Genomic DNA, 69474 nt, shown 5'->3' on the forward strand with positions numbered 1-69474 from the left:
ATATATAAGTATAATTCAATATTAGACACATTGAAAGGGCCAAACGTGTTTCATTTCACGTACACTCGGAGCACGGACCACGTGGAAAGAAGATACAGGGAAAAAAAGTGGAAAATACTGGTGTCCACAAGTTAGTTACCGAGATTAAAAATAACACGCCACTAATACACGACACTCACTACGCTACCTCAGATTGCAGATTAAAAAGAAATATAAAGACTACGATTCAGCTACAGCATTTCGGGGGGGGTGGGGGACAGGTGGGGGACAGGTGGCAGCTGCAGGGGACAGGGTGGGAAGCACTCCCAGTGCAGCCAGTGCCGGAGGGGGCTGGATGTGGCTGAAGCCCGGCGGATGTTCCTGCTGCCCTGGGTTTGGGGAGGGGGCAGCGGAGGGGGGGTGACTGGAGCGAGATGGATCTGCTAGGGTGAGTTAGGTGTTAGTAATTAAAAAGGAGGGGGGGGGGGGAACAACACAAACCCCATGGGAAACCCCTTCCCGGCCACCCCGCAGCCCCTCTCCTCCCGCTGACTACACAACTCCCCCCCCCCCTTTCCCACTGGGGGTGCTCAGGGCTGCTTTGATACGGGGAGCCAGCCCGGTGCAAGGGTGATGGGCTCATGGAGAAACTCTGTTCCTCATCCTTCGATTCCCTCCACGGGGTGGAAAGCTCAAAGCCAGCGGGAGCATCACTTCCTCCGTGGCCCCATGCATCACTCCGGCTCACCGGCTTTGCACCATCGCCCCACGCTCACCCCCCCCTCCAGCTCTCGGGTTCCTCCTCCAGATCTGGTCCCCCAGCACCACCAAACCAACCATCACTTACTCGGTCACCAACTGTGCACCAAAGCCACGCGCCGGCAGCTCTGCAGACCCCAAATAAAGGTGTGGACCCCAAATAAGGGTCCAGACCCCAAAGAAGAAGCAATGGGTCTCCCCACCCCACTGGACCTATCCCACCCCCCCCTCCCCAAGGCAGCCCCAGCACGGGGGCTCGGCACGTTCCCACCAGCGCTGCGCGGGCATGCGAGGACGTCGCGGGGTGCGTGGAGTTCAGGGAGGCGAAGGTGGGAGGTGAAGGGACATGCACGCGGACGCGGTGTGCAGAAACGTGAAGCATCGTGGCCCCCCTCCCCTTGTCCCCCTCGCGGGGACGCGGGCAGGCGGCTGCCTGGCCGCAGGGGAGCGAGGCTCTCTCAGCTGGAATTCCAGAAGAACATGGACTGTACATATAAATATTTACTGCAAAGAAGGGGTGAGATGTGTCTGCTCTTCGGAGACCCCCCCTAGAACTGCTGGGGCAGCTGCCGCGCACCTCGGCACGCTCCTCATGGAATTCCCTACTTCTCAGGCATCAGGAGGGTTGGGTTTTAATTTTTGTCTCATATTTCAGGCCATCAGTGGTTGCACTTTTAAAAAAAAAAAAAAATAAAATGTTTAGGATGCAGCTTTGCCATATTCCCTTTGACTCATGCAATATAAACACTTGATTTTTTAGATTTTTCCCTCTGGGTAAGCAGGAACTGAAGCACTCCCTACCAACTTCTCAGCAACAAATCCATCACTGTCATTAACCGGGGGGGAAGAATTTTACTCATGGGAAGTTTAAGAGCAAAGATCCGGCACAGGGGCTCTAAGCTAGGAACTTGCCTTTTCCTTTCCAAAAAAATGACGGAAGGTCTATAAATTAAAAGATTCGCGTTAAAATTATTTACACCGGGCAAAGCCGAGCACAAGCCTCGTGATTTTCTCGGACTATCAGGGAGCAAATGGGATCCAAAAGCTGCAGCAGAAGAACCTTCTGCCCTTGCGTGTTCTAACACCCGCGGGATCGTATAAAACATCAGCAAATATTCACAGGGCACTTGTTTGCGTTGGGTTTAGCTTCTGGATTGGTTTTCATCACCAGATCTAACAGCAGCGAGACCCTGCTCCTAGCTCTGATGATGATGATGAGGAAGAGGAGGAGATACATTCGCAGCGTTGCCTACTTTTTGCATCACAAAATTAAAAAAAAAAAAAAAAAAAAAATCACATTCGTCCTCCGGCCTGGGCTGTGGTTTGGGGGAGTGCTGGAGCCGGCTGCCCTGTAGCTCTAAGGTCTCCTTCTTCTTCTTCTCTACTTCTTCTCCTTCTTCCCGGATTTCTTCTTGTTGCCTCCCGAGGCGCCGGCGCTCTTGGCGTCGCGTTTGCCGGCGGCGTTGGTGAGGGTGGCGGTGCTGCCCGGGATGTAGACGTTCTGCCGGTAGTCAGGGACGTGCTGCAGGGTGAACTGGGGGCCATAGCGGGCGCTCAGCCCCATGGTGCCCGTCCCGCCGCCCAGGGTGGAGTTGCCGTCGGCAGCTTCTGTGGGTGACGCCGGAGGATGCGGGGGGAAGAGAAGGGCAGGTCGTTAATGCCAGCCAGAGAATCATAGAATCATAGAATGGTTAGGGCTGGAAGGGACCTTCAAAGGCCATCTAGTCCAACCCCCCCTGCAAGGAACAGGGATATCTCCAACTAGATCAGGTTGCTCAGGGCCTCATCCAACCTGGCCTTGAACGTCTCCAGGGATGGAGCATCCACCACCGCTCTGGGCAACCTGTTCCAGTGTTCTACAACTCTCATGGTAAAAAATTTTTTCCTAATATCCAACCTGAATCTACCTCCCTCTATTTTAAAACCATTACCCCTTGTCCTATCAGAGAACACCCCAAGCCCCAGCAGCCCCAAAAGTTCCTCACTGGGTGTCAAACCCAAACCTCAGTGCCACCAACCTTTGCCCCCCCCACCCCTCATTACCCTTCAGCGCCATCACTCAGCACCGAAATCCCTTTTTTCCACCTTGCATCATTCACTAAAGGTTTGGGATTCGGGGCTGGAGGCTGGTCGGGGTTGGGTGACCTCTCCTCTGCCCCATGGGGCTGCCTGTCCCTCCCTGCAGAAAAACATCCCACCCCCCCCTCCGCTCCGAAAGTGGCCCGTCACAAACCTATCATCCAGCCACAACCATTAGCAATGCATTAAGGGAAATCCAATATTTTTTATTTTTTTTTCCGCTGCATTTAAAGCCCTGCCCCCGGCATTGCTCCAGCCAGGTTTATTCAGGGAGCAGAGCCCAGGACATGCAAAGGAAAAAAAAAAATCCCTCCCCTGCAGTACGGCAATCGATGCCGAAGAGCATCCGATGGTCCAGATTTAGGAGTAGGGGGAGGGGAAGGCAGATTCATTCCCACCGCGCTGCAAAGCCCCAGCATGGAGAGAGCGAGCGCAGAGGGTGGGATGCTGGGATAGTGCTGGAAGATGGAGACCAGATGGAGCCGGGGCAGGGAGGAGAAATGAGTTGGGGGGGGACGAAAGGGCATGGAGCAACACGGTTGCCATGAGCTGCTGCACGACCTGCTCCGGTGCAACCGCCGGTGCACGGCTCAGGGTGGGATCTGTGCACAACCCCGCTTGGAAACCATTTGCTGAATCCCTGCCTCTGCATCCGATACAGGGATCCCATCTCAGCCTTTTAACTCCTTCGTGGATGTGCTCTCCTGGGAGAAAGACCCAGCAAGGGCACCTGAAGAGCCCAAGGCAGAATCCAGGGCTGCTACTCCCTCCTTTCGCAGGCAGGAATAAAGAAAAACAAGGAGCAGAGCCCGTGGGCTGGTCCCCTCATGTTTTTCCTCTCTCCAGACCAGATCTGCGCCCGCCTCCGCGTTGCTTTTCCTCTCCCCTGAGCAGATGGAGGTGGCTAAGCCAGCCAGAAAGCTCAACGAAGAGCCGAGCCAAGATGGCACCAGCCCCCCTGAAATCACCGCTGTGTGCACGTTCCCCTGGCCGAGGTCGGAAACTCGAAGCGACTGCGGTTTGAGAAGCCACAGCTGCTCTGCTGGAGCAGCTGGAGGAAAACACACAGCGAGGGCGAAAACAGGCGGGATATTGTGCACCGAGGACAGGGGATGAACACAGAGAAACCTTGAGGGAAATGCCGTTTTGCTTTCCGCTGTGGAAGCATTCACCAGCAGGAAAACTGTTCTACAGTCCCCTTTAAATGACAGAATCGTAGAATGGTTTGAGTTGGAAAGGACCTTCAAGATCATCCGGTTCCAGCTCCCCTGCCATGGGCAGGGACATCTTCCCCTGGGTCAGGTTGCTCAAAGCCTCATCCAACCTGGCCTTGAACACTGCCAGGGATGGGGCAGCCACAGCTTCTCTGGGCAACCTGTTCCACTGCCTCATCACCCTCAGAGGGAAGAACTTCTTCCTTAGATCTAAGCTAAATCTCCCCTCTTTCAGTTTAAAGCCATTGCCCCTTGTCCTGTCACCATATATCCTTGTCCAAAGCCCCTCTCCAGCTTTCTTATAGCCCCTCTCCAGCTTTAGGTCCTGGAAGGCTGCTGGAAGGTGTCCCCAGAGCCTTCTCTTCTCCAGGCTGAACAGCCCCAACTCTCTCAGCCTGTCTCCATAGCAGAGGTGCTCCAGCCCTCGGATCATCTCTGTGGCCTCCTCTGGCTCTGCTCCAACAGCTCCATGTCCTTCATCTCCATCTTGTGTTGGGGGTCTCAGAGCTGAACACAGCAAATGGGTCCCAGACCTACTGGGGCTTTGAGCACCCTGGTCTGGAGGAGATGTGCATATACAGCCAGTGCTATTGATCGCTAATCCTCGCTCACCTCATCAACAACTTGTTTCATTAACAATCAACTCAACTCCACACCCGTCAGGGTGTTATGAACGGGGATGGGATGGCTGGAGATGTGCCATCAGGCCGGGCTGCAGACAGAGACTGGCTCACAGCTGGACTATGGCCTCTGGCAGTGCAGGGAGATGTTTTTCCCTGGGCTTCCCCAGCTGGATACAGCCCAGTTGAGTGTTTGGTGGGCTTGGACATCTTCTCATCTGCCCTGGATACTGCTGCCCCACTTCTCCCCTGGACCATCCCAAATGCATCAGGGCTCTGGGCAGCGAGAGGGCTGGGGGCTGCCAGCGCCATCCAGGACAACCGGTCCCCATGAACCAGTTTGCAGTCACAGCACGGCTTTCACGGGGGAGAAAAAAGACCCAACCATGAAGTTCCCAGTCTGCCAGTTGGTTGAGGGTAAGAGCAAAGGGCTGTTTCTAGGTAACATGGACATTAAGGCTGAAAAGAAGAGAGAACAGGGACAATAGAGGTTTATAAACGGGCACCGAGCCGCTCTTGCCAAGCAGGACACTTCAGCGCTTGTTGCTGGAAAGGTCACGCTCAGCCTTTCCCTGGCTTCCAGCCGTTATCCAAACGGTCCTCAGGAGACAAAGAGAATTTTGGAATTCGGCAAAAATAACCAGCTAGTGGCTCCGTCGCCTTCGGAAGCCGAGGGGAGGAGAGGCCGGAGGCTGCCCCGGAGCACGTGCTGCTGCAGCTGCTGGTGGGGCTTTCAGGAGAACCCAATATAGCACGTCTGGCCCTGCCTGTGGGCAGCCGAGCTGGGGAGAAGGACCTCCTGAGGCTGCCTTCCTGTCTGCTCTCCCACCATCTCCCAGCACCCCTATCAATTCTCACTGGAGAATTTTAAGGACAGAGTGGCTCCTCCGCCTGCCTTTAGCGTCTGATGCCCCGGAGCATCTGTGCTCTTTGCTCTGCCCTAGCAGCTGCCTCTGCCCCTTCAGATGCCTCAAAACAGCCACTTTTCCTGTTGTTCCTGGCTCCAAGGGAGGCAGATCCAGAGGAAGGGAGCCAAAAGCCGTAGAGCAGGGTCACAGCCCTGGGGGGGAACCAGCTCCCCAGGCACCATGGCTTGGGAGGGTGATTTAGCCATTGGGCAACTAATTTAATTCCCAGAGTGACTGGATCGGTGGAGGCTTGGCGTGGCAAGGCCAGCTCTACCTCTTGTAAGCCTTGGCACAGGGTCGGGATGCAGGCAGGGCATCACCGTCCCCTTCCCGGGGGGCATCCTGAGAATGAATGGCAGAGTGGCATCACAGGAATTTCTGCTTCCCAGGTAGTCTCTGCTTGGCACTGACTCAAACATGGGCTTGACACGGTGCTGTGCAAGTCAGCATCGACCACCCTGTGCAGGAGCAGCTTATGCTCGGGGAGCGGGTGAGCCAAGGGCACACGGTGCCATCACTTGTGTCACTGTGTCCCACCTGCCACCTCGGAGCTCAAACAGAGCCCAGCAGGTGACAGTAAGAGATAAGGATCATTTAAGCAGCCAGGAAACAAGGATGGGCAGCACAAAGCTTAATGGGTAATTAGCGCTGTCCCTAACCAAAGCCTGCGCCAATCAACACTATTAGTTTAATAAGCGAGAGTAGGAAAGGGGGGGACAGAGAGCAAGGGAGCCATGAAAACACAGGGCTGGTGCAAAAAGCTTGGGCTGTGTCTCCATCCATCCATCCATCCATCCATCCATCCATCCATCCATCCATCCATCCCAGCAAGGACTGGCACAGGCAAGAAAAGGCTGGAGCGGAGGGCGCCATCCCCTCCCTGGGGCTGCAGCAGGGAAAGCCTTTATCCAGCGAACGGATCTGATTTAAATTAAACCCCCGGCGTGCTCTGAAGCCGTGGGAGAGGTTGGGACTGTTTGGGACTTGTGGATTGGGGGAGATTTGCTGCAATAGGGCCTGGGGCTACATGGAAAGGGACCCCTGCTCGGCGCTCAGGTCCTGGGGACTGCTGGGGTGGCGGTCAGAAAAACAGCTTTATTTATGAGCAAGGAATGCGGATCCGGAGGCCCCGGCTGATGATAACCACATGCAAGCCCAGAGTCTATTTTTCCATGGTCGTTTTTCAGAGCAGAGCCACATTTTGGCATTCTTTCTTGCCCTCGAGTGTAAACAACTCCCTTGCCCAAGACCTTTGTCCCCTTCCCCGGCCGCGGCAGCTGGGTCTTCAGGCTGCCCGGTGTCTGCGGAGCAGCAAAGTTCAGCTGCAGCAGCTTTCCAAGAAAGCAACACCAAAGCCGGCCCTCCTCCTCCCCCACATTCCTTCTCTCCCACCAGCTCATAAGAAACATCCTAAGCATTTCACACGGGGTTTTATGGCCGCGCTGTCACTGCTATTTTTAAATCAAGGGAGGGGGAAAAAACTTGGAGGTATTTATAAATAAAAGCTGTATGAAAACCAGCCTCTTCATCCCGAGCGCGGCGCAGAGCGATAATTGCCCTTCTTTTAGTCGTGGAGACGGCGAGTGCGTGGGAACAGTCCTCCCTGCCCACCGCTTCCACGCGGCACAGCCAAGAACCAGAACCAACCCCAACCGACCCCCAAACCAAACCCTCAGCCATTACAACCACAAAGAGCCAGCAATGGCCGGCACGGCAAACTGTGGTGAGCCCACGGCTCACGGAGGGACTTGGTGTGAGCGGGGGACACATGCTGGCATCTCTGGACATGAGACTCGTTAGGGATACTGAGTCAGGTCTTTATTGTGTGTTCCTGGCCCAACTACAAGCAAATCATAGAATCATGGAATGGTTTGGGTTGGAAGGGACCTTCAAGATCATCCAGTTCCAACCCCCCTGCCATGGGCAGGGACACCCTCCACTACACCAGGTTGCTCAAAGCCTCATCCAACCTGGCCTTGAACACTTCCAGGGATGGGGCAGCCCCAACTTCTCTGGGCTCCCACCTCCTCGCTTAAATCAAATTGTAACACAGTAGATGTTTCATTTACTGTCACCTTCTGGAACCAAGTAGCTTATAACACACCTCAAGACCAGCTCTTTCATGTAACACAACCCCATCACGAGTCAGGCAACATTCTGTCCAGTACGTAGATAATATAGTTTGGATGGAAGAGTCACCCCTGCCCACAGCACGTCTGATGCTGATGGTTATCTGGTATCTCCTCTGCCTGAATCCTTCCCAGCCCCTCTCCTCTGCAGGGTAACACTGACAGTGGTGCTTTTCCACTGACAACTGCTGAAGAAGGACTTCTGAAGCCATCCCAGCCAACCCAGATACTAAGTCCCACCAGCATCTCATCTAACAGCATGCATCCGAGATGTCCGCGCCACAGTTTTCCCACACGCGATGGAGACCAACCGTTTGCTGAAGCCAGGATCATGGCTTGGAGCATCTCTGTGTCAAACTGGTTGTTCGGCCAGGCTCCACCTTCCTCTCCATTCTGGGAGCTACGGGAGAAGAAAAAAAACCAGCAAGTTACTGCAGCTCGGTACGGAGGAGTGGGCATGTCAGAGAGCATGAGAAGCCAAGGCTGCAGGCTTGTCCACTTTAAATCCTTCTATTAAATAACTCTCCAGAGTCAAAACACTTTCAGAGGTCTCCATCCCTCCCCAGGCTTTTGAAGAATAAAGCACCAATACCAAAGGCACTTGAGGACTCAGCGGTGCTTCCAGCACCACCCACCTAAATCCTGCTGCCTTCAGAGACAACCAGCACCTCAAAATCCCCCTAAGTGCCTTCCCACCAATGTAATATCACAAAAAAAATGCTGGTCCTGAAGTCCCAGAGCTGCATGCCCCCTCGTACACCCATGTGCCCTGTTCCTTTTGCAGGCCATGTGAGTGGATGCCCCTGTCAGGGGCAATAGTTCAGGCTACAACTCCGGTCTGCAGCTCCGTTCCTGAGACCAGGGGTGAGAAAACTCCGCGCTGCGATGGGATTTGGGATTAGCATGGAGGCAGCTGCTCCATTGATGAGTCCAGGAGCAGCCGCTGGCTCTGCAGAGCTGGTAGCAAACAGTCCTGGAGAAGCTGGAGCAATGGGGAGAGCAGAGAAGGGAGGTGGGTGCCCACCTTGGTTCCCCAGGGCTGGTTGATGCAGGGGATAGCTGAGCACCACAGATCCGCCTGGGAAACCTCTGGGAATGCTACCAGGCTTTGATCAAGGAGGGTTTGTGACCGCGGTTACAATCAGCAGTCTGTGTGCAGTCTAACAAGCCCCGCATTCACGTTTGCCAGGTGCCAGCTGTGCTCGGCCACTGCTCACTTCCCCTCCGGAAGGGTCAGGGCTGTGCTCCCAGAACCCTCCCAAAACATCACTGCTTCCAGCAGAGACACCTGAACATCCCACCAGCTCCCTGGGTCCTCCTCTGCTCTCACCCTGAATGACCAGATCATTCAGCCTCTGCCCCTCAGCTCTGCACTGGTTTGCCTGGGACAAGGGCTGCTTTTGTGACTGGGAGATCTCCAGAAGTGAGATGGAGGAGTTCGAAAGCCCTTTCCCTTGGACAGAGCTGAGCCCGTTTCCCAGGAAAGTGCTCTAAACCCCAGGCTGCAAGGCACAGAGGTGGCTTCTTCCACCTTGCACCCAGGGGCTGCCAGACCCCCAAGCCCTGCTCAGCCTCCAAAGCCCCGCTCAGACACGCTCAAGCAGCCAACATCTCCCCCAGCTCTGGGGTCTCCCGCCAGCAGCTCCGTGCTTGACCACTCAGCACCCTGCACGCTACAAATGCCAGCGCAGGCACCGTCAGTGCCAACTCAGTGCCACGTGCTGGGTGGCGGATGGGCTCTTCATGACTATGCTGAGCATCCCACCACCCGAGTGTCCCCGATGGCTGCACCCACTGCAGCCCTCACATGCAGGACGGGCTCAATACGGCCACGTCAGAACTGGGACAGACTCATAGGCACGTCCTTGAAGGTTTTATCTGCCAGGGTGGCCTTGTAGCACGGGCAGTTCTCATTCTAGGTCCCTGCCCCAGCTGCATCAAAGCTCTGCAAGGAGGGAAGCCCTGAGTGTACAAGAACTTAAAACTGCCGATACATGGGATGGAGCAGAGCATCCGTGAGCTCCAATATGGCCCCACACAGCCCTGCTCGGTCACACGGCTGGTATGGCCTCGGTGAGGGGTGTATATGGGCAAACTCCCTTAGAAACACAAGATCTGGGTGCAACGACGCACGCATGGGTGCTCCCAGATAATCTACTGAAAAACTGGTCTTAAGCAACTTGCCCAATGACAGGCAGGATCTGTGCCAGGACCACACAACCATCCATGCCCGATCCATCCCCCGGCAGGTGCCGGGCACCGCTCTCACACCAGTGTATCTATGCAGGATACCAACAACCACTAATGCAGCAGAACCTGCCCCAGTAGCCACCGCTTCTGAAATACCGGCCGCCTGCTGCAACCCAGGGCACCCCAAAAACTATTTACACCCATCCTCTGCGACGTGCGTGGTGGCACGGTCTCAAGGTGACCAGGGGCGAAGCTCGCCCACCTCACACATTGATCTCAGCGCTCGCGTGATGGTTGCCCGGTGTCGTGCCAGTGAGCAGGGCACAGGCAGCCCAGGCAGCGGGGACAAGGTGGGGACAGCCCTGGGGCTGCAGTGACCTGTTAACGTCACGAGCAGGGCTGGGAATAGAGCCCCAAGCTAGATCCAATAAAGGACTTAACGAACCTAAACCCCATGGCAAACCACAACCCATTTAGCCACCAGCTAACTCCAGCAGCTCCTGCCCCACCAGTGTTGTGTCCCCCCCGCTGGCAGCTGAGGTCCCCAGGTTTTTTAGGGCTGCAGGAAAACTGCCTAGAAACACCCTCGGTGCCACCCGGCCGCTGCTCCTGGCTCCAAGGGCTGCCCCAGCACAATGCTGGGATCCAGGGATGGGGAAAGGGAATGCACAAGGAAGTGCCAAATCCATTATTATCATTTTTTTTTAAATTCTAATATTCCAGTGGTTCAACCTCTGTTTTGAAATGGGAGGCCCAGGTTCAACGCCCTCTTCAACACAGCAGTGCCGGCATCACATTTTCCACCTTCTGAAAGACTCTTTCCTCCTCTCCCACCTCTCCTTGAGCAACAGGCTGCACTGGGCAGAAGCTCCTCCTGCCTCCTGTCAAAGCCATGACTCCGTGCCCCGGGACAGCGGGAATGCACGGAAGGACGTTGTGTGAGGGAATTCACCCAGGAGGTAGCCCTAGGACCCCCACCCTCTCCAAGATCTCTAACCAGATGGTCTTCACTCTCCTCCCTAGTGACCCTTGGCCCCATGGCTGCATGTAGGCACAGAAGGGAGAGCTGGGCACCACCAAGGACGAGACTTGCCCAGGGCTGGGTTGGAAAGTGGGGGAAGAAGGGCCATGGTTAGTCCTTGGGAGGAGGCTCAAGGACACAGCTCAACCCCTACAGTGCACAGCACAAGAAGAGCAGCCGTATCAAGAACCACGTGGATCTTGTTCAGGTTGTCCTGACCTCATGTTTCAGAGGTGTGGGCTCCCCAGGGAAGGGTGACCCTGCATCACCAGTGAGCAGAGAGAGGTTCATCCCTGGAGGACGGGAGATGGGCAGTGGTTGAGACCCTTTTCCTTTCTTCTGGTCTTTGAAAGGGAGTCAACACATCTGAACTCAACATGTTGGACCTCACTGGCCCCTGCATTATGGTTAGACCCCAGTGTCCAAGGGACAGCTAAAGTCCTGCGCCCCGTGGGATCACAAAATCACAGAGTGATTCAGCTAGAGAGTCACATGAAGCACCCAGCCTAACGAAGGTGGGAAGGTCTCTGGCCCAACACCCCACTCAAAACAGGGCCAAGCTTTCAGCTGGATCCAACCTTCTAGTAGATGCTCAGGGCTCTGAACGGCCGCGTTTTGAGTATGAGGTTTCTCCACCTCTCCGGCCTCCTGTTCTAGTGTTTGACTACCCTTGGGTGAAAAATGGTATCCTAACATCTACTCCAAATTTGTCTTCTTGCAACAAGTGCCCATTGATCCTTGTTCTTTCACTGTGCATCTCCAAAGACAGCGATGAGACCCTTCTCCCAGCTCTCAGCCTCCCCTCCCCTGCCACAGAGTCCAGACCGCGATTATTTCGGTGGCTCCTATATATATGGCCACATCTTTGCTGCAGTGGAGAGTCCAAAACTGGGCATGGTCCTCCAGGTGTGGCCCCATGAGCACCAAATTGAGGGCAACCATCTCTTCTCTTGACCTGCTGGCTACAATCTTACCAGTAAAAACCAGTATAGAGTGGGTCTATACCCACCACAGCAAGGGTGAGCTGGTGACTCACGTTCAACCTAATGGCCCCCTCGTCCTTTCCTGCAAACTCGTACCCAGTGTTCCTAAATTTTGCATAAACAGCCCCAAAGCTGTGTGCCTGCCCCTCCATGACGCCAGGCAGCAAAGCTATTTTAGAAACGCCTTAGGGTTGCAAAAAAAGGGTATCGAGCTCACTTTTCCGAGCAGGAAATTCAAGTGCCTCAATTACTCGCAGTGCAATCATCCAGAATTCAGAGGCACAAAAAAAAAAACCCAAACCACCACCAAAAAACAAGTGCTGTAATCTAAAAACACCCAAAAATAACTTCTCGGGTTGGGAAAAGGCACACAGCTGACGGCCACATCTGGCCGTCTGCCACGGCCATAGGATGGAGTTGTGAATCAGAGCTGTGAATCACTGACCCAACAGCGAGCAGCCCGGGGTGGGCACACCTCGGACACCCCCCCTGGCAGCACTGCTCCCCGCTTGGCCTCAGCCTCCGGCGCTGGAGGAGGGCTGGTTCCTATGGAAATGACTCCAAGGACTCGTTGTTTTTTAATCCAAATGCCGTTGACTCAATAGGTTGTTTTTTTTCTAAAAACCCATCCCCCATAGGATAGATTTATTTTTTCTTTCCCTGTTCAATTCTACTCCACACTTCAAAGCTCAGCAAAGAGCTGGCTTGCATTTTCCGGAACGCTTCCAGCGTAGCTAAGACTGGAATGAAAGAAACAAACTCCTGTTCGAGACAAGCCCAGGGATGCAGTGGCTTAGGGTTCTCTGGGAACAGTGGACACGGAGCCCAGGATGGGGACTGTGCCAGGCAGGTACAGCCAGTGCACGACCCGTAGATGCCTTCATTAAACCTGGCTACATGGAAATCAGGGAATGCCAAAAAAAAAAAAAAAAAAAAAAAAAAAGGCTTGTCCTCCAACCCCACTTGCCCACCGCCCCATTACTGACAGCTTCCACCAGCACCCACTCCAGCAGCGTAGGGTGGACCCTGGTGCTTCTCTGACCAGCTATTTTGTGGCACACCCCCAGCCACCACGTCCCTTTTTAATTTCCACTCCCGAGCACAGAATTATTCATTTCCTTGCAGGGTTGCTATGGAGCTCGTCACTATGGCAGCCGGAGGCCTTGCAAACATTTATTTGCACGACTGCCTGGTGGATTCCTGAAAAATTGGTTTGCCTCGCTCTGCAGCTGGAAACACGAACCGCAGCAGCACCACAACAAACTGAAGATGTTGATTTGTGCCAGAGTGGTGCCATCAGAGCCACAGGGATGAGACCCCAGCACCCTGGGGGTGCCTGGCAGGGCTGAGGGCACCGCTCAGCCTGAGGATTTTCCTTTTCCCGGGAAACCCTCAGCATCCTCCCTCCTCTCTCATTTAGGGCTTTCTGGCTCCTACAGCAGTAGCTCCAGACCCAGCCAGCACCACTCCCACCCCGCGGCCCTGGCTGCTCCCAGGCGTCCCCGCTCCAGGGAGGAGGAGATGGTTGGGGTTCATTTCCCCTTCCAACCTTTTCCCCACTTCGATCCTATTTTCTCCCTCTCCTGCATGTTTCCAGGCTGGCAAAATGACAAGCAAAAAGGAACAAATCAGTCCCTGTGGGTGCTGAGCCTCTGCCACGCTCAAGGCACGCTGGAGACGCATCCCCCACGGCTGGGGATGCAGCCCCAGGGCCAGCAGCCCTCTGTCCCACCACCACCCCCCCCTCCCCCAAAAAAATAATGGAACCAGCTCCAAAAATGCCACAATTTCCTGCCTTCTCCATTCCATAGCAGAGGATGCTGCCGGCCCTTCCCCCCGCTCCACACATTCCCTGCCGCTTCCGTAATGCAATTACAAGGGCTGGAGAGGGTCTGGATGAGGTCCAGCTTTCAGATCATGACTTTGCAAAGATGGGATGGAAAAATAGGAGCAGGCAAGCGGAGTTTGGCGAGGGGGAAGATTTGCAGCCTCCCAAAGCACCGGTGAGTCGTGCAGAAGTACAGCCTGGGCGGAGAATGGATGGAGAGCAGCCCTGAGGAGAAGGACTTGGGAGTGTTGGTTGAGAAACTCAACAGGAGCTGGCAACGTGTGCTGGCAGCCCAGAAAGCCAACCGTGTCCTGGGCTGCATCCAGAGCAGCGTGGGCAGCAGGTCAAGGGAGGGGATTCTGCCCCTCTGCTCTGCTCTCCTGAGACCCCACCTGCAGTGCTGCGTACAGCTCTGGGGTCCCCAATACAAGAAGGACATGGAGCTGTTGGAGCGGGTCCAGAAGAGGCCACGAAGATGATCCAAGGGCTGGAGCACCTCTGCTATGGAGACAGGCTGAGAGAGTTGGGGTTGTTCAGCCAGGAGAAGAGAAGGCTCCGGGGAGACCTTCCAGCAGCCTTCTAGTACCTAAAGGGGCTACAAGAAAGCTGGAGAGGGGCTTTGGACAAGGGTGTGTAGTGACAGGACACGGGGCAATGGCTTTAAACTGAAAGAGGGGAGATTTCAATGAGATCTAAGGAAGAAATTCTTCCCTCTGAGAGTCGTGAGGCACTGGACCAGGTTGCTCAGAGAAGTCGTGAATGCCCCATCCCTGGCAGTGTTCAAGGCCAGGTTGGATGGGGCTTTGAGCAACCTGGTGTAGTGGAGGGTGTCCCTGCCCACGGCAGGGGGGCTGGAACTAGATGATCTTAAAGGTCCCTTCCAACCCAAATCATTCTGTGATTCTGTGACTTCCAGCCAGTGGAGCGGCTGGGATGCAACAAAAGGCCACCATGGCTCTAAAATGGGGTCCAGGGACAGTGTGTGTGTGTCCCACCTCCCAGGGACTCCTCCAGCCCACCTAGACGAGACGGAGTTGAGACCAGTATTATTTCACCCGCCCCATCCTGCTGCCACCCCAAAACATGCCGGGAAGGATATTTTGAGAAATTCTTTGGAAAGGTTATTGTGCCTGTTTGTCGGAGCCGTGCGCCTCTGCAGCCAGCCGTGGCACGCGCTCAGCTGCGCAGGAAGCAGATGGAGAGAGAAAAATTAAACTACTACACGTAGCACCTGCTAAAGTACCTAAAATAGCCTTTCTATACATAACATCATGATGACGAAACGCGTGATATTCTGGGGGATATCTGGGGGATATTCTCATTTCCAGAATGAGAAACACGTCCCATCCGTAGGATATTTCCCTTTCTCCATAAAAGGCTCTCCCTTTTGTCCCACCTGGCAGGAGTCGGATGGCTTAGACTTGAAAGGCCGTGACAAATGCAGATAATGGGATTATTGGCCCAGGACGGTCAATAAGAGAAGGAAACGTTCAGCTGGACAGGGCTATGTGAGCTAGAAAGAAGTCCAAATACTGAATTTGATGAAATTTGGGCTCTTAATAGCCAAAATCATAGAATTATAGAATGGTTTGGGTTGGAAGGGACCTCAAAGATCATCTAGTTCCAAGCCCCCTGCCATGGGCAGGGAAATCCTCCACTACACCAGGTTGCCCAAAGCCCCATCCAGCCTGGCCTTGGACACTTCCAGGGATGCGGCAGCCACAGCTTCTCTGGGCAACCTGTGCCAGTGCCTCACCACCCTCAGTGTAAAGAATTTCTTTCTTATATCTAACCTAAATCTCCCCTCTTTCAGTTTAAAGCCATTGCCCCTTGTCCTATCACTACACACCCTTGTAAAAAGTCCCTCTCCAGCTTTCCTGTAGGCCCCCTTTAGGTACTGGAAGGCTGCTATAAGATCACCCCGGAGCCTTCTCTTCTCCAGGCTGAACAGCCCCAACTCTCTCAGCCTGTCTCCATAGCAGAGGTGCTCCAGCCCTCGGATCATCTTCGTGGCCTCCTCTGGACCCATTCCAGTAGCTCCATGTCCTTCTTGTGTTGGGGACTCGAGGAGTCACCCCAAAATGGTGAACCCTGCAAGCCGGAGTGCTCACAGGTGTCATGCACGGCATGGGGGACCAGCTCTATGGTCTCCTGGCTGTAGAAAGGGAGGTGGGATGGGACCAGGACACATCACTACAATATCTTCAGCTTCCATTGCCAGGATCAGCTCAGCCCCAGAGGGAAGGGGGAAGGAGAGCAGTTATCCAGGGACAACACCTGCTCCCAAGCATCAAAACAGCTCCTGCCTGTCCCAGTGCCCCAAATCTGCTCCAAAATCCCACCATGGGGCTGCAGCCCACGCTCAGAGCAAAGCCAGGCTCTCAGCAGCTCCGTAACGCTTTAAAGCAGCATTTTCTCTGCTGTGGTTGATAGGAAACCACAGTCTCACCTAAAGATCTGAGCCTCTGAGTGGTCTTCCACCTTCCCTGTTTCAAGACCCACCAGAGCAACACCAAACCCGGCAGATGCAACTGTCTGTCCCTTGCTGGGCTGCCGTGGTTCCCTCCAAGGTGTTGGCTGGGCAAAAGACCCGCAAACGGGCTGGAGGCTGGCATGGGCTGCATCATTGGGCATGAAAAAACACCTCAAATATGCCTCAAAAAGGCAACTTCTCCCCCAGGCTCCCCAGGACCTGGCACAAGCCGGTGATTTGAGCTCTGAAGCCCCAAAGACTTTGCTGGGGAGGAAACCGGTTCCCTTCAGAGCAGAACCCCTTTACTGGCACAACTCCTCCTGCACTTCGGGGTCCACAGCCCACATTAAAGTGCAGCAGCTCTCCATCTTCGGCGATGGCTGTGTCCCTTAGGTTATGGCTGTTGCTGCAAAGCGATGGCCCCAGAGACATTTCCAGAGGGTGCTGTGATTTTTCAGGCTGCCGGGCTCCGCTCACACAGGAGGAATCGGTCAATACTCCAACATCTGCACAGGCAGAAGAACCCAAACCAGCCAAAGGCAGCAGTAATTTTGGCCCAAAGACTGCTACTCTGCTTTTGATTCACCTGCAAAACACGTGGAACCTCGCCTGGCAAAGCGAAATACCCCTGTTGGCTTCAACCCTTGAGTGCATTTGGGGTGGAAACCTGAGGATTGCAATGATTACCTAAAGTTCCCAGCATGGCAGTTCTTTCTGCTGCTCCCCTTGCCTCTGTCATGAAGAGTTGAGGGTGGGAAGCCTGCACCAGCCCGGAGGTGCCAGCAGTGCTCCCAGGGCTCCTGGCCTTCCCTGAGCCACAGTGACACCAGCTGCGGTGCACGTCCCACCAGCCACATGTTCTCCAAGTGACACTGTCCTGACGACTGTCTCCTTTTCCCTTTTTCAGCCTGTTTGCCCCACACTGCCCATCCTCCCATTCAATTCCCCCTGCTTCCAGAAGCTGTTGAGTGGTTTCAACCAGCCCCAATGGCCAGGTGGAAGTTTCTGATCATGGAATCACGGAACGGTTTGGGTTAGAATGGACTTCAAAGATCATCTAGTTCCAATTCCCCTGCCATGGGCAGGGACACCTTCCACTAGACCAGGTTGCTCAAAGCCTGTTATCAACATATACAATATATTTATGTATAAATATAGATATATTTATACACAAACTTGCAACATACATTCCTAGGGGGTTACAACACCCACAGACAACCCTGTGGCTGCTGGGTTAGCAAGTATTTTGTTTTAGGAAGGACGGGCTAAAGCCTGCATCTGTGGCCAGTTGTCTTTTTGCTGCATATCTGTCCCTGTCCTGCGTAAGCCCACGAACATCCACGTCTCCCTCTGCCTGTGTCCTCCGGCCCAGCTGCTGCGTGCTCTGGGATGGCCCACCCAGATACGTACATACGGTGTCCGCTTGGTGGGAGCATGTCATAGAATCATAGAATGGTTTGGGTTGAAAGGGACCTTCAAGATCATCTAGTTCCAATCCCCCTGCCATGGGCAGGGACATCTTCCCCTGGGTCAGGTTGCCCAAAGCCTCATCCATTGTGGCCTTGAACACTTCCAGGGATGGGGCAGCCCCAACTTCTCTGGGCAACCTGTGCCAGTGCCTCACCACCCTCAGAGTGAAGAATTTCTTCCTTATCTCTGATCAAAATCTCCCCTCTTCCAGTTTAAAGTCATTTGTCCCTTGTCCTGTCACTACACACCCTTGTCCAAAGTCCCTCTCCAGCTTTCTTGTAGCCCCTTTAGGTACTGGAAGGCTGCTAGAAGATCTCCCCAGAGCCTTCTCTTCTCCAGGCTCAACAACTTCAATTCTCTCAGCCTGTCTTCATAGCAGAGGTGCCCCAGCCCTCGGATCATCTTTGTGGCCTCCTCTAGGACCCGCTCCAACAGCTCCATGTCCTTCTGATGCTGAGGATCCCAGAGCTGAAGGCAGCACTGCAGGGGGGTCTCACGAGAGCAGAGCAAGGGGGCAGAATCCCCTCCCTCGATCTCCTGGCCACACTTCTTCTGATGCAGCCCAGGACATGGTTGGCTTTCTGGGCTGCCAGCGCATATTGCTGGCTCATGTTGAGCTTCTCATCAACCAACACCCCCAGGTCCCTCTCCTCAGGGCTGCCCTCAATCCATTCTCCACCCAGCCTGTATGTGCTGGTACACTGGGGTGCTGCTGTCACGTCGGACCTCCTGACCACCCCAAACACACATCAGAAACCTCCCGAGCTGCAGCCACCCTGTAACAGTACCTGCACACTCTGAAACCCAAAAACACACCTGAGAGCACTTAAGGACTACTCTTGGGACACCTTTTTTCCCCTCCCCATCCCACCACGCACAGGCACACTGCCGTTAGCCCTGCACACCCAGCTCTTGGAGCTCAGGTGTTAAAATGAAACAAATTGAAATAAAATCCCTTCTTTTCCTCCATGGCTCTCCTACGGGCACTGCTGCTCATCTCCACTGTCAGCTGCAAACCCTTTCTGCTGCACCCTCCATCCTCCCTCTGCACAACCTGGGTGACAACGGCTTCAAACGGGGCAGCTGTGATGCTGCTGAACAGGCAAGTGAAGCAAATGTCACTATCAGCCCCAGGAGAAGGAGCCTGGCTGGGAACAGTGGTGGGAAGCATTAACACAGGGAGATTTAGGATTGGAGAAAATAAATGGAGGAGTGGGTGTGAAATAACACTCTCTATCGTCTTGGCTCGCTTCTCCTCCTCCCTTCCCTGGAGTGACCGGGGATTCCCATACCGCTCCCCACGTCCCTGTGAGTCCCTCACCATGGTCTCTGGGGTTCCTCCTGCCTGGGATCTCCTCCCAGCCTGCCCACACAGCCTGAGATTGTCCCCTCTCCTCCCATGAGCTGCCCAGGACGTACCGGCTCATCCCATCCCGGGATGTCTCACCCTCCCATGCCCACCTGGGAGCAACACAGAGCCCTCCTCACTCCTCCAGGAAGGAAATTCTGGCTTGAACCCACTGTTTTCCTCAATAAACCATCACACAGAGATCAGAACAAAGAGCTGCCAGGGTCAGGCAATACCATGAAGGTGTGGGGCACAAGCCTGGTCTCTGTTCCCTTGGCAACTAGTGAAAAAGCAGCGAGACAGGTCCCTGGTACCAGCGCCAATCCCTGCGTTCTCCCCCACCAACACACCACCAACCCCCCCGCCCAGGGAAACCCCCCACTGATGATCCGCCAGGGATGTCCTGCTCCACTGCCGGACCGTACGTCTGCTCCGCTTTGGACAATTCATGGCTGTAATCTCCACTACAGCCACTGATCTGATTTGTCTGGAAACGGCATCTGCTGCTCCGTATCATTCTGTGTTCATTTATATTTGCCCAGAGACAGCACGGGTGCTTTTTTAAAAAAAAAAAAAATAAATAAATACAATAATCATGAAAAGGATTAATCCATCCTCCTGTTTCTCCCAAACAAGACTAATTGAGAATCGCTCTGCTCAGGTCTGACTCCCTGCCACATTTTCAGAGGGTATTATCTGAGCTTTTATTCCCTGAGCATGTGCACCAGAGCTCTCCCGTGTTTCAGAACAAAGAACAAATTCTCTTTGTTATCCCGTAACGGCATTCCGAAGGCAGCGACGTACAAGACTGAGAGATGTACGTTCACTGAGCACCCTCTGAGTCTGCCTGGTTCCAGGTGCTCGGAGACATGCGGGATTTGTTTCGGTGGGCAGGATTGTTCCCTTCTCCAGCTCCCATGAAGGCAGCAAAGGAGAAATCACGACATGGGTTTAAGCCTGCTTTCATCACCGCATCCGTGCTGGACTCCCTCTGGGATCCATCCAAATCACTAGCCGAAGCTGCCTTGTCTTTACTGCTATTTAACTTGGGTCAGGCGAACGCAGCTAAGAGCACATCCCGTCTTTTTCGTTCCAGCTAAGAGGTGGCCTGTGTTCCCCAAGCAGAGCCCTGCAACTGGGAGAGCTCACGGTACTAAAGAGGTTCACCCAGCAGCAGGAGACACAGTCGTCCGTGAGTTGCCATAGGAGAGGGTAACAGCGGGCAGGGCTCAGGCAGTTGCCCTTGCACCCTCTTTAATACCTGTACTACTAACCGGTCCCTGGGGAATTCACACATCAACCATGGAAACACTGGGAAGAGCATGGGAAGAGCGTAACAGGGAGCAGACTGCTCTCCAGGATTTGCCTGTTTGATCACCAGAGAGATGTCAGGGCTGGGCGCTGAACATACACTGGGACTTCCATTTCCATCCTTTAGTAGTGCTAACACAGGTTGAGAATAAAAACACCTTCCTTGATTTAACTTAAAACAGGATAAAAGAAACAAGGGGGAAAAAAATAAATAAATCAGCAAGAGCTGTTTCATTGCCAACGTGGAATCTGCACACAGGCACGTTGGGAAAATCAGCTGGAATTAAAACCCATGGAGTCATTTCAGGACCAGCCGGTGCTCAAGCGAAGCCCCTCTCCCAAACCTGGGGGCCAGCCTGTGCTATGGGAGCCCCTGCCACAGCTGTCACTGTCACGAGCCACTGGTGGCTGTTTCAGGGGCTACCATGGGCACCCAGGGCACAGATCATCAGAGGTGACATCACGGCTCGTGCACTGGACCCCAGCATGTGGGGCTACATCAGCTCTCCCATCCCTGGAATGAGTCTGGGGCTGCCTTTCCTCCTGCCCCCTCTCTTCCCACACCACGTGCTGCTGCTCCCACTTCGGCCCCGGGAAGGGGCTGGAGGTTGTAAGGAGCTTCAGGCAGAGGCTGGGGTGAGGGTCACTGTCCCAATACCTGACAAAAAGGGTCCCTGTCACTGAGTTAGGTCTGCAGTGCATCGGCTCGGTGTCCAGAAGAGTTCAAGGTGTGATGCTGGCAGAGGGAGCAACAGAGCTTGCTCTGACGGGGCTCATTGACTCGCTTCTCGTAACGACACTATTATCGCAGCTCTGGGGCACTTCTGTATTAACAGGGCTTCGTTAATTGGCATTTGAACTAGAGCGTAAATGGTTAGAGAGAGTTTTCGTGATTAAAATGTTGTCAGTGACGGGGAATTCAACAGAGCTCTGAGAAAACCGTTCCAGCGACAGCCTTGTCATTAAAGTCCACGGCTGGTTTCTACTGGGAATGGTTTATACACTTTACATCAAAGCCTCACTCCATTTTGCCTTCGTCAGCAAGAAGGGCCTAGTAACAAAGTTTAACTGCTGCAAGGAGTCAGCTAGAGCAGTCTCTTAACTTTCTGCTAAGCTAAATTACGGAGCCAGACCCAGGGAAAGACTCGGACACAACCAGCTGCTGCAGATGTTTAACTGCAAGCTCCAACACGAAATGCGGGACCCGACTCTCCCTATGGCACCATTTAAACCTCCACGGGAGCTGCCCAAGTGGCCATCAGGAGTGACAAACACAGAAGCAGACATGAGCTCCTCTGTTTCCCGCAGTGATGCAGTGCCTGACCCAGCCAGCCAAGGGAGCACAGCATCTGAGTCTACTCCCAATTGCTCCAAGGGTATAATTCTTGGGAATGCCCCAAAAGATATAACCTTTTTACATATAAATGCTCCTGGAGTCAGTCTTCTCCTACACAATAATCTCAAGTTGGGGTATCTACAGAGGGAGGTGGACTCCCAGTTTAAGTCCTTTCTTACCCTGATGGTACTCAAGGAAACACCCTCTGAAGAGGATCCCTGTCCCTGTCTGTGAACCAAGAATGAAGATGGGAGAGGTGAAGGGCGCCTGCTCAACATCTCCTTGTCAATGTTTCCTCACTGTCTACCAAGACAAGCAAACTTTGCTGGGCCAGAGGCAAGAGGGTGCACAGCCGAGAGAGGGGTCCTCACTCCGGATTCCGGTCTCTGCTCTGCTGTCAGGGCTTCTTCTCTTTTTGGCACCACGCATAAATTGGCAAAAAATCAGCCATGGTTTTGAGAGCAAGACCAGACCTTAGGACACCTCCTTCCTCTGAGTCCCTGACTCATTTCTTCTTCCTTGGCCTCCCTCTGTCCCATTGCCCAGCTCCAGTGGGAAGCATGCAGAGGGGTCCTCACATGGCTGAACCACCAAACCCCCCCGTGTTGAAGATGGCACTTCCCAAGGAACACAAGAAAGGCTCCAAACTACTCAACAAATGGAGTTAGATCCTGGGCCCCAAACCCTGATTTAACCCAGAAGGGAAAGACATTTCACGTGGGACCTGATTCTGCTGAGTTAAATGTGGCCGTGACATGTTTCTCTAGAGGGGCCGGTGGGGACCTGAGGCTCATCACCTCAACCTCCGGCTGCCACAGGGGCTCACATAGCAGTTTGACACTAGGTACTCAAGTCAGAGTAGGCAACACACCTCAGCAGCACAGAGCTCGAGGCTCCACAGCTGCTAAAGGGACCCACACAGTGATTTCCAGTGGCCTCCGTGCAGGGAAGGAATCACAATTTGGCCTCAGAATCTAATCTAAATGCTCAAAATCTGCTTTAGAGAAGAAGCCTTTCTCTGTGAAGCATGTTTACCAGTCCTTCAACCATCTCACAACTCCACCTGGAGCTCCCAACTGTCCTCCTGGAGCTGTAGACACCAAAACCAGACAAACCATTGCAACCAACAGCTGGCACACCATCATCAAACAGAGGTGACACAGAAACAGCCCCATTTCCAACTCTTTGGCTGGACAATTCTACCAATGACAGGGAACACTCATCCTCAGAGCTGTCAGTTGAGGACTTTCCAGCACTGAAAAGTGGCACACAAAGGAAAGAAACCTTCACAGGACACAGACATGGAGAAAGATCTACTTACCCACTCGTTCCAGGTCTCTGGGTCTGAGAGAAGCGCCAGTCTGTGTTAGGCTGAGCTTGCTGCGGAGAAAATAGAAGAGTTTTAATACCTCCATTCTTGCCTTTGAAAATGAAAGTGAACTGATCCTGGATTATTTCAGCCTGGAATATCAGCGTGTTCTTTCCAAGTAAAGAAAATCAGTTAGAACAAAGAGAAAGCTCCCCCCTCCCCTCCTTCCTGAGTATTTCTGAACCAGCATGAATACTAAAAAGCATGACAAAAAAAAACATTCAGTGAAGAATCTTCCAAGGCAGCTCAGGAAACCAGGCTGTGAAAGAAATGAAGCATGAAATAAACTGATAAGAGCATCAATTCAGCAGCAGCAGTGGTACCAAAGCAACGAGCTTGGAGGAGAGAGGGGGTGGGGGTGGCAGAGTTAATTGATACTGAGAAAGATGCTTTTAGTGCCAGAAGGTAAAACGATAACAGACCTTCCTAATCTGTCCTTCTTCTGTCCTGAAAAAAGCCTGCCTGAGGTCTTGATGTCACACATTGTACTTGAATGACTTTTCCTAGATGCTGTGGCCTCGGAGCACTACTATATTTTTCTGTCCACAGGGAAAAGAATAAACTTCCGACAGCAAAAGACACAAAAAAAAAAAAGTCTGATTTGTTTAGGAGACACAATCAACTTCAGAGACAGCAGCACACTTTGTAACTTCATTAGGAAGCCCCCGTATCGCTTTCTGCCAGTGTTATTTTACCACGGGACAATGGACGTTTTGTAAATAAGGAAGGACACGAAGCAGCCTTGCACATTCCTGTTCCAATCCCGCCTTTGTGAAGAGCACTAAATAGCAGAACTGTTTTCTGTCTGGAAGACACATACTTCCGAAAATCATCATCTTCTTAATTAACTCCAGAACGAGAACACGCTACCTGGAAAGGACACCGGTTCTCTCAGCTACCTTAGGAATGAGCCATTCATAATCCACCCAGCGGAACACCAATTTTATAGGATTATTCTGCTTGTACATGCAATTACTAAGGAAAAGTGAAGACGGGTACAGCTGACCTAGATTTTTATTTAGTAGATGCGATTTCACTAATTTCTCCACAGCTTTGATGATCCTCATGAAAGAATATATTAGAATAAATTACTCTCCTAAAATAGAGGCCCCCCCGGTACCCATGCTGCACGCAGATTTAGCTGGTTAAATACTCGCCCTCCAGATTTCCGATACACATTTTGCACACGCTGACACACAATCCTGCACTAGATAAGCCCTTCCCAATCTATATTTTGCATTCCCGTCGTAATTGCCACTTTCAAATTTAGGGCAGGCGTTTATGACACAAAATTACTTTACTTTTTATAGCTCAAAGTTATAAAAGCTACGGCTAAGCACAGTCACCTCCATCCACATTTAGACAGCTGAATATAAGTGGCTAAAGTTTCCAAAGCTCGCTGCTGCCTGGGTTTCTGCAAGCCCAAGGGCACGTCAGGTCACCAGGATCTTTGAGAAAAATGTCACTACGTTCAGCACCAAATACCGAATACAGCCCCTCGCTCAAAACGACCAAGCTGGAAAATGATCCCTTGCCAGGGCACAATCAGTAATTAATAACACTTGGGAGTTAAGAAATAAGAAATTTCTACCATGCCCCTCTAAAACAGAGCAAAAGAAACACCGACAAACTTTGCTTTTGGATAACCTCCTCCCGCATCGTGATTCGGATGCCACACGGAATAAGGGGGTTAAACAGAATCAAGAAATTAAACACCCAAAACACATTTCTGATCATGCAAAGAATCACTTTAAAAAGAAAAACAGTACGAATGGGGCCAAAGAACAACTCTCCACTTCTACGAACACAAAGTCTTTGATGTCACAGCGCTGCCCAGCCCCTTCCCCCATCTCCATCGAGCCGAGCCAAGGCTTTCACCTGCCACCTCCCAGGAGGTGACGGTGACACACGTTCCCTGAAGCCAACTTAGATGGAAGGACAGACAGAGAACAGCCAACTGGCCTGGATATTACGGACCGTTGCGCTCAGCAGACAGGACAATAAGAAACACCCGACTCTTACCCCATCGCAGGGACTCGCTAAGGTGCTGGCCACCTGCTCATAGGCAGCCACGGTCTCCGCGGTGCTAGAATGGCTGAAGGGTTTTACAAAGAGGAAATCGCTCTGGTCAGACATGGGCGAGAAACAAGAGGTGTAATTCTGTGCCTGGGAGGTCAAGCCCGCTCCTCCCACGTCCAGGTACTTGATGAAGCCATCTGGCTTCATCTGCCCACGGAAATGGGAGGCAGGCTTGCGGCCAGTGCCTCGGCAGCAAGCCGCCAAAGTCCAGCCAGCAGCGCCAGCTTTGAGACACCGGGCAGCCACCACAGCAAACATCACGCAGGACACAAGGGAAATGGACACCAAGGAGATGATAAGGTAAAGTGTTAGGTTGGGATCCTTGGGAGAAGATTTGGGGAGGTCCAAGGACTTGGCAAAGTCCTGCACACCGTTTTCCTCTGGAGAAATTACTATTACCACGGAGGCCGAGAGGGATGGTGTCCCATTGTCCCTCACTTCGACCACCAGCCTGTGGGGATCTTCTGACTCCCGGAGAGCCTGTGCAACCCTTATCTCTCCAGAGCGGTGTTCCACCTGGAAAGGTAAAGCCTCAGCGGTCTCCTGCAGCTGGTAGGACAGCCAGGCGTTATGGCCACTGTCAGCATCGACAGCTACAATTTTGGTGACCAGGTAGCCAGGTTCTGCCAAGACCGGGATGGTCTGGTGGAAGGCAGAGCCCTTGGGGACAGATGGGTAGACAATGGTGGGGGCATTGTCGTTCTCATCCAAGACAAACACATGGACCACAGCAGTGCTACTCAGTGCAGGAGACCCAGCATCCTTCACCTCCACAGGCACTTGGAACACCTTGTCCTGCTCGTAGTCCAGAGCCCGCACAGTGTAGACGGTGCCATTGTTCTGGTCAATCCGGAAGTAGGCTGAGATGGGTACATCCTGCATCCCGCTGTCCAGGATGGAGTAAGACAGCTTGGCGTTGCTACCCTCATCAGGATCAGATGCTGACACTGAAAAGACAGAAGTTCCAGGAAGGGAGTTTTCCTGAACGTGAGCTGTATCGAAAGGGCTGGAGAAATTCGGTGCATTATCATTCACGTCAGCAATTCGGAGGTAAAAGGTTTTTTGCGTGGCCCTCTGTGGGAACCCTGAATCCACAGCCCTCACTGTGATGTTGTATCCACTGGCTTTCTCCCGATCGAGGGGACCGTTTGTGACCAGCGAAAAATGCTCTTTAAAAGATGACACCAGTTTAAATGGGAGCTCTTTTCCTATCTGTAGATGGACCTGCCCATTTTCACCAGAATCGCTGTCCTTCACACCAATGAGGGCAATCACAGTTCCCGGGGTTGCGTCCTCCTGCACCGGGCTGGAGAAAGAGGTCAGCACGATCTCTGGGCTGTTATCATTGATATCAATTAATTCCACTCGCAAGTGACAGTGTCCTTCCATGGCTGGGGAACCCTTGTCCCTGGCCCGAACCGCAATCTCGTAAGCGCTGGATTCCTCATAATCCAGCGGGGCTTTGGTTCTGATCTCCCCTGTCCGGGGATCTAAGGAGAACAACTTGGTGAATTTCCCAGGTGCGTTATTACTGATTTTGAAAGAATATTCCACGTCCCCGTTGGGACCTTCATCCAGGTCAGTGACGTTCAGCTTAGTGACTAGAGTGCCCACTGGCACGTTCTCCTCCAGGCGTGCCTTGGATATGGGTGGGTCGCAGACAGGAGGGTTGTCATTTGCATCCAGGACATGGATGGTAACCCTGGCAGTGCCAGATTTCACCAGATTCCCTCCGTCCAGGGCTGTCAGTGTTAGATGATGAACAGCCACTTTCTCTCTATCCAGCGCTTTTTCAAGTACGATCTCGGGCATTTTAACACCATCTCCTCTCACGTTGATACTCAGGGCAAAATGCTCGCTGGGGCTGAGCTCATACGTGGAGATGGAGTTGGAGCCCATATCTGGGTCTTCTGCTACCTCCAAGGTAGCCGAGTCCCAGGGTTGGCTACCTCAGTGATCTCCAAGACCACCTCTGGCTTGGGGAACTGAGGCGCGTTGTCATTGACGTCGAGGACGTCCACCTCGACGCGATGGAGCTGGAGGGGATTCTCCATGACGAGCTGGAGGTGCAGAGAGCACGTGGGGCTCTGGCCACACAGAGCCTCCCGGTCCAACCTGCTGTCGAGGAGCAGGACACCCGCCGCCAAGTCCACCTGGAAGTGCCGCTGCCCACCTTCGCTCACCAAGCGCAGGTTGCGGGCGGCCAGGCTCCGCGGTTCCACCCCTAGGTCCTTGGCCAGGTCGCCCACCGAAGAGCCCGGCTCGCGGTCCTCGGGCACGGAATAGTGGAGCTGGGTGCTGCTGGGTGCCGGCAGGCAGGAGAGGGCTGCGAGCAGCAGCGGGAGCTGCCATGGCCAACTCCGTCCTCCGAGCATCCCGTGCCGGCTCGTGCGAGCGGAGCAGCGCGGAAGCGGCGCGGAAGCGGCGGTGGCTCCGCGTAGCCTCCCCCGCCTCCCCGGCCCCGGGAGCCGCCGCCGCCGCCGCGCCGGAACCCCCGCGCCCCGGGCTGGGGGGGTCCGAGAGAGTTCCGCAGGGAGGAAGCCGCCGCCGGAGCCGCCGGAGCCGGGCAGGGAGGGATGGAGGGGGCTAAGGGGGGGTCGGGGGAGGGGGGGTGCGGGGGACGATCACAAACCGGCCGGCTGAGCCGCTCCTCGGCACGCAAAGGCACACAAAGTCGGCGAGCGGAGGGGACGGACCGAGTGACAGTTTTACGTCTCTCCACAGCCCCCTCCTCCTCCTCCTCCTCCTTTTTCTCTCCCTCCTCCTCCTCTCCCTCCTCTGCCGCCTTCCCCAAAATACGCACAGCGTAACCCACCCCCCACCCCTCCCCGCCGCTCCACCCCCGCAGCGCCGGGAGGGCGCCGGGGACTCCCGGCAGAGGGAAACCCCCCCCCCCGCCCCCGCCCCCTCCCCCCGCCTTTCCGCCCCGCCCGGCTGCTGCACCGGTGGGCACCCCCTCCCCAAACCGCATCCCGAGCGCGTTCGGTACCGAGCCGGGGCTGCGGTCAGGTGGGGGCACAGGCTCCCGAGCTCACCTCGCTGCACAGGGTGGGATCCGGGGGGGCGGTACCGGCTGGACCCGCGGACGGTTTCACAAACATGAACTCGCTGATGTCCGAAACCGGCGAGAAGCAGGAGCGGTAACGCGGGGCAGGGGGTGCTGTGGCTGTCACCTGGACGCCCATCACCGTGTCCCCTTGCTTGGGCTCATAGTGCGAACGCCCAAAAATGTGGCTGGGAGGGGGCTGAAGTGTGTTCACGCTCTCCACGCAGCAGCCCTGGTCGGCTGGCACCGAGCCCCGCCGCAGACACCGCACGCCCAGTGCTGCCAGTCCCACCAGCGAGACGGTGGAGATGAGCACTAGGGACACGATGAGATAAAGCGTAATCGTGGGTAAGCCCCCACCATCGGTGGCCCGAGCCTCATAGCCCTGCAAGGCTTCTGGGCCCTTCTCCTCCACCAGCACCACCAGTGTGACAGCTGTGGAGAGCGGGGGCTCCCCGGCATCCCGGACCACTACCAGCAGCTCGTGAGCAGAGGCATCCGTTTCCTGCAGGGCCCGCGTGATCCGGATCTCCCCGGAGCGCAGGGCCACACTGAAAAGCCCCGGGTCGGTGGCTTCCACGAGGTGGTAGGACAGCCAGGCATTGCGCCCCGAGTCCGCATCTATGGCCATCACCTTGGTGATGAGAGCAGGAGGGATGGTGGAGGGGGAGATTCGGAACTGGGTAGCAGAGTCTTCCCCGGCCTTGGGGAAATGCACCTGTGGGGCATTGTCGTTCTGGTCCACTATGAAAACGTGAACCAGCGTCCTGTTCCTCAGGGCCGGGGAGCCACCATCAGAGACCTCCACGTGGAACTGGAGATAGGTGGTTTGCTCATAGTCAAAGGGGAGTTTGGCAGAGACCTGGCCACTTGTAGGATGTATGGAGAGGTAGCGAGTGGGATCCAGGCCCGGATCTGTCCCACCAGCTCGCAGGATGGAGTAAGAGAGGCGGGAATTCTGCTCCGAGTCAGGGTCGGCAGCAGAGACCGTGACCAGCACGCTGCCCACCGGGTTGTTTTCTGCCACCAGCACTTCATAGGACGCTTGCTCAAACTGGGGCGCGTTGTCATTGACATCTGCCAGGGCGATTGGCAAGATGGTGTGGCGGGAGAGCGGGGGACTGCCCAGGTCCGAGGCAGAGACAGTGACATTGTAGAAGGCAACACGCTCCCGGTCCAAACGGGTGCTGGTTAGCAGCGAGTACTGGTGCTCATAGTCCTTACGCAGCTGGAAGGGAAGATCTGGAGACACATGACACTGGACCTTGCCCTGCTCGCCAGAGTCCCTGTCTCTGACGTGTATCACGGCCACCACTGTGCCCGGGGGCGCGTCCTCGCTCAGGGAGCTGGAGAAGGAGGTAAGGATGACCTCGGGGGCGTTGTCATTCACATCAGTTATTTCCACCACCACGCTGCAGTGCTCCTCCATCGTGGGCGACCCCATGTCCTTGGCTTCCACTTCAATCTCATACACCGTCGCCTCCTCGAAGTCCAAGTTGCCCTGGACGCGAATCTCCCCAGTTTGCTCATCAATGGCAAAGATCTGGCGTAAGGCAGCGGAGTTGTGGCTGCTGAGGGAGTAGCGGATATCTCCGTTGGGCCCTTCGTCCACATCGGTGGCATTTAACTTCACCACGAGGGTGCCCAGCGGTGAGTTCTCCACCAAGCGGGCGCCGTACGATGGTCTGTCAAAGACCGGGTGGTTGTCGTTGGCATCCAGGACCTGAATAGTGATGTGTATCTTGCTGGACTTGGGGGGAGAACCTCCATCTTCAGCAGTCAGGACCAGGTGGTGGAAAGCTCTGAGTTCCCGGTCCAGGGCCCTCTCCAGCACCAGCTCAGGGAACTTCCCACCATCTGTGCGCGCCTTCACGTTGAGGTTGAAGTTCTCATTGGCACTCAGGTGATAGGTCTGCAAGGTGTTGGTGCCCACGTCAGGGTCCTGGGCAGGCTGGATGGGGAAGCGGGCACCCAAAGACGCCAGCTCGTAGATACGCAGGGAAACCTCATCGCTGGGGAACTCCGGGGGGTTGTCATTGATATCCAAGATCTCCACCTCGATGCGGTAAAACTCCACTGGGTTCTCGATGGCAAGCTTCAGGTGGAGGAAGCAGCGGGGGTTCTGCCCGCAGAGCTGCTCCCGGTCTATCCGCTCGCTGACCATTATAACCCCGGTATTCACATTGACCGAGAAGTACTGGGAATCCGAATCGGACAGTACCTGCAGATTAGCTGCCGCCAGTTTCGCCACATCGGTGCCCAGGTCCTTCGCGATATCGCCCACGAAGGCGCCCCGGGTGAGCTCCTCCGGGATGCTGTACCGGATCTGAGCGGAGGAGCTGTGCAAGAACAAACAGAAAGAGAAGACAGGCGGCAGCGCCAGGGACCGGCCCGCCTTCCCTGCCCTCGGCATCCTTGCCGGGTGGGCGGCCGGGGGAGCGATGCCCTCCGCGCTCCGGGGCCGCGCTCAGCGCTCGCCGCTCCCATTCATTGTTCGGGGCGGACGCGGTTCGACGGGGGCGGGGGACGCCGGGGCTCCGCGCAGCCGCTTCGCCATTGGCTCGCAGCTCCCAGCCGCTCCTCCAATCGCCGCGCTCCTTTCCCAGGACAGCAACACCGGCGCCAATCGCGACCCGCGGGCTGTTGCCGCGCGGCGCGAACCTGCGCGGCGCTTCCCCGAGCGGCGGCGGCGGCGGCTCCGCGCCCCCCGCGCCCGAGCGGCCCCGGGGCGCGGGGGAAGGCGCGGTCCGGTCGCCCGGCGAACCCCGCACCGGCACCGCCTTCCCCGCCCTTAGGCTCTCACCTGGCCGGGGTCCCGCAGCGTACCGGTAGCGGAGAGAAAAGCCCCGGTATCCCTCGGTAGGGTCGCGGGGGGTGGGCAGGGCCGCAGGAAGGTGAAGTCGCTCCGGTCGGAGCCGGGGGAGAAGCAGGTGCTGTAGCACTGGGATTGGGAGTCGGTGGGTCGCAGGGTGACCTCCATGTACTTAAGGGTGCCGTCGGAGCTGAGCTGGAGCTTGGGGCTGGAGTGCTTGAAGAAGTCCCGGGAGGGCGACTCGCTGAGCCAGCAGCAGCAGCAGGACGAGGCGGCAGCACGGCCCCTGCGCCGGAGGCACCGGGCAGCCAGGAGGGTGACGGTGGCGAGAGCCACGGTGCTCACGGCTGCCAGCGCGATGATCAGGTAGAAGGTCAGGTCCGGCTTCTCCTTGGCACCAGCCAAGAAATCCCGAGGCTTGTAGCTCTCCTCCAGGGCCACCTCCTCCAGGGCCACGGCGATGGTGACAGTGGTGGAGAGTGGCGGGTCGCCGTTGTCCATCACCTGGATGATGAGCTGCTGCGCTGCCACGTCAGTGTCCTGGAGGGCACGTGCCGTCCGCACCTCTCCGGTGTACAGCGACACGTGGAACAAGGAGGGGTCGGTGGACTGCGGAAGCAGTTGGTATGAGAGCCAGGCATTGTGCCCGGAATCTGCGTCCACTGCTGTCACCTTGGTGACCAGGTAGCCCGGTGGGGCTGACAGTGGGACCCTCTGGGGTGCCAGGACATCGCTGTCACTGGCAGGGTGAAGGATGGTGGGGGGGTGGTCATTCTGGTCCAGCACAAAGATGTAGACGGTAACGTTGGCATGGAGCGGGGGGGACCCCGAGTCCCGCACGGCCACAGAGACCGGCAGAACCTGCATCAGCTCGAAGTCAAAGCTGCGCTGAGCATAGAGGTTGCCATTGTCAGGGTTGATGTGGACGAAGGAAGAGGTGGGGGCACCCTGTACTTGGCCGCTCTCTATGGAATAAACGAGACGGGAATTATCCCCGTCGTCGGGGTCCGAGGCAGAGACAGTGCAGAGCAGGGAGCCAGGTGGGTTGTTCTCTGGGAGGAAGGCATCGTAGGAGGGCTGCAAGAAGCGTGGGGGGTTGTCATTCACGTCAGATATGTTGAGGAGCAGCGTGAGCGTCGTGGTGAGAGCAGGCAACCCACCATCCTGGGCAATCAGCTCCACTACATACTGTGAAGTGGACTCTCGGTCCAGGCTCTCCCGGGAGACCAGGGAGAAGTGGTTCTGAAGGGATCTGACGGCAAAAGGCACGTCAGGGGAGATCTTCAAGCTCACATCCCCATTGGCCCCTGAGTCTCGGTCCCGTACGTTGAAGAGCCCAACAACAGTCTCCGGTGGGGTGTCTTCCGGCACCGGGTTCAGCAGGGAGGTGACCAGCACCTCCGGGGGGTTGTCATTGACATCCTCCACTTCCACCTGCAGTACACAATGGCCCTCCATCTCTGGGACCCCTCCATCATGGGCTCGCACATAGATCTCATAGAAAGGTGATTCCTCAAAGTCCAGGGCCCCACTCACCTGGACCTCGCCACTGCGGGGATCCAGGGCAAAGAGCCTACGAACAGAGTCCGAGGTGTGAACCCCGAAGGCATATTGCGTCTCCCCATTGCTGCCCTCATCAGGGTCAGACGCATTGAGCCGGAGAAGCAGGGTCCCCACGGGCGTGTTTTCTGGGATTTGTACCTTGTACGTGGCACGGTCAAAGGTGGGCGCGTTGTCATTGACATCCAGGACCACGACCGTTACCTGTGCCGTGCCTGAGCGGGCTGGGCTTCCCCCATCCACTGCCGTCAGCACCAGCTGGAGTTCTGGCTGCTCCTCCCGGTCCAGGGCCCGCTCCAGCACCAGTTCCGGGAAGAGTTTGCCATCCTGCAGCTGCTTGACGTCCAGGGAGAAGTGGGAGTTGGGACTCAGGCGGTAGGAGCCCACGGCATTGGTGCCCACATCGGGGTCCTGCGCGCTCTCCAGGGGAAAGCGCGCAGCCACCGTGGCAGACTCCGCGACGCGCAGGGTGCGGTGAGCGGTGGGGAAGCTCGGGGAGTTATCGTTCAGGTCCAGGATCTCTACTTCCAGGCGGAAGAGCTGCAGAGGGTTCTCTGCCACCACCTGCACCGACAGCACGCAGCTGGCAGCTGCTCCGCACAGACGCTCTCGGTCCAGCTGCTGGCTCACCACCAAGGCGCCGCTGTCCAGGCGCACGGCGAAGTGGCGCAGGCTCTCGTCCGAGCCCAGGCGCAGCCTGCGACCCGGCAGCTCCTCCACCTTCAAGCCCAGGTCCCGGGCCACGTTCCCTACCACGGTTCCCACCTCCGACTCCTCAACCACCGAGTAGCGGATCTGCCCGGAGACCCAGCCCCAGCCACAGAGCGAAAACAAACTCAGTACTTGCCATTTCCAGGCGGGTCGCTGGAGGCTGACGCTCTCCATGTCTGTGCGCGTCCGGCCCGGGACGCGGCAGGCGCTGGGGAACTGCGAAAAAATCCCTGGGTCTCTCTTCCAAGGCTTGGAAAACAGCTCCCGGGCTCCGGCAGGCTGCGGCTCCGGCTGTCAGCCTCCGAGCAGAGGGGGTGGGCTGGGGGAGGGGAACTGAATCACAGCCCCAGCGCGGAGGTGGAAGGGGGGGGAAGCAGATTTTCCCCCCCCTCCCCGCTTCAGATCAGCACCCAATTGGCCGAGAGCTCCGTCCCCTCTCGGCCAGCGATGGTTCCCCGGAGGTGCGGGAAGCGGGGGCCCAAGCCGGCATCAGCGGGGCTGCCACCCCCAGGCCTCCCCTCCGCCAGCCTGAGTCACTTGCTCCGACAGCTCGCTTCCCGTTCGCTGGGAAACTGCACGTCCTGGCAGCCTGGAAGCTAGGTACAAACCCTCCCTGTGCGCTCCCCCCTTCCACAATGGTGGCTTCACATCGTGCCCACACACAAAGGGCAGCTGTCATGAACGCAGGCCAAAGGACTTTTCATGCCTGATGAAAAGGTGCTTGTTAGAGCCCTGAGGTGCCAGGGGCTCTTCTCCCACCCCTTTTCTCCCCCCCACCTAATGCTTTGGCCACTGCCCGGACCCCAGGATTGCCTCCACAAGTGAGGCATCACTGCCACCAGTAACACCATCAGCCAGGAGAGCTCGCACTGACACGGGGATGCCCACCCCTGCCAGCCCCCCACCATGGGTGTCAGAGGCAGAAGGTGGGAAGGCAGGGATGGTGAGCCATCCAAAGCTGGGACGCAATTGCTCCCCATGCATACCCAGCTGGATGCCCCTTCCCCACCCTGAGACAAGGAAAGGATCAACATTCACAGTAGCCAAGTGGCTGTGAACACACGGAGGCAACCAACAAGCCCACCACACCACCACTGGATTGCAACATCAGGCCAGGACATCAGACTGGGAAGGAGGCCCGAGCCTCCCACCTGGCAAACACACGTACCGAAATTCTGCGGCAGACCCAGCTTTGCAGCCGAGCGATCTCCCGGAAGGCAAAAGCTGGGGGTCTCAGCCTCCCCAGGGGGAAGCAGAGCAGTCATGTCCCCCCCTCCTTGTCCCAGAGGACAATGGGAAGCTACAGGGTGTTAGCTCGGTTCACATCCCTGCACAAGCCTCGCACAGTCCTGTCCTCAGCACACTCAAGGCCACCCCGATCTCCCCTGGGTGCACACAGACCCTGCGGGGCTGGGGTCTGCAGCAGTGTGACAGGCAGGGAAGGCAGCTCCTGCTGGGGACCCTGCCTGTCCCCACCACTCAGGACCCAGGAGAATAGGTGAGGGAGGCTGAAGGCCTCCATGCCCAGCAGAGTGGACAGTGGCAGGGACACCGACCTTCTGCGCGGGGACAGAGGCGGTGGAAGTGCTGTCACTGAGGAGCCTCCATCCCCTTTGCAGCCCCTCCCTGCCTGTTTCAAGAGCCACAGGGTGGGACCACCCTGCTGCCAGTCAGAGAGAGACAGAGCAAGGAACCTCATGATTGGTGCAGAACACTGCCCAGGTCCCACCTACTGCTCCTCCGGGGCAGGGGAGAAGGTATCCTTAAAGGGCCAACAGAGGAAAACGCTGGACAAGTGGGTAGGTTTAGACTAGATCTAAGGAAGAAATTCTTCATTCTAAGGGTGCTGAGACACTGGAACAGTTTGCCCAGAGAAGCTGTGGATGCCCCACCCCTGGAAGTGTTCAAGGCCAGGCTGGACAAGGCTTTGAGCAACTTGATCTAGGGAAAAGTGTCCCTGCCCATGGCAGGGGGGCTGGAACTACACGATCTTGAAGGTCCATTCCAACCCAAACCATTCTATGACTCCCCAGCATCCAGAGACCCATACCTGCTTGGATATACCCATTCCCCAAGAGCTTCCAATGGTTCCATCAGCAGGAAGCTGTTGCAGTAACCTTGACTCTGGGATGTGCCCTGTCCCCACCTCAGGCAGGGCCCCGGATAGCGCAGCTGGGCGGCAAGACATTGCTGCTGGCAATATGAAGCGCTGCACCTCTGGGAGCAGGTTTGGTGCTGCTGCGGTGCCTCAGCAGAAGCCCCCTGTGAAGCCCACATAGTCTGGGAGAATCCGCTTGGTGTCTCGAGATGGCTCGGTCACCAAGAAGCTGAAGCAAGGGACGGGCTTCACATGGGGGATCCTGCTGTTGCTTGGGTCTGCCAAAGCCCAAGACAGGGATGGTGGCAAAGCAGGAAGGGTATTGGGTGTCTAGGACGGAGAAGGAGACGTCCCCATTCCAGAAGGCTAGAGCTCACCCTGTGGAAAGGCTCCAACCCAGACAACCGACAGAGCTGAGGGATCACTGCAGATAAGACCCCTCATGGCAGGACACCCACCTGCCACAGATGGGGCCAGCACCACTCCCACTGTATCGGTTTTGGGGTCTGGCTGCTGCCCTCCAGAGCAAAGAGGAGTGCAGCCATCGCAGCCTTGACACGATTTGTGGCATTGGGCTGGATCTCCTTAGACCACAAAGACTGAAAATCCAAGCCCTAGAGCCAGCCCAGCTGGTTTTTCACTGCCAGTGCCTTTCCAGTGTAGTACTGGGGAGCAGGAGGGCTCAGGCTTACCACCCACCCGTTACCACCTCCTTCCATCCCCATCCTCAAACCATTTACTACCTCCACCCTCAGAGGCATCTTGCCAAGACTCTTTGGTGGGGGGGGGACATCCTTGTCCCCAGCTGTAGCACGACTCGCACAACGCAGAGGAACACTTGCTCCTGCAGCTGCTGCAGCCACTCCCACCTGCCGCAGATCAGAAGTGCTGACTCTGAGCAGCAATGCAAGAAGGGAAAAAAAAAAAAAAAAAAAGACACGAAATAATTCTGGGAGGTTTCTGCCTCCGTCTGTGATTTGGCCACAGCGAGCAGGCGGCACACGCAGCCCCACACCCATGCATGGCTTCCACTGCACCTCACTTCCTTCTGCTCCGAGGAACCGGTCGCTCCTACTCACAGCCTCCTGGGAAGGGATACATTACCATCACCGATCACCTTGGAAACCCATCAGATTCTGCCCCCCCCTCCACTGGATCCACTACCCAGCCTCACCTCTGAGGATCTAAGCATTCCTGTAATTGAAAGCTCTTAAACTAAGCTGCACAATTCCCACCAGGAAAGAAGCACAGAAGCTGCCTGCCATGCGCAAACGCCTTCCTGGCTGCAGTTTGTTCAGTCAGGACATCAGACATCACCCGGAGACAGCGTATTACGAACCGTGCAGGGCTTGTAATAGGGTTGTTAAAACAACACCTGGGTGGAGGACTCACCATCCTGCTCAGAGCCATGGTCCAGCTCAGAGGACGCCGTAAGCAGCTGGGGTAATCTGCAATCACACCCCCCACACACCCTCCTAAAGTGAACATCATTGCAGAAATTCCACGGAAATGAAAGCGGAACCATCAGGAGTCAAACACGAAGCGAGATACAGACAGGAGGGACTGCGCTGTGTCAAACGGAGGAACCAGCATCATCCTTCAGCTTTGCATACTACACTGTGGGAAGCGACGGCCCTGGCCCCCACTGGCAGCTGGTGGCTCCCAGCCCCATTTGCACGTCAGCCCACACCAAGGCACGACGTAGAGGGGCTGTGTTCCCCTCCCAGTGCCTGACCTCCTCAGCTCTCATTTTGCAAAGGGAAGGAAATACCGTTAGCAGCAAACTTTCTGCTGAGGATCTGCAAGTGGCTGCACGCTGACCTCAGCCTCCGGCACTTACTCACGCAAGGCGTACCCAAAACTGCTTCCGAAAGACCTATGTTGGCTAACCTGAGCAAGCTGACTCACTTGCTCTTGCTCATCACAGTGCAAACGTCATCGACACTCAGGACAGCATATTTGACTCTGAAGAAGACCTGTTCAGCTATAGCCAACCACTCTTCAGAGGCACGACGCGACTGGATGCTCCCCCCAAGCCCAATCCACTACCATACGCGTACGGGACAAATGAACCATGGCTCTTCCCAGCGCTGGGACACGCCAAGGAAGGAGCTACATTACCTCGGCAGGTGTGGGGAGCCGGCTGGCGGTGCCCACAATCTGGTGGTACAGCCCTGGCTCACCGTTCCTCATGGTGCTCTGGCGGCTGCCGAGCGGGCTGGAAGTGACGGGCTTTTTACACAGGAGATCACTCTGGCGAGAGTCCGTGGTGAGATAGACCTGGTGGTAGAAGTTGGGTGGCGTGAAGCCGCCCCGCACGGCGTCAATGTGGTGGAAGGGCCCTGGTGTCCTGTACAGGGTACTTCTGGAGCTGTTGAACAGCTCCTTTGACTGCCTCCACTTGTAGCACTTGAAGATGCCCACTGACAACATGGTAATGAAGAAAGCTGCTGACACCAAAATCACAGCCAGGATGAGATAGAAAGTCACGTGCCTTCTGGGATCATTGGCAGGTGCCACGTCAGCGAGGTCAGTGAGCACTTCCTTGGCCATCTCAGCCACAGAGATGGAGACAGTGGCACTGGTGGACAGCACGGGCTCCCCATGGTCCTTCAGCAGGATGACTAGCGTGTGCTGGGGAGCATCATCCTCCCGGAGCTGGCGGGCCGTGAAGATCTCCCCATTGTGCAGCCCAACTGAGAAGAGGCTGGGGTCAGTGGCCTGCAACAGGGTATAGGAGATCCAGGCATTGTACCCTGCATCCGCATCCACCGCCACCACCTTGGTGACCACGTGCCCGGCAGGAGTGCCTGGTGCCACCACATCGGTGTAGGTGCTGGTGGTGTTGGGGTGAGGGTACAGCACGGTTGGGGCATTGTCGTTGAGGTCAGTGACAAACACACTGACTGAGACATTAGTAGCCAGAGGCGGAGAGCCGCCATCCTGGACCTGCACCATCATGCTGAACTCCACCTGGTCCTCGTGGTCCAGGGAGGTGAGCAGGTAGAGGGTGCCATTTTCCCGGTTGATGGAGAAGATGTGGCCTACACTGTGTATGCCCTGCAAGAGGGTATAGGAGAGATGGGCGTTGCGCCCAAGGTCTGGGTCTGTGGCGCTCACGTTAAGGATGGGGATGCCAGGCACATTGTTCTCCGGCACATAGACATCATAGGAGTCCTGGGAAGACTTGGGCGCATTGTCATTGACATCTGACACCTGCACCAGGATCTGTTTTACCGCAGACAAGGGTGGTGAGCCTGAGTCTTTGGCTGTGATAGTGATGTTATACTCGGATGCCTCTTCCCGGTCCAGAGCTGCTTTTGTTTTCAATGTGTAGTAATTTTTGAGAGAGGAGCTGAGCATGAATGGGATTCCAGGAGAAATGAAGCAGTTCACCAGACCATTATCATGAGAGTCCAAGTCCGTTACACTCAGCAGAGCCACAACTGTCCCTGGGGCTGCATCTTCAGGCACGGGACTGTACACTGAAGTCACTGTCACCTCTGGAGCATTGTCGTTCACATCCACAACTTCCACTAGCACCTTGCAATGAGCCACACCAGGAACAGCACCCTTGTCTTTAGCCTGTAAGTAAATCTCATAGAGCTTCGTTTCCTCGTAGTCCAGCTGCCCTTTGACCCTCAACTCCCCCGTGACCGAGTCCAGAGCAAAGAGTTCTCGTACCTTGGCAGGCGTGTGGCTGCTGAAGGAATAGACGATGTCTCCGTTAGGCCCATCATCCAGATCGTACGCGCTGATCTTGGCGACCAGGGTACCGCTGGGCGTATTCTCCCTCACACTTGCCTTGTACGTGGACTGGTTGAAGACCGGGGCATTATCGTTGGCGTCCACAACGTCAATATGGATCTGCACGTGGGCCGACCGCGGCGGGCTGCCTCCATCCAGCGCGGTCAAGACCAAGTGCAGCTCCCGTTGCTCCTCCCTGTCCAGCTCCTTCTCTAGCACCAGCTCGGCGTACTTAGTGCCATCCACCCTCGTCTGCACGTCCAGCGCAAAGTGCGGGTTGGTGCTGAGCTGGTAGGTCTGCAAAGAGTTAATTCCCACATCGGGGTCTTGCGCGCTCTCTAGCGGGAACCGCGCTCCGGCCGCCACCGACTCGCTGATTTCCAGCCTCGCCTGGCTGCTGGGAAAAACCGGGTCGTTGTCATTGATGTCCTGAATCTCCACGGCGCCGCTGTACAGCTCCAGCGGGTTTTCCACCACGATCTCAAAGCTGAGGGAGCAGGGGGAGAGCGCTCCGCACAGCTCCTCCCGGTCTATCCGCTCACTCACCAGCAGCGCGCCGCTCGTCAGATCCACCCCGAAGTACTTCTTGTTGCCGCCGGACACCACCCGCAACCGGCGGCCCGGCAACCGGCCGAGGTCCAACGCCAGGTCGGCTACCACGTTCCCCACCGCGGAACCTCTCCGCGCCTCCTCGGGGATCGCATAGCGGATAGCGGCGGAAACCCAGTCGGAAACGCCGAACAAAAGCAAGAGGCTCAGTACTTGCCCCGTCGTCACCCCGCGGCTCCTTGCAGCAACGCCGTTCATCGCACAGGACGGCCCCGCTCACTCCCCCCTCTCCCCTACCCCCCGCCCCGGCCAGAAATCCTCAGCTCGCCCCGGGAACCGGTGACGGGCGGGGAGCCGGGCATCGCTTTGCGGGCTCGGCGGTGACTCACTCCCAGGCTCGCTCAGACCGTCTGCGCCTCATCCCGGCTCCGAGCGGGGCCGGGCCGCCAACATCTCCCCCCCGCCTCCATCATTGGCCGACAGCGGCACACAGAGTCCCGGCCAATAACTGCACGGAGCGCAGGGTTTACCGGAGCCCCCGCCACGGGGCAGCCGCCCGCCGAGCGGGGAAGGGGGCGGGGGCGGCGGGGTCGTGGGGGGGGGAAAGCGGGGCGGCCCCGGCCTGAAGGCAACGGGGCTTCCCAGTACCGGGAACCGGTGAGCACCCAAACTGGCTGAACCTGAAGGGAAAGCACAAAGCTCTGGGAGAAATCCAGCTCCTGAGGACAGCCGGACTGGGAGAGCGCTGGCAGAGGCAGCCTAGATCGGACTAGATCGGACACGGGGACTGCGTGTGCCGGCAGGAAGGCTGACGGAGAGGATGACGCCAAAAGGGGCGATATGGAAAGAAGGAGGGGGAGAGTGTCCCCCGGGAAAAGTTCGTTGGAAAGAGGCAGAGGGAGCAAGAAGGGGAGGTGGAGCGGGCGGGACGAGGGGAGGGGTGGGGAGGGTCGGTCGGGGCACGCAGGGCACCGGGCAGAGCCAGGTACGACGCAGAGCCTGGCACGACGCGCCGGCTCCTAGTGTCCCTCGGGACCTTCGCGATGCTGGTTCTCCCACTCGAGCGCGAGCTCAGCCCCTTCCCGACATCCCACGTCGCGCCTCTGTGTGCCACCAAAGCAGCGTCGCCAGCAGAACGACGCGGATTTCGTGCTGCCGAGCTACGAGCAGCCCCTCCGGTCGCAGCACAGTCATCCCGCGGGGCAGCTCCTGCCGCACGGACTCCAGGAGCATCGCCCCTCCCGCTGCCCACCGCCAGCACAGCCCCAGCAGGCATCTTCCCCGCCAAATGGTAGAAATCTCGGTTTAACACGCCCTCCCGCTCTCGCCGCCTCCCAGTTTGCTCCCCGGTACCCGCCGCCATCAGCCAGACGGAAGGTAATCACGGTTTGCGACGTGCTGGTTCACCGGGAGGCGGGAGCGGTTCCCGTGGAGCAACAGCCCGGCAGGAAACGGCACCGCGTAAACCACGGCACCGGCAACGCCTGGGCGAGAGACAGCCAATTCCCGGGCTGCCTGCCTGCGCTTAGGGTTGTTGCTGTCAACACCACCTCGTTATAACGTCGGTTTTCCGACGTTTCGAGCGCCCGTAGGGATAAAACTACCGCCATTTCGGTGTTCGTTGTCCGTCACCCGCTCAGCTGTCACAGTGCAATGGGACGGAGCCAAGGAAGCTTGATGAAGGAGCACCAGGAGCCCTGTTAAAACCCGATTGTGGCCGAGAAACAGTGTCCAGGTTTTTTTCCCGCAGACAAGACTGGGGAGGAAGGGCCGGCGATGTCTGGGAAAGAAACCGGACTGGAAATCAGCGCTTATGGAGAGAAACGACACGGCTCTCCATGCCCTGCTGAACGGGCTCGGGAATGTTGCAGCTGGTATCAACGCTTCTGTGATGAATCGACGATATCAAACGGGTCGGCTCAGTCTTTCCGCTAAACGCCCAGCAATTTCCTTTCCTACCAAATAACCGTTGCCGGAAGATAAACCGTTATCAGCGCTATTCATCATTCTTATCACCAGCGCACAGAATGCGATAAAAGTACAGGCTTCACACCGATAAAATCAACATTTAGCCATCTAACGTGTTTTAATAGCATTTAATTCTCGAGCAATTTAAAGACGGAGAAGGAAAACGATATAAAACGATATGCTTTACCCACCGCAGCTGCATCGCCCACGTAAGTACACGTTTATGCCTCGTTTGTGTCCGTTTTGGAGCGCTTTGTAACAGCCCGTGCCTGCAGGCTCCCAGTGCTGAGAGCAGATTTCTTTTTTCATAGGCAACCAAATCCCGATTACCTTTCTTTCTTACATATAATCTAAAAAGAAGAAAATCCACAGCTGTCTGCGAGATAAATCTTGAACCAGTCGCCAGCCACTTATTTTCTCTGAAATAAGCTCTCAATCTTTTTTTTTTTTTTCAACTGCTACCCATTTCGTGTCTCTCGTAGACTCTATTTACTGACCAATTTCTCTAACACGCATTATCACAACTTTTAAGGAGTTTCTCATCAAAGGAGTGCACACACGACCCGTACTCAGAGTACCTTGTCTGCTTAATCCCAGCAGCAGTAGGACGGCCAAGAAGTGGCTGAGTACAGCGAAGAGATCTCGGGAAAGGCACGGTGGACTGAACATATCCATCTCCCGGATTTTGCCTGATCTGGAGACACTGCGGCTCCTTCGCTTTGATGGGAAGCCCGAATATTGATGGCGATGTGTCGGAGCTCCTGAAAGCACCATTTGGAGGGAGAGGAGTGGAAATGAGCGACAGCTAAGGGGAAAGACGTCTTTCCCCTGCACCAAGAATTCCTTCGGGAACGAGTTCGAGCCAAGCCGCAGCCAAAGCCGCTCCCTCCGCCGTTATTCCCGGCTCCGCCAGGGCTCCAGAGGAGCCTGTGGCAGCAGTGGACTCAGAGCATTTTCTACTCAGCTCCAGGCTTGGAGCTACAGAGAGGCACCAGAGCCGGCTCCCCAGGCGCAAGGAAAATGTTAAGTCACGGGAGTACGCATTATCTTTTCTGAGGGGTTGAGAGTGTGAAAAGAACGGAGCTGGAAGGGAAAAGAGAGTCGCTGCTCTCCCTGAGTGAACAGGTCGGTGTAGATCACACATCGTTACCACCGGAAAGCCCTTAAATCTGACAGAGACAATAAATGAAGCAGTTACTCGACCAAGATAAAAGCATTGTCTCAGCTTCGGACCCCACGACACTTCTGCCCCCGCCCCATTCTATGTCCACCCCACCACTCGGTGAAACTCGCACGTGGAGTAGGACAGACAGACAGCGTTAATGACAACATAGCGTCCCACAATTCGCGGGTGAGACCAGGCAGATAAAAAGGAAGGGTCAAGATCACACCCACGCCCAAACACACACCACACATACCCCCTCGAGCTATAGCCCTGGGGAGCGACGTTGAGATCTGCCAGTTGCCACTGATTCCCGACGGCAGAATAAGGGAAAGAGAATATTGACGCAAGTCTACAGAGAGAGACCCAAGGACAGAAGCTCACCTGTGCCGAGCTCCCTGGGCTGGGAGGGTCCTTCCCGGAGTGAGTGTCTGAGCCTGGTTCCCCGGCCAGGAGACGGTCAGACAGTGCTGCCGTCCCTGGTCGCAGAAAAGTGAAGTCCTTTTGACCCGACTCGGAGGCTAAACACACCTCGTAGGAGTAGGGCAAGGGCAGCGTGCTGCTGCAGTAGTTGTACGGTGCTTTTGAGCCCAGGCTTGAATACAGTTCCTTATCAGAAGTTATAAAAATGGGAGGGCTCCTCGACCGCCGGCATTTAAAAAATAATACCAAAACGACTGTCAAAACGAATAACAAGGACACAACAGCGAGCGCCACGACAAGAATGAGGTTTAGATCAGACGTCAGCACGGACACAGCGTCTCTGTCGCTCAGCTCCGGCAGCGCCTCCTGCAAGCTCTCGGCCAGCACCTCGTGCAGCGTGGCCGTGGCCGACAGCGCCGGCTGCCCGTGGTCCTTCACCACGGCCACCAGCCGCTGCTTCGCCGCGTCCCTCTCGGCCACGGCCCGCGCCGTGCGCACCTCGCCGCTGTGCAGCCCCACGCGGAACAGCGCCGGCTCCGCCGCCTGCACCAGCTCGTACGACAGCCACGCGTTGCGCCCCGCGTCCGCGTCCACCGCCACCACCTTGGCCACCAGGTACCCGGCCTCGGCCGACCGCGGCAACACCTCGAACGCCCCCGGGGCCGCCTCCGCGCCCGCCGCCGGCCACAGCACCCGCGGCGCGTTGTCGTTGCGGTCCAGCACGAAGACGCGCACCGTCGCCGTCGAGCTCCGCGGCGGCGCCCCGCCGTCCTGCGCGCGCACCGCCACCGCGAACTCGCGGCACTCCTCGTAGTCCAACGCCCGCTGCGCGTACACCGCGCCGCTCCGCGCCTCCACCGACACGTACGCCGCCGCGCCCGCGCTGCCGCCCGCCAGCCAGTAGCTCACGCGCCCGTTCGCGCCCGCGTCCGCGTCCCGCGCGCGCACGCGCACCACCTCCGCGCCCGCCGCGTTGTTCTCCGCCACGTACGCGCTGTACGCGGGCTCCTCGAACACCGGCGCGTTGTCGTTCACGTCCGACACCTCCACCACCAGCTCCGTCTGGCTCCACAGCGACGGGCTGCCACGGTCCCTGGCCACCACCCGCACCCGGTGCTCGGCCGCCTGCTCCCGGTCCAGCGCGCTCGCTGTCATCACTTTGTACGACCCGCCCGACGACGCCACTATCGACAGCGGCGCCTCGCCCGACAGCTCGCACGACACCTGACCGTTCTCCCCGGAGTCCGGATCGTTCACGTTCACCAGCGCCACCACCGTGCCGGCTGGCGCGTCCTCGGCCACCGGGCTCGACACCGACAAGATCGTGATTTCGGGCGCGTTGTCGTTCACGTCCAGCACCTCCACCTCCACCTTGCAGTGCGCCACCAGACCGCCCCCGTCTCTCGCCTCCACCAGCAGCGTGTAGCCTCGCGTCTCCTCGAAGTCCAGCGCTTCCCGCAGCGTGATCATGCCGCTCTCCGCGTCCAATACGAACTTCTGAAGCACCTTGGCCGGCGTCTTCCGAAGCCGTAGGTGATGCGGGCGTTGGTGCCGGCATCGGCATCGGAGGCGGACACGTTCAGCACCATCGTACCCGGCGGTGCGTCCTCGCGCACACTCGCGCGATACCGGTCCTGCGCGAACACGGGTGGGTTGTCGTTGGCGTCGGTGACGTTGATGCAGAGCTGCGCGGTGCCGCTCCGCGGCGGCTCGCCGCCGTCCAGCGCCGTCAGCACCAGCCGCAGGCTCGGCTCGCTCTCCCGGTCCAGCACGCGCCGCAGCACCAGCTCCGCGAACTTGCTGCCGTCCTGGCTCTCCTTCACCTCCACCGCGAAGTGCCCGTTGGCCTCCAGCTCGTAGCCCTGCAGCGAGTTGCTGCCCACGTCCGCGTCTTCAGCAACGCCCACGGCAAAGCGGGCACCGGGAGGAGTGAACTCGTTGATCTCCAGCTGGAAATCGTCTTGCAGGAAGCGCGGGGAGTTGTCGTTAACGTCCTGGATGGCCACCTCGACGTGGAAAACGTTCAGCGGGTTCTCCACCAGCGCCTTGAAGCTGACGGAGCAGGACGCCGCCTCGCCGCACATCTCCTCCCGGTCCAGCCTCTCGCTCACGTACAGGTCGCCGCTGTCCCCGCTCACGCCGAAGTAGGGCTTCTCCGCGCTCAGCCGCAGCCTCCGCGCCGGCAGCTCGGCCGGGCTCAGCCCCACGTCCCGCGCCAGCGGCCCCACCAGCGACCCTCTGCCCAGCTCCTCGGGGATCGCGTAGCGGATCCGCTCCGGCGCCGCCCGGCAGCACAAGCCCAGCAGCACCGCGCCCAGCAGCACTCGCCCGCCTGCTCGCCGCCGCCCCCCACTCGCACTCGCCCTCGCCCTCGGGCTCTGCCTGCCCGCCATTCTGGGCAGCGCTCGCCGCGCTCCTCTCTCCTGCCGCTGCCCTCCCTCCGTCCCGGCCGCTCTCGGCAGCCGCCGCCGCCCGAGCGAGCAGCCTGCGGGGGCCGGACGCGGCGGCGGCTGCGGCTCCAGCGCGGCTCCGCGGCGGCCAACAGCGGCACCCGGAGGCGCCGCCGCGACACCGCAGCCGCCTGAAGTTCCCCGCTTCGGTCTCTGCGCCCGGAGTCGCAGTGGCAGCAGCTGCCGGCAGTCGGCGCCATCGGCTAACGAATAGCGCGATTCGTCTTTCGGTTTGGCGAGTGCTCCCCTCGCGGAAGCGGGACCCAAGGAGCTCTGTTCACTCGTGGAAATGAAACGTGTGGCTGAGGAACGTGTCACCGAGCAGTGGAGGAGCGCGCAGACTTCGCACCGCGGAGCACAGGTGAGTACAGGTAAGTACTAGCAGGTACACTGTACAGCAAGTGTCTGACGTATTCCAACAGCTTCTGCTATTGCTGCGGGCTGTCTTTCCCCAGCACTTTTATTTGATTTTTACGAGTTCTGAGAATCAGCAGCTGCAAACTACTTCAGATGAGAACCTATTGGAGAAAGGAAGCACCAGACCCGCCGTTTTCCTTGAGGAGATTCTTGATTATATCCCTCTTATTTTATATACCTCTCAGAGCTACTGAGACTCTGGGAGATCATGGCAAGCCTTATTTTCTACAACAGCAGTAGCAGTACATCCTCTCAGTTTACAGAGCATGGAGATCACCACAACTTCTTGCTCTAGAACTAGGAAGTCAGCCCTGTTAAAGCATTTATTCGAAATTCCTTCTTTCAGTGAACGGGGTAAGTAGATCTAAGAACACGGACGGGCACCAACAAGGGACCTAAGGTGGACAGTATACTTCAATTACAAGTGTGCTATTGTGACGATGGTAAAGAGGAGTGACATACTCTTCCGTGGTGATGCCTGAGGTGTGTGTGACACGTCAGCTACCTTCCTCAGGACAGAGTCTTGTAGAAAAAAAGACAGAAAAAAAAGTCCAAGAAGAAAAGTCAGAAGGGCAACACCAAAGAAGGCAGTATACTCATGACATGATCCCACCTTTTATTTTGCACTGATAATACGAAGAACGCTTCAGGCGTGGGATGATCTGAAATTGGAAAGAATAAAACTCTCTGGAATGCAACGCCTTCCAGAGAAGACCAAAATATTTGGTCCTCCTCAGTGGCCGTTTGTACCAAAAGATCACCCCTCGGCAACACTCAAAAGGAAATTACGGAACGCAAGACTCTGCAAACCGACAAACCTTGGTTCATGAACATGGAGAGAGCAGAGCACATAATAACCAGCTGAATCATTTCAAGCCCTACACAGACCACGAGTTTGGCAACTACAAGTGCAGATTTTCCTAACACTCCTATTGCTCCAAACAAGAGATGACTCCACGGGTGACTACTGTGCCCGTTCACAGCGTCCTGGTGATAACTCAGTTTCCTGTTCCGCCACTCTTGCTACTCCCTCAAAAGATACCAAGGCACGGACTACAGGACTCAATTTCTCTCACACAAGCTGCTTCCGCTGCAGCAGTTATTGCAAACGATTGCTCCGCCACAACGTCGCTGTGAGAAAAGGCTCTTCCTCACCAACAAGACCGTTCTCACAAAGAAGTAGTAGCCACGCTCGATCTCACGTGGAGAGACACAGACGAGAGGGTCATCTACCCACACCGAGCAGGTACGTACACAGAATTTTGTCCTTCCTCAACGTTTGTGACTGCATTACTAAGGTACTGCTTACAGGCATTTCAATTAACGTTACATGAAAGCGCTTTGTGATAACAGTAGTGATGAATAATGCAGAGAACGATATAGACTTTTACAAAAAACATTCACAATGAAAATACCTGCGTACGTCAAATAGTCCGATCCTGTGAGTAACGCTGCCGAGAGAGAAACGAAAATGATATCGGCATTAGGACATACTGTCGCGACATTCTCGGCTACACCGCTACCTCTAATAACACCCCTCTGTACAAGACATGATGACGAACAGTAAAGCAGATGAAAAATGCCAACAGGACAGTAACGATGCCTCGGAGATAAACCCTACTTCGACAGAAAAGGCCACAAGGTTGTGTGTGAACAGCCTTCTCGTAGTCAACAAGGTCATTCTCACGACATCGTTCCAGGTGCAGTAAGACTCTGGATGTGCTCACCGGCTGGCAAGGAGCACAGAAGGAGAAAACCACCTTTCTAACAGGTAAGGCTGTTAAGAATGCGTGCTACTCCGATCGTTTGCATCGACTTTTAACACTGCGCATCAAAAGATCAAGCGCTGCCACACAAGTGATAACGACACGAACCAAGGTGTGAGTTGAAATGAAAAGCACAAACGAATAACTCTTCACAGAAAGGAGATCTTGATATTTCTCTAAGTGTCATGTCATGTGCAGGGCAGCCCAGCAGAAACCGAGGCAATACTCTCTACTTTCTAGCACTTCATCCATACCTTGAAGGCCGAAGAAGAGGTTTATAGAGTCTGAAAGAACAATATTCCTACTGGAAACATCCTTTTTTTTTTACCTCCAATCCATCTCTGGAAGAGCACAGCAGTGGCTCACCACCAAGGTGACCAACCAGTGCTCACGTACCCACGTGCATTTTAGAACTTCACACTTATACAACAAGTAATTTTGCGCTTCTTCCACCCTCTTCCTCGATCCGGAGCTGGGAGCTCACTTTTGACCCAACGAAGGAAATTCCCGCAAGCGACAAGGAATACCTTGTCAGGAACCTTCCTGACAGGAACCTTGTCAGGAACGCCTGGGAATGTTCTCCTGGTCGTGGAAGAAGTACCTGCAGCGTAGAAAACACGCTGCGCTCTGGTACACAAAGTTGACGCTGCTCTAACTACTGGCTGAGGAACACGCTGTATGAAACACCTTCACCCATGAAACAAGACTCCCCCCAAAGCAGGCACAGACGGCTCTAAGATAATTTCCAACAACGACTAACGCTCATCCTAAGTAATGGCTGTTAAATGAAAACGGTATGTTACAAGGGAAAGGTGATAATTACGAGATAATTAAATGATAATTAAGAACAGAGAACGGCCTTGAGAAATACACATCAATTAACACGTCGTTTACGATAAAAACATTTGTGTACTTGTAACAGCCCCATCCTATAAGCAAAACTGCTCACTGGCTGGTGAGGAGCACAGAACAAGAGAATCTTTCTAACGAGTACCGCTGTTAAAACTACGTAGTACTCTAACTCACGCGCTGCTTTCAACCACAACAAATAATAAACAATATCGGACCGAGTGCTGCCACACGCGCGAGCAGATAATGATACGAAACAATCGATAAGGCTGCATGAAACGGACAAACAATTAAACCGTCACGGAAAGTTATACACGCGGCCGTTGACGTTCTCTTTCAAGAGAATCTCGCCCTACTCAAGCACATAAGCGGTGTGGAAGATACAGGACCCTGCTACTAACAGAAGCTTTTATTTGCTAACGACACAACGCGTCCATTCAGGATGGCAAATAGTGACAGGAAAACCGGAATCACGCGTCAGAGGACAAAGAAGAAAAGACCTGGGGCGTGATATATTCACCAAGCCCCGCTCTGACAAAACTCAAGCCAACAGTTCTGCCTCCGAAACCAACTGCAACGATGAGCAACGATCCCACGTTCACCTCCCGGGAGCAAGAGCCACCAGCTCACAGCGCGTTGCTAAACGAACCTCTGCCTTCCTTGTCACCAAACCGCCCCGCGCAGGGCGCAAATCACAAACACGGGGGGGGAAAGGGCAGAGAAGCGGCAGAGAGAAGCGTCGCGGCCAAAGCGTCGGCAGAGGCACTCACCGGGGCAGCGGCGGGGTCCTCCCCGAGCAGCGGCGCGGGCTCGGCGGGCGGCGGGCGGGCCGGGAGGGTGTCGCAGCAGCTGCCGGCGGCCGACGAGCGGAGCTGGCTCTTGCGCGAGTCGGCCGTGAGCGACACGTCGTGCGAGTAGGAGCGCAGGAAGGCGCGGACGCCGTCGATGCCCACGAAGTGCGAGGCGGGCACGCCGCGCCACGCGCCGCTGCCCGCCGCCAGCAGCTGCGAGCGGCGCCAGCGCCGCAGGCGCAGCGCCAGCAGCAGCAGCAGGAAGGCGACGAAGAGGCACGACACGGCCGCCACGGCCACCACCAGCCAGCGCGTCAGCCTGCCGCCCGCCTCGCCCGGCGCCGCCGCAGCGCTGCCCAGCTCCGACACCAGCTCGGCCACGCTCTCGCCCAGCACCACCGTCAGCGTGGCCGTGGCCGACAGCGCCGGCCGCCCGTGGTCCTTCACCACCACCACCAGGCTCTGCCGCGCCGCGTCGCGGGCCAGCGGCGAGCGCGCCGTGCGCACCTCGCCGCTGTGCAGCCCCACGCGGAACAGCCCCGGCTCCGTCGCCTTCGCCAGCTCGTACGACAGCCACGCGTTCTGCCCCGCGTCCGCGTCCACCGCCACCACCTTGGCCACCAGCGCCCCGGCCGCCGCCCAGCGCGGCGCCAGCTCCACGCCCGCCCAGCCCGCGCCCGACGACGCCGCCGCCGCCGACGCCGGTGCCGGCGGCGGGTACAGCACCTGCGGCGCGTTGTCGTTCTCGTCCACGATCTCCAGCCGTACCGACACGTTGCTGCTCAGCGCCGGCGCGCCGCCGTCCTCCGCCCGCACCCACAGCCCCACCTCGCGCACCTCCTCGTAGTCGAACGACCGCAGCGCGTACAGCGCGCCCGTCTCCGCCTCCACCGACACGTACGACGACAGCGCCGCGCCCCGCACGCGACCCTCCCCCAGCCGGTACCGCACGCGCGCGTTCTGGCCCCAGTCCGCGTCCGTCGCCCGCACCCGCAGCACCAGCGCGCCCGCCGCGTTGTTCTCGGCCACGCGGGCGCTGTACCGCGCCTCCGCGAACACCGGCGCGTTGTCGTTCACGTCCAGCACGCGCAGCGCCACCACCGCGCTGCTCCGCAGCGACGGCGACCCGCCGTCCGCCGCCCGCACCGTCACGTTGTACTCCGACACCTCCTCCCGGTCCAGCTCCCGCGACGTCACCACGCGGTAGTAGTCCTCAAACGACTTCTCCAGACGGAATGGGACGCGCCCGTCCAGCGAGCACCGCACCTCGCCGTTGGCCCCCGAGTCCCGGTCCTGCACGTGCAGCAGGGCCACCACCGTCCCCGACGGCGCGTCCTCCGAGATCTCGCTCAGTGCTGACCGCACCGAAATCTCGGGCGCGTTGTCGTTTACATCTGTCACCGTGATCGCGACGTTCGCCGTATCGGAAAGACCTCCGCCGTCCCGTGCCTGCACCTCCAGTTCGTACGAGTCGCCTTCCTCGAAGTCCAGGCTCCGCACTAGCCTGATCGATCCCGTCTCGGCGTTCAGCTGGAAAATCTGCGAGGCTTTCTCGCTGATTTTTTTCAGCGAGTATTTCACGTGCCCGTTCAGTCCCTCGTCGGCGTCAGTGGCACACACGGTGACGAGGGTGGAGCCCACGGGCACGTCCTCCGCCACACGCACCGCGTACTCCGCCTGGCTGAACACGGGCGCGTTGTCGTTCGCGTCCAGCACCAACACGCGGATCCGCGCCGTGCCCGTCCGCGACGGCTCTCCGCCGTCGCTCGCCCTCAGCACCAGCTCGTGCAGCGCCGCCTCCTCCCGGTCCAGCGCCTTCGCCAGCACCAGCTCTGGACGCTGAGCCCCGCCGGGGCCCGCCTGCACGGCCAGCGAGAAGTGATCGTCGCCGCTCAGCTCGTAGCTCTGCAGGGAATTCGGGCCAGAGTCCGGGTCGTGAGCCTCGGCTAGGGGAAAACGCGACCCCAGAGCTGTCATCTCGCTTATTTTCTCATCCAGCTCGAAGTCTTTGAAGGTGGGCGCATTGTCGTTAATGTCCGTGATTTCCACTTCGATTCCGTAAACCTGCATTTCCCCCTCCACTATCACCTCACAGCGCAGCACGCATTGCCGAACACTCTCGCACAGCTGCTCTCTGTCGATCCTCTCCGCCGTCACCAAATGGCCCGTCTTCCCATGCAGACCGAAATACTGCGTCCTACCTTCGGAGACAACTCGGAAGCCGCGGTCGCGGAGCGCCGGCAGCTGCAGCCCCAGGTCCTTGGCCACGTCGCCCACGAACGAGCCCTTCGGCAGCTCCTCGGGAACCGAGTAGCGCAGCTGCCCCCACGCCGCCTCCCACGCCGCCACCAGCACGACCCACAGCAGGGCTCGCTCCCGCCGGCCCCACCGCCTCCGCGCCGCGCACATCGCTGCCGCAAGAACAACGGCACCGCACCGCCGCCGAACGCCGAGACGGATCCCTCTTTTGCTTCTTCTTCTTCGGCTTCTGCCTCAGATCGCCGCTCCCGGCCGCTGCCGCCGACCCCTCCGCCTCGTTGCCGCACGGCTCCGCACCGCGGGGACGATCGAACACCGACCGACCGCGCACCCAGCCGGAGACAGAGCGACCGAGCCCCGCCGAGGCGGGCGGGGCTGCCGCCAGCGCTCCGGCCTTCCTCTCGCTCCTCCTCGGTCAACAGCGGCGCCCGCAGCCTCCTCCCGGCACTGCACGCACCGAGCGCTGCCCGCCCGGCATCTCCCACCGGCAGCTCGCGGGGACGGCACCGGCGCCGCGGACACGTCGCTTCCCCTCCCGCGGGGATCTGCTGTGGCGACTTTTCTCCACCCGATCCCTGCTTTGATGATCGACCCGATCGCCACCACAAAGAAATAACGGGATTTACGAGATTCTGTTATTTCTACCGAATGGGAAATGCGTTTTGTAGCGGTTATAGAATATAGATATAATATTTTCATTCGTGACGCGTCGAATATTTCGAGCCTTATCCCAATACTCCGAAAGGACAATCGCCAACACGAATCGCACAGCTTTTGCAGCAGTTGAGCTTAAATGTTGTTTCCCTCACAGCTTTTTTCCACATCAGCTCCGTTAGTTTCCATAAATCCAGACCAATAGCACAAGGCAGGAATGAGGATCCTCCCTCCCTCCGAGAAGCAAGAACGCCCTCCTGCTCAGGGACTGCCCGTCCTCTTGACTTCCTCACTTAGCACCTACACAGCGGAGGCTGCTCCTAATCAGCTTCCATTTCTCCCCTTTCTCCAACCACCACTCTTCCCGGTAAACGCTATCAACCGTCATAGCGGTTTCCCCAAGTCTGAGAAAAAGAGATCGGAAATACAAACAGCCATTTTCTTTTGTTAGATTCCACTCTACGTCTTAAGCTCTGTAGAGAAGACAGGTAAGGAACTACCACCCAGGATGGAAACAAATAATGAGAAATAACGGCACAACGATCTCGGAGAAATCATGCTCGGACAAAAGTAACCCATCCAACTAGTGCTGCCATTTCTACGGCCACCCTCCCCTAAAAGATGCGACGGCACACCGTGCAAAGGAGGAATATTCATTAGGGATTAAATACCCGTAACCTCCCCTTTAATGCGGCCACACACGTTTCCTTCCAACACCGAAAAATCTTTAACCAATGGGCTTTTATTCAGCCCACTTTGTTCGGGTTAACCCGATCCTCCTTTCCTCCCTTCCTTCACGGATACACGGATCAGCACTTCCCATTCACACCACCCGCGGAAACAAAAAGAAAGGAGATTCAGAAAGGCTCAAGGAGCTCATTCTCCACAGTAAGGACATGCGTTCACCGTTCACTAACATATAGACAGCACAAGGGTTTGTAGACAATTTTCTTTGCCTTGTCCATGTCCAGCACCGGAAGAGCTCATTGCATTTAAGACGTCCACCACAGGTGTAATAACATTTTATGCAACAAAATTCAACAGCAAGAACCTCCCCACTGAGCGTACACCACCGACAGCTGATAAGGCAAGCAGTGCCGATTCCCACTGCCTGCTGCCTAAAAAAGACGCGATACAGGATAGGTCGATTCGGACATGGAAACACAGATCGGCACCAACCCCCACAGCAGACAAACGAAGAGAAACAGCCCACGATCCTCGGCAACACGTCATGAAAGGCTCAGAGACAAGGATGCGCGGGCGTACAGACCTGCGGTGCGTCGGGCTCCGCGGGCGGCTCTCCCGCGCCGGCGCTGCTGCTGCTGCTGCTCGGGCTCCGCTTCCCGCAGGGCTCCCCGCCGACAGGCTCCTCGGCGGCCAGGCTGGGCAGCGGCGGCGGCAGCCAAGCGGCCTCGGCCACGGCGCGGCCCGGCGCCACGCACAGGTTGTAGGAGTAGGGCAAGGTGCCCTCGCAGAAGTCGGCCGGGAAGGCGGCGCCGGCCAGCGACAAGCGCTGCGCGCCCAGGCAGCGCAGCACGGCGGGCGGCCCGGCCCGGCGCAGCCGCGCCAGCACGGCCAGCGCCACGCTCAGCACCAACAGGGCGCACAGCAGCGCCAGCGCCAGCACCAGGTAGAACTGCAGCTCCGCCGGCGCCTCGGCGCCCGCCGCCCGCTCGCTCAGCTCCGGCAGCGCCTCCTGCAAGCTCTCGGCCAGCACCACGTGCAGCGTGGCCGTGGCCGACAGCGCCGGCTGCCCGTGGTCCTTCACCACGGCCACCAGCCGCTGCTTCGCCGCGTCCCTCTCGGCCACGGCCCGCGCCGTGCGCACCTCGCCGCTGTGCAGCCCCACGCGGAACAGCGCCGGCTCCGCCGCCTGCACCAGCTCGTACGACAGCCACGCGTTGCGCCCCGCGTCCGCGTCCACCGCCACCACCTTGGCCACCAGGTACCCGGCCTCGGCCGACCGCGGCAACACCTCGAACGCCCCCGGGGCCGCCCCCGGGGCCGCCTCCGCGCCCGCCGCCGGCCACAGCACCCGCGGCGCGTTGTCGTTGCGGTCCAGCACGAAGACGCGCACCGTCGCCGTCGAGCTCCGCGGCGGCGCCCCGCCGTCCTGCGCGCGCACCGCCACCGCGAACTCGCGGCACTCCTCGTAGTCCAACGCCCGCTGCGCGTACACCGCGCCGCTCCGCGCCTCCACCGACACGTACGCCGCCGCGCCCGCGCTGCCGCCCGCCAGCCAGTAGCTCACGCGCCCGTTCGCGCCCGCGTCCGCGTCCCGCGCGCGCACGCGCACCACCTCCGCGCCCGCCGCGTTGTTCTCCGCCACGTACGCGCTGTACGCGGGCTCCTCGAACACCGGCGCGTTGTCGTTCACGTCCGACACCTCCACCACCAGCTCCGTCTGGCTCCACAGCGACGGGCTGCCGCGGTCTCTGGCCACCACCCCGCACCCGGTGCTCGGCCGCCTGCTCCCGGTCCAGCGCGCTCGCAGTCACCACCTTGTACGACCCACCCGACGCCACCATCGACAGCGGCGCCTCGCCCGACAGCTCGCACGACACCTGACCGTTCTCCCCGGAGTCGGGGTCGTTCACGTTCACCAGCGCCACCACCGTGCCGGGCGGCGTGTCCTCGGGCACTGGGGTCCACACCGACAAGATTGTGATTTCGGGCGCGTTGTCGTTCATATCGGTGACGTCTATCTGCACTTCGCAGTGCGCCGTCAGGCCGCCACCGTCCCTCGCCTCCACCGCCAGGCTGAACGCGCGAGTCTCCTCGAAGTCCAGCGCTTCCCGCAGCGTGATCGTCCCGCTCTCCGCGTCCACCACGAACTTCTGAAGCACCTTGGCCGGCATCTTCCCAAAGCCGTAGGTGATGCGGGCGTTGGTGCCGGCGTCGGCATCGGAGGCGGACACGTTCAGCACCGTTGAGCCTGGCACCGCGTCCTCGCGCACACTCGCGCGGTACCGGTCGTGGGCGAACACGGGTGGGTTGTCGTTGGCGTCGGTGACGTTGATGCAGAGCTGGGCGGTGCCGCTCCGCGGCGGCTCGCCGCCGTCCAGCGCCGTCAGCACCAGCCGCAGGCTCGGCTCGCTCTCCCGGTCCAGCGCGCGCCGCAGCACCAGCTCCGCGAACTTGCTGCCGTCCTGGCTCTCCTTCACCTCCACCGCCAAGTACCCGTTGGCCTCCAGCTCGTAGCCCTGCAGCGAGTTGCTGCCCACGTCCGCGTCTTCAGCAACGCCCAAGTAAAACCGGGCACCGGGAGGAGTGAACTCGTTGATCTCCAGATGAAAATTGTCTTGCAGGAAGCGCGGGGAGTTGTCGTTAACGTCCTGGATGACCACCTCGACATCGAAAACGTTCAACGGGTTCTCCACCAGCGCCTTGAAGCTGACGGAGCAGGACGCCGCCTCGCCGCACATCTCCTCCCGGTCCAGCCTCTCGCTCACGTACAGGTCGCCGCTGTCCCCGCTCACGCCGAAGTAGGGCTTCTCCGCGCTCAGCCGCAGCCTCCGCGCCGGCAGCTCGGCCGGGCTCAGCCCCACGTCCCGCGCCAGCGGCCCCACCAGCGACCCTCTGCCCAGCTCCTCGGGGATGGCGTAGCGGACCCGCTCCGGCGCCGCCCGGCAGCACAAGCCCAGCAGCACCGCGCCCAGCAGCACTCGCCCGCCTGCTCGCCGCCGCCTCCCACTCGCACTCGCCTCGGGCTCTGCCTGCCCGCCATTCTGGGCAGCGCTCGCCGCGCTCCTCTCTCCTGCCGCTGCCCTCCCTCCGTCCCGGCCGCTCTCCGCAGCCGCCGCCGCCCGAGCGAGCAGCCTGCGGGGGCCGGACGCGGCGGCGGCTGCGGCTGCGGCTGCGGCTGCGGCTCCAGCGCGGCTCCGCGGCGGCCAACAGCGGCACCCGGAGGCGCCGCCGCGACACCGCAGCCGCCGGATGCCCGCGCTCCCGGGGGCCCGCGCTTCTCGCCGCTGCTCCGCGGATGCACCCAGATTCGGCGTCTCATTGTTATTCCAGTCAGGAAGCGCAACTCCAAAGGCTTTTGAAACTGAAGTCAACTTTCGGTGACTTTTACTTCATCTCCTTGATTCGCCATGAACAGTCACCTATAAATATTCGTGGCAGAGCAATAAATAAAGGAATTCAGCTGCTCTTAATAAAATCAAAACGGATTAATAAGGGCAATACACAATTTATAGCTGCGGAAATTTTATATTCACTTCTTTCCTAACTGGCACGAATATCAAGAGAAAGTATTCGAGTTGGAGCCATGCATAAGTAATCAGCAACAGTTTCTCATGTTTTTCGTATCATTAATTTCATTTTAGGGAGAAGAGCAGTTACACTGAGAATCTATCACCCAAAATCTAATGCAAAGATCTCTATGCCAATATAGCAGAATAATCCTTGCTATTGCATTTCTCATTCACAAAACTTCCTTCTTTTCACCTCCACACTTGAGAGACTAACAATGGGAAAGTCTAAAGCCAGGTCGAGTCTTTGAAGAATTCAAGAATGGTTTGGGTTGGAAGACATTTAAAGATCATCTAGTACACCCCTCTGCCCAAACAGGTGGGACATCTTCAAAAGATAATATTGCACAAAGCCCAATACAATCTGACTGCTGTGATGGCACATCCATAACTTCTATGGGCAACCTGTTCCAGTGTCTTATCGCCCTCTTTCATAAAATGTTTCTTCCTGATGTCCAATTGAAATCAACTGTCTGTCAGTTTAAAACCTTTGCCCCTTGCCTTATCATTACAGGCCATGGTAAAAACTCTTTCTCCACTTTCTTATAAGCCCCATTTATATAACGAAAAGGCTCAGAAACGTCTCCCCAGAGCCTTCTTTTCTCCAGGCTGAAGAGCCTCAACTCTCTCAGCCCTTCTTCAGAGCAGAGATGTGACCATTTCTGTGGCCTTTCTCTGGACCTACTCTAACAGGTCCATGTCTAACAGGTCCAGCAGAGTACAGAAGGAGAAAAACCATGATACTTGTTATGTGGCTCAGGATTTGCTTTCTGGGCAGCAAGTGTGAATTACCGCTCACGTCCCATTTCTCACCCACTAGCACGCCCAAGTCCTTCTCCACAAGGATGCTCTCAATCCATTCATCTCACAGTCTGTATTGAAAGCAGAGACTTCCCAGACTCAAGCGCAGGACCTTGCAATTGGCCTCATGTTGAACTTCATGAGGTTCACACAGCCCTGTCCTCCAGCCTCTCAAATCCCTCTGGATGGCATCTCTTCCCTCCAGCAAATCAACTGCACAACTCAGCTTGGTGTCGTCTGCAAACTTGCTGAGGGTGCACTCAATCCCTCTATTTATGAAGATACTAAATAGTACTGCTCCTAGTACGGAGCCCTGAGGAACACCGCACATTATTGGTCTCCACTTGGACACTGAGTCATTGACTAGAACTATTTGAAAGCAGATATCCAGCAGGTCCAGAATCCAAGAAAGGAAAAGAAAAAAAGAAGAAAAGGAAAAAACCCAGGACCACAACTATGGGACCCACAGAACAACTAGGAGAAACAGAACATTTCCACCTACCTTTTAGATATTTGAAGTTTTACCACAGTGAACTCGTCACCTGCCCTGTCTCCCTGCACACAGATGCTTCAGGGTGCTAAAACATCTGCAACACAGTACTTAAGTGTGCAGGCAGACATCACTGAAAAAATGTTGCACATGCAGCTTCTCCTTCTGGAGAGCAAGGATCACAACGTGGACGCACGCATAGAGACTTCTCTGCTCATCGCACTCTTTTCAAGAAACATAAATTGTTCTAAAGGGCACCGGCAATAATGCAGCTCAGTTAAAGACTCAGTCAACTCAAAAACACCATCATGCATATGGGGAGTTGAAGATGCATGACTCTCTAAATATTAATGCCATCTTTACATCTACATCCAAGAACTACCACTCACAGGAAAAGCTGTATCTGACATAGTGCATATAATGAGTAACTTCCTCAAATAAAAACTTCCAATAACAGGCCCCTAAAGCCTCAATTCCTGAGCAAAATACCCTCTCATCTCCTTCATTTACAACCAATTTCAACAATGACAAAGCATCAGCAGTTACTTCATATGAGCAAGAGCCATAATAACATCTGAAGGCTGGTTCAAGGATGGCACAATCTTAATAAACCAGGATGCAACTCTACATCACAGTCTGAACAGGAACATAAGGGTGGAAAAGTGAGGTTTTACACAAGCAATTACTAGAAATACGACCCGTGAGTCATGTTTGCACTTCCATGGCTATACTTGGAGACAGATGAGCCAGAGGTCTGGTGTCCCCTTTCAGGAAACGGGAGAAGGGGGATTGGTGTAACTGGCAGAGGCCTTGGCACTAGGCATGATATTAAAGCACCTCCCAGCCCGATGGACCATACAACTCCCCTCTTTTCCTGCTCGAGGCCAGTGACTTGCTGAACTTGCACTGACTTCTCACCATGCCTATGTGACCATCAAGAGCATTTCTTCCAGTGACATTGTCAGACACACAGTGGCCCACCTTTACGTCATCATGACAGGCAAGGCAAGACTTCATTCATAGGGAATATCATACAACAGGAAAGCAAAATGATGTACTCACAAAATCCCAAAACACAACACCTTCAGAAACCAGTAATAACCTTGGGAACTGACAACACATGCCATGGCTCCACCAGCACCTCCTCACACACAGCATCACCAAAACTCTTCACAAACCCTTCACAGATTCCATAGTTATTATTGATTGTCATATTTTGCAGATACACTCCACTCAAAGAGGTCTGCACAGACAACTTCTTCTTAACGTGGAGAATATTTGACTTCTCACATGTGCAAGCAAGGGTGTTTCTTCCAGTAATATTTTAAGGAAACATGTCTATGAAGATTTTGTCTTTACACCTGTAAAACCACTAAGGACACGCCGCGAGGCAGCCAGGCACACGAACTGATGGGATCTTCCACAGTGTATCAGCAGAGAACAGCCCCACCTTCAGATCATTGCAGTGAGCCAGGCAAGAAGTTAACACCTGCAAAATGGAAGGGATCAGAACATTCTCTTGTAGACTGTGGCACTTAGAGTAGGTTCATCATCGGGTACTGAGTAGGTAATTAATATGCTCTTCCCAAAGCTCCCATTATGTCATCTGTCCTAAGTACATAATCAAGATGGTACTCAAGAATTGATAAGGACCTGCCAAACACATAGGAGGTACCTCCCACGGCTCCCACTACAGTTGGAGTAATGTGTCTGCTAGTCAAAACTTCTCTGGAAAGTTCTCTGACGCACATAATATTAAAGCACACGATATCAAAGAGACAGCTGCCCAGACCCTTTCTCTATAGCAAGCACTATTAGAAGCCTTGGAAGCATACCACAAAGGAGGTTCCTTCAAGTATTGTTTTCAATAGTTATCCAGCAGAGACTGGGGGTGGAACTTCAGACAAGGAAGAACCTCCCTCCTCCTTAAAACACATGCACTGCTCCATAAAGATGTGCCTCCTCTACTAAGGTCAAGTACACATCTGCTTCCTCCACAAGAAACAGGACAGAACCATCCAGGGTCCCCTCCTCTCTCCCTCTTTCCTCTCCTGCCTTCCATACCACCTAAAAGCTGATGAAACCTCCAGCAGCAAATGCCCTACATTACCCCACAGGTAATTATGACATAATAAATACAGTTTGCTGTCCCCCAAGCTCCGTTAAGTCGTTTGTCGTAAGTACGAATTAAGTTGTTAGTCAAGAACTGACGACGACCTGCAAACACACAGGAGGAACCTCCCAGGGCTGCCAGTACAGCTGGAGTCCCATGTCTTCTAACCAAAGTTCTCTGGCAATATGAAACTCATGCTGTGTCGTGCTAGAGATGGGCACGAAGAGAGAAAGGAGCAAACCGTATCTCTTGAGTTCTTCAACAGCCCCTCAAGACCTGCTCTCATGACTCTCATCTGTTTATCAATTTGCGTGGTGTTCTTTGACCTTCATAATACTCAAAGTACCTGACATGAAAGGGCCAATTGCCCAGACCCTTTCTCTGCAATACCCACCATCAACAGCTTTGGAAGCACACCAGGAAGGGAGAGATGTGCATTGCTCTGCAAGGTTCTCCAGCAGAGATTGGAGGCAGAACTTCAGAGAAGGAAGAATCTCTTCTCTCCTTAAAACACATGCACTGCTCCACACAGCTGTGCCTCTTCTCCAACGGCTGGAGGAGCCTGAGGTGGATCCTGAGGCGGGGGACTATGGAAATGATCTGGGAGAGACTGCCCTTTTGGGGATGGGGGTTATGAGTATGTCTGTATAAATACAAGAAAAACTGCTAGGGCGGGTGTGCACGTTTGTGGTGGAGCGATCCACCGTGCACCCAGCGCTGCAATAAACATACCTACTGGGCAACTTTCCAAGTGTGGAGTCTATTACCGCACTTCACGGTCAGGTTTACATCTACTCCCCTTAACAGAAACAGTTGGCTCCACCCAAAACTCCCAGTATGGCTCGTGCATGAGTAATTAAGGTATCATTTAAAACAGCACGAAGACCTGCAAAGTCAGGAGAAGCCTCTCAGGGTTCCCAATGCAGAACAGGGAAAGGGGTAAACCCTCTCTCTTTGTCATTCAACAGCTTCTCATGCACAGCATGCACAGTTCTCATCTCCAGCACTTCTGAGCTTCCATGTCGTTCTTCAACTCGCCTAATTTGCAAGAAACATTTGATGAAAGACCAGTTCACAGATGTCATTGAGGGCGTAAGTGCTATGCAGCTCAGTTAAAGACTCAGTCAACAAAGTATCAGCTCAAAGACACTATGAGCAATTCGCAAGATACATGACTCGGAAAACTTTACTGCAGTCTTTACATCTACATCCAAGAACTACCACTCACAGGAAAAGCAATATCCAACAAGATGGTGCATATAATGAGTAACTTCCTGACATATACTTCAAATAACAGACCCCCGAAACCCACAAATTCCTGAGCAAAATACCCTCACAACCCCTACATTCACACCAATTTCAACACTGACAAAACATCAGCAGTTACTTCATATGAGCAGGAGCCATTAATAACATCTGAAGGTTGGTCAAGGCTGGCACAAGCTTAATAAAACCAGGATGAAACTCTACATCACAGTCTTGCAAGAACACACGGGTGGAAAAATCACGTTTCACACACCAATTACTAGGAAGAGTAACCCTGAGTCCTGTTTGCACTTCCATGACTATTGCTTGCAGACAGATGAGCCAGAGGATGGCATCCCTGTCCAGAATCTGGGGGAAGGGGGTTTGGTGTAATTGACAGAGGTCTTGGCACTAGGTATGATATTAAAGCACCTCCAGACAGATGGCGCATACACACCCTCTCTTTCCTGCTTTGAGGCCAGTCTCTCACTGATCTCACACTGACTTCTCACCATGCCTACGTGACATCAAGAGCATTTCTTTCAGCGACATTGTCAGACACAAAGAGGCCCACTTGTATCTCACCATGAAAAGCAAGGCAAGACCTTACCATTCGCAGGGAACGTCATACAATAGGAAAGCAAACTGATGGACACAAAAAACTGAAAAATAAGACACCTTCAGACTTGTTTTCAGAAGACCTGCAAAAAATCTTGGAATCAACAAAGCACATGCCCACGCTCCACCATGCCACATCTCCACATCGCCTCACACACAGCATCACCAAGACTCTTTGCAAACCCTTCACAGATTGTGTAGTTGACATGGACGTTTCTCATTTGCTTGTAGACTCCACTCAAAGAGAACTGCACACACATCTTCTCCATACCATGGATAACATTGGTTTCCCATCATATGCATGTGACAAGCAGAAGTGTTTCCTCTAGTAACATTTGAAGGAAACACCTCTATGAAAGTCTTTCTCTTCACAGCTGTAAATATGAAAGGCACGAACTAGAGATGGGCACCGAACAGGGAAAGGAACCACATCTCTTCGGTTCTTCATCAGCCCTCATGACAAGCTCTCATGACTGTCTCTCTTCACAACCTGTGTGGTGTTTCTTTGTCCTCATAATGTTCAAGTACTTGACATCAAGGGCCAGTGCCCATAACCCTTTCTCTACAATATGCACCATCAGCAGCTTTGGAAGCATACCAGGGAGGGAGGGAGAGAGGTGCATGCTCTGCTTCATTTTCCTCACAAGTCTCATTTCTGTCTCATGTGTTTGAAGTAAGCAATTGGCTGCAAAACAACGCTCTCAGTTTTCAATGTGAAAGCCTGTCCAGAAATGGGGAAAACGAATCATGGCCTTCCAGGAAACAAAGGCCTGAAAGAAACTCTAATTACAACTCTGAAGAAACTCTCCATCGCAATGTCACAGAGACATAGAGATAGATAAAGGAGATTTCACACAGAAATTATAAGTCGGTTATACATAGATCGTCGTACTACATCTACAGTTATTCAAGAAACACTTATGAACGGAGGACTACCATTCCCTTCCAGGACTGAAAAACCAGGATCAGAAATGAAAGGCACAGGCCTTGGCACCAGGCAGGAAATCAAACCATTGCTCAGCCAAAGCAGGACCCACCTGCTTTCACAGTTCAAAGCCTTCCTCTGCATCTCTGCTCTTACATTGAACCATGGACAATACCCAGATTTTGTCCATAGTCGACACAGGTGAAAGAGCATTTCAGTCTGTGATATTGTAGTGAACTGAAGTAGATCAAAGTCTTTGTCTTGGCAGCTGAACACCTTCAAGGTATCGATGGAAACTGTTCCCCCAGCCTCATCATTTGAACACATCTCCACTTTTAAGGACTGTCAGTCAAAATTGATGCCCAGTTTTAGACCATGAGAAGAAATAAGAAAAGAACAAGAAACTACAGAAGGAAAGCATCCTGGTTTACCATTACACATTATGTCACTTGTAGCAAAGAGACAAGAAGAGTATCTAGCTGGCAAAAAGTAGATGGGAGGACCCCACCAGAGTTCACACCAAAGACCATAGGCACAGTTCTCCAAGGAATTTCTTTGGACAAGAAGAAAAGGAAAAAAACACAGGGCCACAGCTATGGGTCCCATAGAACAACTGGGAGAAACAGAACATTTCTACCTACCTTTCAGACATTTGAAGTTTTACCACAGTGAACTCTTCCACCTTGCCCTGTCTCTGTAAACACAGAAGACTTCAACATAGAATCATAGAATCATAGAATGGTTAGGGCTGGAAGGGACCTTCAAAGGTCATCTGGTCCAACCCCCCTGCAAGGAACAGGGATATCTCCAACTAGATCAGGTTGCTCAGGGCCTCATCCAACCTGGCCTTGAACGTCTCCAGGGATGGAGCATCCACCACCTCTCTGGGCAACCTGTTCCAGTGTTCTACAACTCTCATGGTAAAAAATTTTTTCCTAATATCCAACCTGAATCTACCTCCCTCTATTTTAAAACCATTACCCCTTGTCCTATCACAACAGGCCCTCCTGAACAGCCTCTCCCCATCTTCCTTGTAGGCCCCCTTGAGGTACTGGAAGACCGCTATAAGGTCACCCCCGGAGGCCTCCTCTTCTCCAGGCTGAACAGCCCCAACTCTTTCAGCCTGTCCTCATAGGAAAGGTGCTCCAGCCCTCTTATCATCTTCGTAGCCCTCCTCTGGACCCTCTCCAACTGGTCCATGTCCTTCTTATGTTGGGGACTCCAGAACTGGACGCAATACTCCAAGTGAGGTCTCACGAGGGCAGAGTAGAGGGGGAGAATCACCTCCTCTCGACCTGCTGGCCACGCTCCTCTTGATGCAGCCCAGGATGCGGTTGGCCTTCTGGCCTGCAAGAGCACATTGCCGGCTCATATTGAGCTTCTCGTCCACCAGTACTCCCAAGTCCTTCTCCTCAGGGCTGCTCTCGATCCATTCACCACCCAGTCTGTATTTGTGCCTGGGATTGCCACGACCAGATGTAGGACCTTGCACTTGGCCTGGTTAACTTCATGAGGTTGGTACGGGCCCACCTCTCCAGCCTGTCGAGGTCCCTCTGGATGGCATCCCTCCCTTCCAGCAGTGTCGACGGCACCACACAGCTTGGTGTCATCGGCGAACTTGCTGAGGGTGCACTCCATGCCACTGTCCACGTCACCGACAAAGATGTTGAAGAGGGCCGGGCCCAACACGGACCCCTGAGGGACGCCACTCGTGACCGGTCTCCACTTGGACATCGAGCCGTTGACCACTACTCTCTGAGTGCGGCCATTGAGCCAATTCCTTATCCACCGAGTGGTCCATCCATCAAACCCATGCCTCTCTAGTTTAGAGAGAAGAATGTCGTGCGGGACAGTGTCAAAAGCTTTGCACAAGTTCAGGTAGATGATATCCGTTGGTCGACCCTTGTCCACCGATGCTGTCACCCCATCATAAAGGCCACCAAGTTGGTCAGGCACGATCCTGCCTTTGGTGAAGCCATGTTGGCTGTCACCCACCACCTCCTTGCTCTCCATGTGCCTTAGCATGGTTCCCAGGAGAATCTGCTCCATGACCTTGCCAGGCACAGAGGTGAGGCTGACCGGCCTGTAGTTGCCCGGGTCCTCCTTGTTCCCCTTTTTAAATATGGGGGTTATGTTCCCTCTCTTCCAGTCATCGGGGACCTCGCCAGACCGCCACGACTTCTCAAATACAATGGCCAGTGGCTTGGCAACTTCATCCGCCAGTTCCTTCAGGGACCCGCGGATGGATCTCATCAGGTCCCATGGACTTGTGCACCTTCAAGTTCCTCAGATGTTCCTCGAACCTGCTCTTCAAGTACAGTGGGCGGTGGTTCATCCTCACAGTCCCTGCTAGTTCTTTCCGCAGCTTGGGCGGTAAGACAAGAGGCTTTATCAGTGAAGACTGAGGCAAAAAATTCATTGAGTAACTCAGCCTTCTCTATGTCCCGGGTAACCAGAGCACCAGTATCCTTCCAGAGGGGGCCTACATTCTCCTTGGATTTCCTTTTGTCCCCTACATACCTATAGAAGCATTTTCTTATTGCTTTTTATATCCCTTGCCAAATTCAATTCCTTCAGGGCTTTAGCCTTCCTCACCTGATCCCTGGTCACTCGTACAGCTTCTCTGTATTCCTCCCAGGCTATCTGTCTCCGCTTCCACCCTCTATAGGCTAATCCTCTTCGTTTTCAGTTGGTCCAGGAGCTCCTTGCTCATCCACGTGGGCTTCCTGGTCTTTTTGCCCGACTTGTTCTTCATCGGGATGCACCTCTGCTGAGCTTGGAGGAGGTGCTCCTTGAATGTGGACCAACTTTCCTGGGCCCTCTCGTCCCTCCAGGGCCGCCTCCCACGGCACTTTGCCCATCAGGTCCTTGAAGAGGCCGAAGTCCGCCTTCCTGAAGTCTAGGGTACAGAGCTTGCTGAATGGTTTCCTTGCTGCCCCATGGATCTTGAACTCCACCGTGTCGTGGTCACTGCAGCCAAGGCTGTCCTTAAGTTTCACATCGCCCACCAGTCCCTCCTGTTGGTGAGCACAAGGTCTAGCATGGCCACCCGCCTTGTTGGCTCCTCTATCACCTGCAGGAGGAAGTTTGTCGTCCACGCATTCCAGGAACCTCTGGACTGCCTGTGCCCTGCCGTACTGTCTCTCCAACAGATGTCAGGGGGTTGAAGTCCCCCATGAGGACCAGGGCTTGTGACGCGAAGGCTGCTCCTATCTGGCTATAAAGCGCCTCATCTGCTCTGTCCTCCTGTCCAGGTGGCCTGTAACAGACCCCTACCATAACATCCCCTATCCAGTCCCCGTCCTCTAATCTTGACCCATAAGCTCTCTGTCAGCTCCTCCTCCAACCCCAGGCGAAGCTCCACGCACTCCAGCCGTTGCTGACGTAGAGAGCGACACCCCCTCCTCGTCTCCCCTTCCTGTCCTTTCTAAAAAGCTTCATACCCCTCCATGTTGACACTCCAGTCATAGGAGTCGTCCCACCACGTCTCCGTGATGCCAATAAGGTTGTAGCCATGCCTCATGTGCACGCATCTCCAGCTCATCCTGTTTATTTCCCATGCTGCGTGTGTTGGTGTACATACACTTTGCCCAAACATGCCCAAACATTACGCAAGAGGGAACTTAAATTTGCAGACAGACATCATTGAAAGAAATGTTGTACATGCAGCTTCTCCTTATCGAGAAGAAGGATCACAACATGGAAGCACGCATAGAGACTTCTCTGCTCATCACACTCTTTTCGAGAAAATAAATTGTTCTAAAGGGCATAGGCAATAATGCAGCTCAGTTAACAGTTAAAGACTCAGTCAACAAAGTATCAGCTCAAAACCACCCTCATGCACATGGGCAAGTTGGAAGATGCATGACTCTGCAAACGTGGATGCAAACTTTACATCTACATCCAAGAACTACCACTCACAGGAAAAGCTGTATGTCAGTGCATATAATGAGTCACTTCCTTGCACATATGTCAAATACCAGGCCCCTAATCTTCAAATTACTGAGCAAAATACCCTCTCATCTCTTTCATTTACAACAATTTCAACAATGACAAAGCATCAGCAGATACTTCATGTAAGCAACAGCCATGAAACACATCTGAAGCCTGGCCAAGGCTGGCACAAGCTTCATACAACCAGGATGAAACTCTACATCACAGTCTTCAAGGACATAAGGGTGGAATAGTGAGGTGTCACAAACCAATTTCTAGAAACAGGACCCCTAAGTCATGTTTGCACTTCCATGGCTATTACTTGCAGACAGATGAGCCAGAGGATTGGCATCCCTGTGCAGAACCCGGGAGAAGGGGGCTTGGTGTAACTGGCAGAGGCCTTGGCACCAGGCATGATATTAAAGAACATCCTAGTCAGATGGAGCTTACAACCCTCTCTTTTCCTGCTTCGAGGCCAGTGTCTCGCTGATCTTGCACTGACTTCTCACCATGCCTATGTGACAAGCAAAGAGCATTTCTTCCAGAAACATTGTCAGACACAGGTGGTCCACCTTTACCTCATCAAGACAAGCAAGACAAGACTTCAATCACCATTCAGAGGGAACATCATCCAATAGGAAAGCAAATGGGCAAACGCACAAAATCACAGAACAAGACACCTCCAGTCATTTTCAGAACACCAGTAATAAACCTCGGGAATCAACAAAACACATGCCATGTCTCCACCAGTACCTCTTCCACACACAGCACCACCAAGACTCTCGTTAAACCCTTCACAGATTGCATAGTTACCGTTGATCATCATCATTTGCAGGTAGACTCCAGCCAAAGAAAGCTTGCACACACAACTTCTCCTTACCAGCAATAACATTTGGCATCTCACCATGTGTATTTAAGAACAGGTACATAATTAGGTACTGAGCAGTTCATGAAAACACAGTTTGCCCTCTGCAAAGCTCCCCTTACGTCACTTGTCGTAAGTACAGAATTAAGTTCTTACTCAAGAACCGACGACAACCTGCAAACGCACAGAGGAACCTCACACAGCTCCCAGTACAGCTGGAGTCACATGTCTTCCAGCCAAACTTTCCTAGCAACATGAAAATCACAGTGCATGGTACTAGAGATGGGTACTGAACATGAAAAGGAGCAAACCGTATCTCTCGGATTCTTCAACAGCCCCTCACGACCAGCTCTCATGACTCTCACCTGTTTCATAATCTGCACAGTGTTCTTTGACCCTCATAATAGTCACAGGCCCTGATATCAAAGGGCCAGTTGCCCAGACCCTTTCTCTACAATATGCATCACCAGCAGCTTTTCAAGCACACCAGGAAGGGTGGTGCATTGCTCTGGAGGGTTCTCCAGCAGAGATTGGAGGCAGAACTTCAGAGAAGGAAGAATCTCCCCACTCCTTAAAATCCATGCACTGCTTTACATAGCTGTGCCTCTTCTCCAACCCCCCTGCAAGGAACAGGGATATGTCCTGATCTAGTTGGAGATATCCCTGTTCCTTGCAGGGGGGTTGGACTAGATGACCTTTGAAAGTCCCTTCCAGCCCTAACCATTCTATGATTCTCCTACGGTCAGGTTTACATCTACTCCCCCTAACAGAAACAGTTGGCTCCTCCCGAAACTTCCATTATGGCACGTGTTGTAAGTAAGTAATTACGCTATTCATTAAAAACAGCATGACGACCTGCAAAGTCACGAGGAGCCTCCCAGGGCTCCCAATACCGAATAGGGAAAGGAGCAAAGTCTTTCTTCTCTCATTCAACAGCTTCTCATTCCACAGTTCTCATCTCCAACATCTCATCAAAAGACCAGTTGCCCAGAGCAGTATCCTGTAACAAGTAGCACGCTAAGGCCATGATGTATACCAGGAAGGCAGATACTGTTTTACATAGAGGAACATCTTCTACTATGCTTCAATCTCCTTTACATCTACTTTCTTCACCAGAAACAGACCACCAAGTATCCTCCCTTCTCCCCTCTCTGCCTTCCACACACCTACAAGGCTGAGGAAACCTCCGCAGCAAATGCCCTACACGAGCAAGAGGCACCGACACACGGGGTCTCTCGGCACCAACCACTGCCCCGCCTCACCCGCACGCACGCAGGAACGGGACGGGCAGGAGCGGGCAGGCAGGCAGCGAGGCCGGAAAGGCAGCAAAGCGTCGGCAGAGGCACTCACCGGGGCAGCGGCGGGGTCCTCCCCGAGCAGCGGCGCGGGCTCGGCGGGCGGCGGGCGGGCCGGGAGGGTGTCGCAGCAGCTGCCGGCGGCCGACGAGCGGAGCTGGCTCTTGCGCGAGTCGGCCGTGAGCGACACGTCGTGCGAGTAGGAGCGCAGGAAGGCGCGGACGCCGTCGATGCCCACGAAGTGCGAGGCGGGCACGCCGCGCCACGGCGCTGCCCGCCGCCAGCAGCTGCGAGCGGCGCCAGCGCCGCAGGCGCAGCGCCAGCAGCAGCAGGAAGGCGACGAAGAGGCACGACACGGCCGCCACGGCCACCACCAGCCAGCGCGTCAGCCTGCCGCCCGCCTCGCCCGGCGCCGCCGCAGCGCTGCCCAGCTCCGACACCAGCTCGGCCACGCTCTCGCCCAGCACCACCGTCAGCGTGGCCGTGGCCGACAGCGCCGGCCGCCCGTGGTCCTTCACCACCACCACCAGGCTCTGCCGCGCCGCGTCGCGGGCCAGCGGCGAGCGCGCCGTGCGCAC

The 69474-nt window shown here is 55.8% G+C and overlaps 4 protein-coding genes and 4 pseudogenes across 4 annotated transcripts; all 8 read right to left on the minus strand.

Annotated features, from left to right (window-relative positions):
* Window positions 1-2119: 2119 nt before the first annotated feature.
* LOC104384544 (protocadherin gamma-C5-like) lies at window positions 2120-27384 on the minus strand. Its single transcript, XM_086621841.1, has 4 exons — window positions 25040-27384; window positions 22970-23127; window positions 8000-8088; window positions 2120-2346 (listed from the first exon to the last, which is right to left on the minus strand). The coding sequence occupies exons 1-4, from the start codon at window positions 26993-26995 to the stop codon at window positions 2120-2122; spliced, it is 2430 nt and encodes an 809-aa protein (XP_086477967.1). The 5' UTR covers window positions 26996-27384.
* LOC104384506 (protocadherin gamma-C5 pseudogene) lies at window positions 27010-30555 on the minus strand (annotated as a pseudogene).
* Window positions 30556-30933: 378 nt separating this feature from the next.
* Window positions 30934-33399, minus strand: LOC104382699 (protocadherin gamma-C5-like). The gene has a single exon (XM_086621843.1). The coding sequence runs from the start codon at window positions 33397-33399 to the stop codon at window positions 30934-30936; it is 2466 nt and encodes an 821-aa protein (XP_086477969.1).
* Window positions 33400-35473: 2074 nt separating this feature from the next.
* LOC104379634 (protocadherin gamma-C3-like) lies at window positions 35474-39877 on the minus strand. The gene is made up of 2 exons (XM_086621844.1): window positions 37445-39877; window positions 35474-35653 (listed from the first exon to the last, which is right to left on the minus strand). The coding sequence occupies exons 1-2, from the start codon at window positions 39875-39877 to the stop codon at window positions 35474-35476; spliced, it is 2613 nt and encodes an 870-aa protein (XP_086477970.1).
* Window positions 39878-42174: 2297 nt separating this feature from the next.
* Window positions 42175-45565, minus strand: LOC147527662 (protocadherin gamma-B5 pseudogene; annotated as a pseudogene).
* Window positions 45566-48952: 3387 nt separating this feature from the next.
* On the minus strand, window positions 48953-51854 carry LOC147527663 (protocadherin gamma-A10-like). Its single transcript, XM_086621845.1, has 2 exons — window positions 49425-51854; window positions 48953-49006 (listed from the first exon to the last, which is right to left on the minus strand). The coding sequence occupies exons 1-2, from the start codon at window positions 51852-51854 to the stop codon at window positions 48953-48955; spliced, it is 2484 nt and encodes an 827-aa protein (XP_086477971.1).
* A 1744-nt stretch (window positions 51855-53598) lies between these two features.
* Window positions 53599-57310, minus strand: LOC147527664 (protocadherin gamma-B5 pseudogene; annotated as a pseudogene).
* Window positions 57311-67757: 10447 nt separating this feature from the next.
* Window positions 67758-69474, minus strand: part of LOC147527665 (protocadherin gamma-A12 pseudogene) — a 3980-nt pseudogene continuing 2263 nt past the window's right edge.

Source organism: Tauraco erythrolophus, chromosome 16 (genome assembly GCF_009769465.1).
Source record: "Tauraco erythrolophus isolate bTauEry1 chromosome 16, bTauEry1.pri, whole genome shotgun sequence".
In the NCBI taxonomy this organism is placed as follows: Eukaryota; Metazoa; Chordata; class Aves; order Musophagiformes; family Musophagidae; genus Tauraco; species Tauraco erythrolophus.

Bases quoted from the DNA above. Each gene is read 5' to 3' on its own strand.
- LOC104384544 (XM_086621841.1), bottom strand. From the start codon at position 26,995: ATGGGCTCCAACTCCATCTCCACGTATGAGCTCAGCCCCAGCGAGCAT. The intron at 23,128-25,039 runs GTAAGAGTCGGG...TTACTTGGAAAG, and splicing joins TAGCGAGTCCCTGCGATGGG to AACACGCTGATATTCCAGGC. The intron at 8,089-22,969 runs GTAAGTAGATCT...CTTCTCCCGTAG, and splicing joins CAGAGACCTGGAACGAGTGG to CTCCCAGAATGGAGAGGAAG.
- LOC104379634 (XM_086621844.1), bottom strand. From the start codon at position 39,877: ATGAACGGCGTTGCTGCAAGGAGCCGCGGGGTGACGACGGGGCAAGTA. The intron at 35,654-37,444 runs GTAATGTAGCTC...TCTCCGTCCTAG, and splicing joins GGCTCCCCACACCTGCCGAG to ACACCCAATACCCTTCCTGC.
- LOC147527663 (XM_086621845.1), bottom strand. From the start codon at position 51,854: ATGTGCGCGGCGCGGAGGCGGTGGGGCCGGCGGGAGCGAGCCCTGCTG. The intron at 49,007-49,424 runs GTGAGTGCCTCT...GTGCTTGAGTAG, and splicing joins AGGACCCCGCCGCTGCCCCG to GGCGAGATTCTCTTGAAAGA.
- LOC104382699 (XM_086621843.1), bottom strand. From the start codon at position 33,399: ATGGAGAGCGTCAGCCTCCAGCGACCCGCCTGGAAATGGCAAGTACTG.